This window comes from Zingiber officinale, chromosome 9A (genome assembly GCF_018446385.1).
Source record: "Zingiber officinale cultivar Zhangliang chromosome 9A, Zo_v1.1, whole genome shotgun sequence".
NCBI classification, from domain to species: Eukaryota; Viridiplantae; Streptophyta; class Magnoliopsida; order Zingiberales; family Zingiberaceae; genus Zingiber; species Zingiber officinale.
This window is the reverse complement of record NC_056002.1, coordinates 12,981,284-13,049,888: the sequence shown is the minus strand read 5'-3', so window position 1 is coordinate 13,049,888 and position 68,605 is coordinate 12,981,284. Positions and strand designations below refer to the sequence as shown.

Sequence of the window (68,605 nt, the reverse complement as noted above, 5' to 3'; positions counted from 1 at the left end):
CCTCGGTCCACCCGACCTACTAGGACTTCCTTGCCTAGCCGCAACTAGGACTTCCTGCCTGGTGTCTGGTTCTCTTGATCCGAACATAAGAGCCCCCACTTTCTTTGTTTGAGGTCAATATTGTACCCACATGGTTCAATCAGACCATAGTCGGCGGTTAAACCTTCTGGCAGTCAGGGCTCTGATACCAATTGTAGGATTCAAAAGAATTTAGATATCTCCACAATAGCATGATATTGTCCACTTTGGGCCTAAGCCCTCATGGTTTTGCTCTTGGGCTCTACCCAAAAGGCCTCATGCTAATGGAGATATCTTTTCTCTTATAAACCCATGATCTTTCCCATGTGTTTCCAATATGGGACTATGTTTGCAACCTTGCAACCCCAACAGTCATAAGGTATACGTCTACTCGCAAGGAGCGGTGAATCCTCTGTGGGCGATTCAAACATCTTCGGGTATTTCGACTTATACCCAATTATCTTAGGTCCACACCTCCAAGAGATGTCAAAGTATAAGTCTCTATGACCAAGATGACTTGCATACCTCAAGTCAAAGGAAACTTGCACTTGAGCTACAATAAGAACCTCACAGACATATCCATATATGTAGAAAACCATATGAAGTCTTATAGCAAGTCACTTCAAGGAACTAGTTACCATAACTAACATCCACGTTTAACTTTCGACATCCCAATATCTTGAGTTAGTGAGAAATAGCTACTTGGCCGAACTAAGGAGTATAACCCGTACTATCTTATAGAATTGATGATGTCCGAATACACCAATTCGACGACTAGGAAAATTCTAATACGTTCATAATTACACATGTAGAGATAATCACAAACTGTGATCTAATCATAAATTGTGATCTAATCACAAATTGTGATCTAATCACAAATTCTCTCATATTATGAATTGTATTGTGAACATTTAATAAATGAGTTTAAAACTATTCAAATAAATAATATACACTCAAATAGTGAATCAATATTTATCAAATAAATAGTAAAATCATAAGACGATTAACCTTTTGACTTGTTGAAATTAAGGCTCAAATCTTCAACTTCTTCTTCCTCTAGCTCTTTGCTTTTTTCAACGATTAGTCCAAATAAGAGCGATCTAGTTCTGACACCACTTGTTAAGACACGTAGAGAGCTAGAAAGGAGGTGAATAGCTTCTTTTGCTCCTTCTTGTTGATGCTACAGCAAAAAACTCGAAGTAATGCTAACACATTTATTTTATTTGGTCTCTACCTCCTTGAGATGACTAATCCAAGGATCCACACCGTCCACACAACTCTACTATGAACACACTCCTTCTCGAAAATAATTCGGAGACGGAGAATGTTGGAGTGTATACTGAAAGCCTAAGCTTTGTAAACATTTATTATGAATAAAGAATCACATTTGGTCTAATTGTCTACATTTGTTTGTAGTTGTTCATTTAATTTATATTGTAGATAACATAGTATGTGGTGTCACATACAGAAGATGATGTGATCGGTACCTTATAAATTATAAACAGTAGCTCACGACCAAAATGAAAAAGGAACAAACCATTAGAAGGTCGTAGTGTAATTAGGTATTAGTTTATCTTGACTATATAATTACACTAGTACACTCAGAGTGTATTGAGTAGGACCATTTGAGGTCGTTTCTTTTATACTGACTTTATAAAGGAAAAAAGACCTCAGTTATTATGGAAGTGTGTGCTCTTAATCCTAATATAATAACAAGCACATATATTTGATATTTATTTCTTTAATTTATCAATGGGTGAGATTTAGTTCGTTGAATCAATAAACCCGATAAGTTGGGAAATGGTATCACTTATAGTGTGTGTTGTTGATTATAGAAGGAAACTGTGTCCTAGAGATACTAGGTTGATAATGTCCTCAAGAGGAGCTCATAAAGATTGTCATGTTAAACCCTGCAGGTGGACTTAGTCCGACATGACAATAAGGTTGAGTGGTACTACTCTTGGACTTAGATATTAATTAAATGAGTTGTCAGTAACTCACTTAATTAGTGGACATTCGATATCTTAAACAGGGAGACTAACACACTCATAATAAGAAGGAGCCCAAAATGTAATTTGGGATTGGTGCGGTAGTTCAATGATAGTTCTCTAGTGGAATGAATTATCATTGATAAAATTAAGTTGTGTGTTGGGCGAACACGGGATGCTTAATTTTATCAGGAGACCAAAACCAACTCCTCCTCTCGGTCCCTATCGTAGCCTCTTATTTATAGATTTCTATACCCACCTATACCCACCTTCTAAACCCACCTAGGGGGCCAAGCTAGCTTGGGAACCAAGCTAGGCCTAGGTATATTATTGGGTGGCCCTAGCTTGAACCCAAGCTAGTGGGGCCAAATTAAATTAAAAGGGATTTTAATTTTAATTTTATTATTATGTGGAAGATATAATTTAAAGAGAATTAAAATTAAAATATCTCTTGTAAAAGATCTATAAAGATTAAAGAAAGAGATTAGATCTCTTTCCTTATTTGTAGATTGAAGATGTTTTATTTTTTCTTTAAAATTATTCACATGTTGATAAAATTAAAATTATAGAAATTTCCTTTTATCAACCATGAAGAGATTTTAAAGAGAAATTTTATTTTTTAAAATTTCCGAAACAAATTAGGAAGTTTTAATTGTTGATTAAAACTTGTCCAATTTGTTCTCCAATGATGTGGCCGACCATTGAAGATTGATTTGAAAAATTTATTTTATTTTTCTAAATTAAATCATGTCAAGGAAATTGAGGAAATTTTATTGTAATTAAATTTCCTAATTTGCCTAGGCCAAGGAATATAAAAGAAGGGGTGAGGGTGCCTTCATGAGATACAACATCTATTATTTCTCTCCCTCTTTTGTTCCTTGGTGTGGCCGGCCAACCTCTCCCTCTCTTCCTCTTGTGGTGGCCGAACCCTACTCTTCCATTGGAGCTCTTGTGGTGGCCGGATACTACTCGGAGAAGAAGAAGAAGAAGGAGAGAAAGCTAGCATCTCTTGGAGCTTGGTTAGTATTTTGATTTTCTTCCTTGGTGAAGCTTCCTCTTTGTTGGCCGAACCTAGCTAGGAGGAGAAGAAGGTGATTGGTGGTTTCTCGTCTCGGAAGATCGTTGCCCACACAACGTCCGAGGTTAGAAGAGGAATACGGTAGAAGATCAAGAGGTTTTTGTACAAGGTATAACTAGTAATTTTATTTCCGCATCATGCTAGTTATTTATGGAAATAATACCAAATACAAGAGGCTTACGTTCTAGTATTTCGAATATATTTTTCGATGTTGTGTTCTTTTGTTTTCTTTCTTTTCCTTGTGATTTGATTGTTCTCTTTGGTTAACCTAAAGTTATTTTAGGAAATTAAATATTAGCTTTCTATTAAAGGTTTTGTCTAGTCGGTGGTGGTTGCTCCCATATCCAAGAAGGCCATGTGCCTCGCCACGTCAATCTTGGGAACCTTTATGGAAATTAATATTTAATGGAATTAATAACTTAAGGAGACTTGGGTCGAACGTGTTAAGTTCCAGGAGATCCAAGTCAAAACCTAAAAGAACAAATAGATTAAGTTTTGGATCAAACGTGTTAAGTTCAGCAGCGATCCAAAATTTAATTTAAAAGAACACATGGTAGCTAGGAAAAGGTTCGACCTTTGTACAAAATTTTTGTACAGTGGAACCTCTAGGTTTTCCGAGTAGCAACCAACAATTGGTAGTGTAGCTAGGTTTCAGTATTTGGTATTTAGTTTAATTATGCACATGTCATACATAATTTAGGCAGGTTAATAGTAGGATGCGCTAACTTTGTGGATGCAGGATCCAACTATTATGGCTTTTAGTTAATTATGTGTGTGATTAGACCCTTGGACATGTCAAGGGCAATTTATATGTGTGTGCATGATTGTATTAAAATACAGCAGGAGCTGTATTTAGTTTTATTAGGATTTTATTTTTAATCTAGATACATGTACATTCCTTTTATGGAATATAGGATCAAAAATGTAAAATTCTATTTATGTCGCGGATCGAATCTTGCAAAGCGTGGAACCTTCTAAGGACCAGAGGCGCAGCGGAACTAGGAGCAAGATGGATGCGACAGCTAGACCCGGAGGCGGTGGCCAAATATGGCAGCAGCTTGGGATGACAACACACGGAGGACAATTAAGAGATAAAAGCCATAATAGTTGAAAATTAAATTTTCTATTTATTGCTTTTATATTATGTGTGCATGTTAGTTTACAAGTTTAAGTAGGCTAGCATAGTTAAAATTTCTCATTTATAAATAACTAAGTGGGAGAGGGATTTTTAAATAAATCCCATGGTCTCCATTACTGGTTTGTAAGTGATGCAAACAAGCTTGCGCGTTGGCTCTGAGTGCCTTCCTCCATAACGGATGAGCTTGTTTGTGGATCACTAGAACAGACTTCCATTTTGGATGACTATAGGAAATTAATTAAGAGCGTGTGATCTTCCCCAACGGAAGGGGCATAATCTTATTAATGGACTTAGTGTCAAGTAATGGTATACACTTAGACACATCTAATAGTATCCTCCCCAACTGAGTCACTATTATTATTTGTGTGACCAAATAATACCAACTATTTATTTTATTTGTCAAAAGTTAGGTTGACAAGATAATAAAATTAATGGGTTAAACCCTCCTTTTACAAATGTTGAATTTGTATACGTCCACACTAACGTGGCATACAAAATTCACGGTGTGATGAGTGTTGGTTAATTTAAAATAGTATTGTTTGAGGAATCAATATTATTCTAAATTTAGAGTTCTGACCAAAAGTTATTTGTGATTCTTAGGATGACTTTCAACCCACTGTCCATCATACTTCAACAAAATAGACTTTCTGGACCTAATTACATAGATTGGAAAAGGAACCTGGACATTGTTCTGATCACTTAAAAAGCTTGGATGAACATTGTCCGATGCACCCATCGTGAATCTACCCAAGAGGAGATTGAATATCATAAGAGATGGGTAAAGGATGAGATGGCGCGGTGTTACATTTTGGCTTCAATGTCAAATGTATTGCAACATCAGCATCAAGATTTCCAACAAATTATGATATTATGAACAATCTCAAGGAGCTCTTTGGTCATCAGGATAGGGCTTCTAGACAAGAAGCTATGAGAAAGATAATGACAGCTACCATGCAAGAGGGTACTCCGTAAGGGATCATATCCTAAAGATGATGGCTTATCCGAACGAGATACAGATCCTTGGAGGAGAAATCGATGGGGAAACCCAGGTCGATATTATTCTCCAGACGTTGGCCAAAAGTTTTGAGCAGTTTCTCTTGAACTACAATATGAATAAGAGGACTTATTCATTAGCGGAACTGCTGACAGAACTTCAAGCAGCAGAAGGGATATTTCGTCACAATTCTTAAATTCACTTTACTGAAAATGTTTCTACTTCTAAATCGAAAGGCTAGAAGAAGAAGAAATAGGCTGGCTCAGCAAAGAAAGTGAATAGATCTCTAGGTACTAGACCAAAAGCTGGAGTGAAGAAGCTGAAGGGCAAGTGCTTCATTTACAAGCAGTCAGGACATTGGAAGGCGGGCTGTCCTCGTAGGAAAGAGAACAATAAAGGTATATCTTATTCTCTAGTAGTTGAAACATATTTAGCGGTGTTATCTACCGACACCTGGTGTGTAGATACAGGGGTCACTGATCATGTCTGCAATTCATTGCAAGGGTTCCAAGAAATCCGTCGACTATATGAAGGAGAGATAACCGTCTACATGGGCAATGCTACTAAAGTGGTGGCTGTTGTAGTGGGAGATGTCTACTTATCTTTTAGTAGAAATAGAAATTTGGTTTTAAGAAATTGTCTTTATGTACCCGCTTTTAGAAAGAAATTAATTTCAGTTTCTAAACTGTTTATAGATGGATATTCAGTTTCTTTCAAGAACGATGTAGTTATTAAAAGAAATAAAGTGATTATCTGTTGGTGCATTAGTTGGCAATTTGTATATTTTAAATCCAATTTCTTCCACAAAGCAAAACATGGAAATTTATAACTCATCTTCTAATTCTAATAAGAGAAAAGAACCGAAATGAACCAAGCATATCTTTGGCATCTAAGACTTGGTCATATTAATTTAAGTAGGATTCAGAGGCTTATAGCCGATGGACTTTGAGTTCATTAGAGTTGGAAAATTTTCCAACTTGTGAATCTTGCTTAGAAGGTAAAATGACCAAGAGGCCGTTCAAGGCCAAGGGGTATAGAGCCAAAGAAGTATTAGAGTTGGTTCACTCGATTTGTGGTCCTATGTCTATCCAGGCAAGAGGAGGTTTTGAATATTTTGTCTCTTTCATAGGCGATTATTCAAGATATGGATACATTTACCTAATGCGCAGAAGTCCGAGTGCTTTGACAAGTTCAAAGAATACAAGGCGATGTGGAGAAACGATTAGGTAAAAGTATCAAGACACTACGATCTGAGCAGTGGCGAATACCTCTTAGGAGAGTTTAGGAATTACTTATCGAAGGTGGGATTCAATCCCAATTGTTCGCACTGAACACCCCAATAGAATGGTGTAGCGAGCGAAGGAATAGGACTCTTATGGAGATGGTTAGATCGATGATGAGTTATTCGAATTACCAAATTCGTTTGGGGATATGCTCTGGAAACAGAAGTTATGTTCGAACTTAGTACCTTCTAAATCGGTTTCTTCTACTCCCATAGTGGAATGGGCGAAAACCCAGTCTAAGACATATTCGGATTTGGGGTAGTCCAAGACATGTCTGAAACCAGATCTTGATAAGTTAGAATCTCGTATAAGTTCGCGTGTTTGTAGGATATCCCAAAGGAACGAAGGTGGTTTATTTTATAGTCCTAAAGACCGAAGGTCATTGTTAGCACCAATGTCCGCTTTTAGAAGAAGACTATATAATGGATCACAAGCCCAATGGAAAGTTGTTTTAGAAGAACTTAGAGAGGACATGTCTACTTCAGTACCAAGACAAGATGAAGTACCACAAGAGACGCAACACGTGTCACATATGATACACAACCACAGATGCCTCGTCGTAGTGGGAGGGTTGTCAGCACCTGAAAGATTCATGTTTTGGGAGAGTCTTGGACTTGATCCGGGTAAACATGAACCTAATCCACGAACATATGACTAAGCACTCCAAGATATAGATGCAGATCTTGGCAAAAGGCAATGAATTACAAATAGAGTCTATGTACTCTAATAAAGTCCGGGAGCTTGTAGAGAACCACCGATGGTATAAAAGCCGTTGGATGCAAGTGGATCTATAAAAGGAAAAGAGGGATGGACGGGAAGGTAGAGACCTTCAAAGCTAGGCTTGTTGCGAAAGGGTACACTCGAAAAGAGGGAATCGATTATGAGGAAACCTTTTCACCGTAGCTATGCTTAAGTCTATCCGGATACTCTTATCCATTGCTGCTCATATGGATTATGAGATTTGGCAAATGGATGTCAAGACGACATTCCTTAATGGAAGTCTTGAAGAGAACATTCATATGAAGCAACCAGAAGGGTTCATTGAAAAAGGCAAAGAGCATCTAGTGTGCAAGCTTAATCGGTCCATTTATGGACTGAAGCAAGTTTCAAGGTCTTGGAACATCCGGTTTAATGAAGTAATCCAGTCATATGGATTTATTCAAAGTCCGGATGAGTCTTGTGTATATAAGAAGTGTAACGGAAACGTGGTGGTATTTCTTGTACTATACGTAGATGATATTTTGTTAATTGGCAACAATGTCAAGGTATTATCAGACGTAAGGGTATGGTTGTCCAAACAATTTGATATGAAGGACTTAGGAGAATGTGCACACATTCTTGGGATCAAAGTTATAAGGGATCGTAAGAAAAGAATGTTATGTCTATCCCAAGCTTCATATATAGATACAATCCTTGCTCGTTTTAGCATGCAGGATTCCAAGAAAGGTTTCTTACCTTTTAGACATGGAGTAGCTCTATCTAAAGAGATGTCTCCAAAGACATCAAAAGAGATAGAGGACATGAATGCTTCCTTAGCTGTAGGAAGCCTAATGTATGCAATACTATGTACGAGACCTGATATCTGTTTTGCCGTGGGCATGGTCAGCAGATATCAGAGTAACCCTGGACAAGGACATTGGACTGCAGTAAAGCATATATTAAAGTACCTGAGAAGGACTAGAGATTATATGCTAGTTTACCAAGCAGACGATCTGCTCCCTGTGGGTTACACGGATTCAGATTTCCAATCAGATAGGGATAACAGTAAGTCTACATCAGGCTATGTGTTTACTTTAGGAGGTGGAGCCATTTCATGGAGGAGTGTTAAGCAGAAATGCGTTTCGGACTCAACCATGGAAGCTGAATATGTAGCAGCCTCTGAGGCAGCTAAAGAAGCAGTATGGCTCAGGAACTTTCTAATGGATTTAGATGTGATTCCTGGTTTGCCCAAAATCATCACAATTTATTGTGATAATAGTGGTGCAGTTGCAAACTCGAAGGAACCACGAGCTCATAAGGCAAGTAAACATATAGAGCGCAAGTACCACCTGATACGAGATATCGTGAAGCGAGGAGAAGTTGTCATCGCCAAGATTGCATCAGCGGATAACCTGGCAGATCCTTTCACTAAGGCCCTTCCGGCGAAAGCTTTCGATCGGCATGTGGAGGGAATGAGAATCAGATGTATGGTAGAAGATATGGCAGCTTAGTCATTAGTATAAGTGGGAGATTGTTGGAGTGTATACTGAAAGCCTAAGCTTTGTAAACATTTATTATGAATAAAGAATCACATTTGGTCTAATTGTCTACATTTGTTTGTAGTTGTTCATTTAATTTATATTGTAGATAACATAGTATGTGGTGTCACATACAGAAGATGATGTTATCAGTACCTTATAAATTATAAACAGTAGCTCACGACCAAAATGGAAAAGGAACAAACCATTAGAAGGTCGTAGTGTAATTAGGTATTAGTTTATCTTGACTATATAATTACACTAGTACACTCAGAGTGTATTGAGTAGGACCATTTGATGTCGTTTCTTTTATACTGACTTTATAAAGGAACAAAGACCTCAGTTATTATGGAAGTGTGTGCTCTTAATCCTAATATAATAACAAGCACATATATTTGATATTTATTTCTTTAATTTATCAATGGGTGAGATTTAGTTCGTTGAATCAATAAACCCGATAAGTTGGGAAATGGTATCACTTATAGTGTGTGTTGTTGATTATAGAAGGAAACTGTGTCCTAGAGATACTAGGTTGATAATGTCCTCAAGAGGAGCTCATAAAGATTGTCATGTTAAACCTCGGTGGACTTAGTCCGACATGACAATAAGGTTGAGTGGTACTACTCTTGGACTTAGATATTAATTAAATGAGTTGTCAGTAACTCACTTAATTAGTGGACATTCGATATCTTAAACACAGGGAGACTAACACACTCATAATAAGAAGGAGCCCAAAAATATAATTTGGGATTGGTGCGGTAGTTCAATGATAGTTCTCTAGTGGAATAAATTATCATTGATAAAATTAAGTTGTGTGTTCGGGGCGAACACGGGATGCTTAATTTTATCAGGAGACCAAAACCAACTCCTCCTCTCGGTCCCTATCGTAGCCTCTTATTTATAGATTTCTATACCCACCTATACCCACCTTCTAAACCCACCCAATAGGGGCCGGCCAAGCTAGCTTGGGAACCAAGCTAGGGCCGGCCTAGGTATATTATTGGGTGGCCGGCCCTAGCTTGAACCCAAGCTAGTGGGGGCCGGCCAAATTAAATTAAAAAGGGATTTTAATTTTAATTTTTATTATTATGTGGAAGATATAATTTAAAGAGAATTAAAATTAAAATATCTCTCTTGTAAAAGATCTATAAAAGATTAAAGAAAGAGATTAGATCTCTTTCCTTATTTGTAGATTGGAGAGATGTTTTATTTTTTCTTTAAAAATTATTCACATGTTGATAAAATTAAAATTATAGAAAGTTCCTTTTATCAACCATGAAGAGATTTTAAAGAGAAATTTTATTTTTTTTTAAATTTTCGGAAACAAATTAGGAAGTTTTAATTGTTGATTAAAACTTGTCCAATTTGTTCTCCAATGATGTGGCCGGCCATTGAAGATTGATTTGGAAAATTTATTTTATTTTTCTAAATTAAATCATGTCAAGGAAATTGAGGAAATTTTATTGTAATTAAATTTCCTAATTTGCCTAGGCCAAGGAATATAAAAGAAGGGGTGAGGGTGCCTTCATGATACACAACCTCTATTATTTCTCTCCCTCTTTTGTTCCTTGGTGTGGCCGGCCAACCTCTCCCTCTCTTCCTCTTGTGGTGGCCGAACCCTACTCTTCCATTGGAGCTCTTGTGGTGGCCGGATACTACTCGGAGAAGAAGAAGAAGAAGGAGAGAAAGCTAGCATCTCTTGGAGCTTGGTTAGTATTTTGATTTTCTTCCTTGGTGAAGCTTCCTCTTTGTTGGCCGAACCTAGCTAGGAGGAGAAGAAGGTGATTGGTGGTTTCTTGTCTCGGAAGATCGTTGCCCACACAACGTCCGAGGTTAGAAGAGGAATACGGTAGAAGATCAAGAGGTTTTTCTACAAGGTATAACTAGTAATTTTTATTTCCGCATCATGCTAGTTATTTATGGAAATAATACCAAATACAAGAGGCTTACGTTCTAGTATTTCGAATATATTTTTCGATGTTGTGTTCTTTTGTTTTCTTTCTTTTCCTTGTGATTTGATTGTTCTCTTTGGTTAACCTAAAGTTATTTTAGGAAATTAAATATTAGCTTTCTATTAAAGGTTTTGTCTAGTCGGTGGTGGTTGCTCCCATATCCAAGAAGGCCATGTGCCTCGCCACGTCAGTACTGGGAACTTTTTATGGAAATTAATATTTAATGGAATTAATAACTTAAGGAGACTTGGGTCGAACGTGTTAAGTTCCGCAGGAGATCCAAGTCAAAACCTAAAAGAACAAATAGATTAAGTTTTGGATCAAACGTGTTAAGTTCCGCAGGCGATCCAAAATTTAATTTAAAAGAACACATGGTAGCTAGGAAAAGGTTCAGACCTTTGTACAAAATTTTTGTACAGTGGAACCTCTAGGTTTTCCGAGTAGCAACCAACAAACCTTGCACAAGCTCAAATACAAGAAATGCAAACTTGGTTACAAATAGGGGTGTTCATTCGGTTCGGTTCGGATTATTTGGGTTATTCGGTTCGGGTTATTCGGATTTTATAATTTTCTAAATCCAACCAAGAACCAAACCGAATTAGCTATAAACCAAACCGAATTACCCGAAACTAATTCGGGTTATTCGGTTCGGGTACCAATTAACCCAATTTTCTTTTCATTTCAAATTTTCAATCTTCTTCATATAAATAAACTCTTAATAATTTACATTTATAAATAAATAAGCTCCAAATTTGATAAAATAGTTTCATTCGATATAAGAAAAAAAACTTACACATTCCAAAGATTCCAAATATTATACTAAAAAAAATTAAAAAATATATATTAATTCCTTATTCGGGTTTCGGGCGGGTTATTCGGATGGGGAGTTAAATCCAAAACCAAACCATTAATCCAATTAACATTTCGGGTCAGTTCATTCAACCGACCCGAATTTCATTTAACCAAACCAAATAACCCGAATGTTATTTGGATCGGGTGGGTTAATGGATTGACCCGAATAATGAACACCCCTAGTTACAAAAGAAATCGAAAGCGATTACAACAAGAAACCTTGTTTTGCTTGCTTTTTTCTTACTTTGATTTAGCCTTTTGTTGACTGGAAAATGCAACAACACTTCACTTTGAATAGTCCAAGAACTGATAGTGAAAAACCTTGACGAACTCCCCTTTATATTAAAGTCGTTCAAACCTTTTTTTTACCTCCCAGTTGATTCACTTTTCTTCCCAATTGATTGTCACATAGGATTCAACCGTTCAACCTACAGAATGTCTCTTTTTCGAGTTGTTAATTGATTGATGAGTCATCCAAATCGATTTAGAAGCTCATAGTTGATTGCCCTAATTGATTTAGAAAGCTTCTGTTCCTTCGCGACACTGGCCAATCAATTGCCCTAATCGATTAGCTTGGGTTGAATCAATTGTCCAATCGATTCCATAATTTTCTATTTCTCTCCCGACAAATGCCCCTTAATCAATTACTTTAATTGATTGGGGAAGACTTAATCGATTAAGTCAATCGATTCCCAACCTTATTCTTACGCGAGAATGTCTCTTAATCAATTACCTAATCGATTCTCCAAACCCTTGATAGATCACTCAATTGATCCAGAACCCTTCTATTTTTGTGAGGAAAACTCTCAATCGATCACTTGATTGATTGACTTAGGACCAATCGATTACCTAATCAATTGCCCAGAGCTAATCATTTTAGGGTTCCTTTACCCAACCCAAAGGCTTCCATGATTTGTTGGAACTTCTTGTTGTCTAACACATAGTCAACCTTAATCTATAACTTATTTACTAAGTGTTCGGTCAACCCTCGACCAACTTAGACTTTTCATCTTGTGCCAACTTTTCGTTAGACTTTTGATCACCAAGTGTGGTCCTTTTGACTCACTTGAATTTTTTTCTTGCCTAATCTCTAATTATGACTAGTCATTTGGTAGAGTTCCACACTCTGCCTAATCTCAGTTAGGGTTCTCCCTTACCTAACCGTAGTTAAAGCTTTCCTTTGCCAATGTGCGATTTTTCTTGACACACTTGGACTTTCCTTTGCTTAACCTCAGTTAGGACTGGTCACTCAGTAGACTTCTACCCTGTCTAACTTCTAGTTAAAGTTTTCCCTTGCCTAGCCCTACTAAGACTTCACAGCAAATATTTGGTTCTTCTTGACCTACTTGGATTTTCCTCTTGGCAACTTTTCCATTGGACTCCCCCTTATCTAACCCTTGAGTTTAAAACTTTACCTTGTCTAATCTTCCATTAGAATTTTTTCTAGTCAAGTATCCAGTTCTCCATGACATAATTGACTTCTATCTTATATATTGTCAAATATCAAAACTTAAATTTGAATCCATTTAAACTTAATCAACTTGATTAACCTTAACTAAGAAAGATTACACCAACGCTCAGTTCTAGAATCCTATGTTCATCTTTATTTGATTTCAATCGACTGAAATATCAATTGAGTCAACTCATGTAACCATTGAATAAGATAAGTTTGTTGTATTAACTAGCTGAGTTGATTGTCATGGATATTAATCGAACATGGTTGAGTAGATTAGATCCTTGTGAAATTGATTAAAGATAAAATTCATTAGCCGATAAATTTATGATAATTATCCAACCTAGATAACAGGATGCATATGGAGTCATCTTTAATGTTATCTGTCGACTCAATGCACTTTTAGTTGATTAAATACTAACCATTAATCAAAAATATTATCAAGATTTTAATCAACTATTAGATACTTAGCCGACTAATTTCAATTAAAAGTCATCCGAATGAGTTAGCTTGTTTCCCATTTGAAGAAAAAAACATATTTATTAGAAAATATTTTATCCCAAATTTCTTCATTTCTTTTAATGGAGTTTCTTCCATCGAGAGAATTTTAGATAATTTCAGATTTGATCCATTTATACCGTAGAGTAAGACCTAGTCATGTTAAATCTCTAAGTGAGCCAATAAATTTTATGTTATATTTTATTTTCAATTGATATATATATATATATACATTCCCAAGCCTGACCAAGTTCTCATCATCTCATGAATTCATGGACCGGTCTGTGGTGCTTGAGTCCCAGTCCAACCCCTAACAAATCCGCTTATGGCTTATGATAAAAACCATGGCCTCTGCCCTATCTCCTTGCACCTCCATGGAACCTCCGTTCTGATTCCGTGGGCTGCTTCTTCCTCACGACTATCAACTCACTGCCTCATTCTGTGGGCTTTCCCATTCGTATTCCTTGGATTGGATCAGATGGCGGGCACCAACCGTTCCTTTATTTTAAATTTTTAACAAACACTTGTGACTTTGAATTCTTCCGAGTCGTCTTTTGTTGACAGCCTAAACAACATATGATCGTTTGATTATTATCCAGATTATGCATGGTTGGCATCCTATAAATACTCCCTTGAGGCTGCTCAAGTTGGAATCACACAGCCAATTCGAGACAGAGTGACTGATTTAGAGTCAGAATCCAGTAAAACATCATGGAGCTCTGGTTGCCTTCTCTTCCCCTCTCACTCTCCTTCCTCCTCCTGCTGCTGCTGGTCCTGAGGAGATGGTTGAGGAGCAAATCCAGCAAGAACACGGGGCCGGAGTTCCCCGGCCCATGGCATCTGCCCTTGATCGGCAGCCTGCACCATCTCGTCGGCGCGCTGCCTCACCACGCGCTCCGTGACCTCGCCCGGCGGCACGGGCCGGTGATGCGCCTCCGCGTGGGGCAGGTGGACCAGATCGTGCTCACCTCCCGCGAGGGCGCGCAGCAGATCCTCAAGGCGCAGGACGCCAACTTCGCCTTCCGCCCCGAGCTCACCGCCGCCAAGATCATCGCCTACGGCTGCCGCGACGTCGCCTTCTCCAACGGCGAGTACTGGCGCCAGCTCCGCAAGCTCTGCGTCATGGAGCTGCTCGGCGCCAAGCGCGTCAAGTCCTTCGCGTCACTGAGGGCGGAGCAAGTGTCCCTCCTCATGAGGGACGTCGGCTACGCCGCCACCGTCGGCAAGGAGATCAACCTCGGGGCGAGGCTCAACGAGCTGACCAACTCCATCGTCGTCCAGGCCTCCTTCGGCCGGAGATGCCCGCAGCAGAAGAAGTTCATGGACACCATCAAAGAGGTGATCAAAATGTCCAGCGGATTCAGCGTCGGCGATCTCTTCCCCTCGCTGAAAATCATGGACGTCCTCACCGGGTTCAGCACCAAGCTGATCCACTACCACAAAAAGCTGGACGCGATCCTCGAAGAAACAATCCAGGAGCATTTGCAGGGCCGGAGAGACGACGAGGAGGACCTTATCGACATCTTGCTCAGGCTCAAAGATCAAGGCGACCTGGAAGTGCCCATCTCGTACGAAAGCATCAAGGCTCTCGTCATCGTGAGTACTCTCTGTCAAACAAATTATATATTTATAAACATTAATTCACGGGAGCCAGACGATCCATCTCTTAATTACTTCGTCGTTGATGGTTGCGATCAGGATCTATTTGCCGGAGGGACTGAAACCACAGCCAACACCATCGAATGGGCCATGTCAGAGCTCATCTTGCACCCTCAAGCAATGAACAGAGCGCAGACGGAGGTTCGAGAGGCCATGAAAGGGAAAGGCTACGTGGAAGAGAGTGATGTTCCACAGTTCGCCTACATTCATTCCGTCGTCAAAGAAACTCTCCGATTGCACCCTCCCTTCCCCCTTTTATTTCCAAGAGTTGGCCAAGAGACCACTCAGGTTCTCGGCTACACAATACCTGCCGGAACAAGAGTCCTCATCAACGTCTGGGCACTCGCAAGGGATCCAAAATATTGGCACGACGGCGAGAGCTTCAAGCCGGAGAGGTTTCAGGAGGGCGACGACAAGGAGTTCAAAGGCAATGACTTCGAATTCCTCCCTTTCGGCGCGGGAAGAAGGATGTGCGCCGGCATGTCCTTTGGCTTGTCCACTTTAGAGTTGGCCTTGGCTCAGCTCCTGTTTCACTTTGATTGGGCACTGCCTAAGGGGATGGCACCAGGAGATGTGGATATGACTGAAACTTTTGGAGCCAGTGCCTCGAGAAAGATTAATTTGCACCTGGTTCCTTCTCCTCGTTTCCCTTTACGTAGCTAAGATCAGTTGGTGTTCCTTCTCTTTGTTATAGATCCTTTATGTACTTTAAGATTGGTCCTGTGGTCTTTGTTATCCTTTATGTACTTTAAGATTGGTCATGTGTGTGGAGCATAATAAAGTTACTAGAGAATAGTTATTGTAACACAAATGCATTTTATGGATTGGATATATATGATTTGAATAATTTACTAGAATATTTTGTTTCCTTTAACGAAAACCTTTTAGATTACATCCACCATTTCATCTTTTAATTTGTTTAGAGCTCACCAATCTTGCTGAATATCTTAAAGCTTTTATTATGTTTTGACTTTCTCATTACAAATCACATTCAGCAGCCAATTCATTGGCTTATTATTTACTTGAGCTGATAAGCTTCAACCGTAACTACCTAACTACGAGCCCCCCTAGTCATCGTCTCACAGCCTGGAGAACTTGGGCTTGCGCTTCTCTATCTGGGCCCGGACGGCCTCCTCCAGGTCACGCGACATCAGCATCGCAGCGTTCCACGTCGCCACGTGCTCTAGGCCCTGTTCAACCGTCAGATCTCGGCTCCTCAGCATCACTGCCTTCGTTCCCGTCATCGCAACCGTCGATTTCTCAGCCAATCCTGTAGATTCAATTTTGTTAAAAAAAATATATAGTTGATGATAATGCAAAGTAATGAAATGTCGAGATTACCCCTTGCTAGGTCGGTGACGCCCGCCGCCAGGGCGGCGCTGGAGGGGAAGACGCGGGTGACGAGCCCCATCGCCTTTGCCTCCTCCGCTGCCACCCTCCGCCCAGTAAGCGCCATGTCTGTGGCGTTCCCGTACCCGACGATCGCCGGAAGGCGCTGCAGCGAGCCCAGATCGGCGGCCAGGGCGAGATCTATTTCTTTGACCGCGAAGTAGGCCCCCTCGTCGCAGCACCGGATGTCGCAGGCGGCGACCAGATCCACCCCTCCGCCGATGCAGGCGCCGTGGATCGCAGCGACCACCGGCTTCCGGCACCGTTCGACGGCGGAGATCGCGGACTGGAGGGCGAGGATCCGACGGCGGAGGAGCTCGCTGGCTACGGCGCGGTCGTCGGAGGGGACGGACGCCAGGGAGGCGAGGGAGGAGAGATCAATTCCTGCGCAGAAGTGCGGGCCGCGGCCGGTGAGCACGATCGCTCGGGCGGAGGGGAGACGGTCGAGGAGGGCGAGGGCGCGGGGAAGCTCGGCGAAGGAAGCGGGAGTCAAGGCGTTGCGGTGGGCCGGGCGGTTCAGGTAGAGAAAGTACACGGGGACCGAGGGGTCCGGCTGAGTCACCTCCAGCGTCTCGAATCCACGCTTGAGCTCCGCCGCCGCCGCTTCTGCCGCCTCGATCTCATCGTCCGCCATGGCGATTCGCAGAGTCTCCGTTCCTGTCGTTCTCGAGAGTAGGATAAAATACTCGCTCCCTTGTGCTAATCACGTGCTTAATGGCAATTGTGGTAATTTTGTCTCCGTATTTGGTACGTAGATATGCTTAACAATTCTTCCGGGGCGGAACGACTGAACCAGCATGAACTTGCCACATGACACCAGCTCAGGAAGTTTGGTGCCTCCGCCCAAGCAAACCAATTTGAAGACCAACAGAACTCAAACTCATCGGTTTCAGGTAGAATTAAAGTTATTTGATCTATCAGTTTTTTCATCATCATTGATCAACAAGCTACTTTTACATGCCAAAATATGAGTATGTTGGTGTTGGGTATTGGTTTGGGAGTGTACCACTTAATCCTTCCTGGTAAATGTTTTATCTTGGCTCATTCCCTTTACTAGTTGTTATAGTACAAAATGGAGTTTTACCTCCTCTGCAGATTTAAGAGGCATGGATAATGTTTTGAAACCTGGACTGGGGATTGATCCAACTGCTCCACTGGTTCACAAATTTCACAGTTGAACTGTTTCTTTATTTAACTTGGTGTGTCAGTAAGGGGTGGAGCTAGGATTTTGATTCGACAACAATATAATATAATTAATAAAGTAAAAAAAATATATAAAATCTTGTAATCATAAAACACCATAAAATAATTATCCTTCAATTGTTCTTTTCGAGTCTTCATATTTTGAAACTTTTGTACACTAGCTTCATTGTCAACTATTAGAAATATATTTTTCTCTACATAGACAATAAGACTATTGTTCATCCGATCATCGCTCATTCGATTGCGCAATATGCCTTTCACAATTCTCATAACAGAAAACACTCTCTCATAGTCGCAGCCAATAGAATTAATATCAATATTAAAAGCATAAACAAACGAGTACACCATACTTTTCTTTGAGACTTTGATATAACTAACTTCTAGATCACCAAGGTCTTTCAATCCTTGAAATTCTTTGTTAGAACGCATATCACATATATAGGTTTCAACTTGATCATCAAGTATGAGGAGATCAAATCTTGAGAAATGTTATGGATAAAACTCAGCTAAATAGCATTAATTTTTTCTTATCAAAAGCCAAAAATGAGTTTTGTGAATACAAATAAGCTACACAAAAGAGTAACTTCATACCTCCCTTTGAGAAACAATCATTTAACTCTTAAATTTGTATATCAATAACACCATAGAATAAATTAACATGATTGTGATGCAAATTTATCACTTCTGGTGGATTACGATGGGGATGACCATGTGGTGCCCAACGTGTGAATATAACATCAATGTAATGTCGTTGACAAAAACAGTTAACATTTTCTAAAAATGAATACCAACCATCATCTCTCATATTTTGCAGTCGGTGTTTGCATACTTGTTCCAAATCCATTGCATTCATAATATCCTGATCTTGCTTTAGCAATGACATTAACAATTCACTCGAAATCCCTAAGTATTGACTCCAATAAATTAAATGTCTCGGTTTTTTTATTAGGAGAATTGGAATTATCTTCTGAAATCATTTTAAGAGTGCGAGGCTTGATTTACCTAATTGTAATGTTATACTAAGTTCAACTCTAGTACTTTCTGTTATTGATAAGCACATTTTATAGGTTTCCTGTTATACGTGTCCCTAACTACAAAATTCTCCTTTATAAATTTCAATGAATTAGAATATTTTTTGACTTTACACTGAGATTGTCTGGTTAGTCTGCCTATACTATATAGGTTACTTATAAATCATATATTATTTGCTATTAGTCTTATTACATTGTAATGCTGCAGATAACGGACGCAACTGTACTAATGCTACATTGATTATACCAAGACAACTCATTAGTAGCTTTAGTGTCCAGCCACAAATGGTTGCTTTGCTATGGTTCTAACATGCACAGCTCCTATGGGGGTCTGGGCAGTGTGGGTAGCTGCCCACACTTGGCCTATGTAAGCTCTGCCCCTGGTGGCGGTCACTCCAGTCTGGTTTCTCAAACACTGAGTAGTATAGTAGGGATCTCAGTCCCTCCCGTTCTTTTCTTGTTGAACCACCAAAACCACTTTGTGATTATATGACTCTATGGCTCCTTAAGTTTTAGAATTGTATTGAAGCAGGCGAGCTGAAACATTCAGGCTATTTAGTCATTGTGTTAAGGTGATCTAGTAACTTTGAAAATTTCCTTTTTGTGGCTACATTCAGTAAAGTAGGTGAAGACAAGGTGTTTTGTGTAGTTGTTTGATTCAATAAATTCAAACTGAAGCAATTTACCTTGTCTAGTCTATTTACATGTATGCAGTAGAACTAGAATAGTTATCTAACGGTAGTTGCATCTGATTAACTGTGATTCCAATTAATATGTAGCAACCTTCCCATAATTCTTTAACATCATGAAAATTGCTTTATTTGATCAAATGGCCGGTTGCAGCAACCTTCCCATTATTCCATCCCTTTTTAGAAACTAAGTTAGATCTATATGGTAGAAAATCCTCGAGGATCAGGAAAGGTGTCAATTCAGTGCCATCTAAACGTTCACCCAATATTTCTACTGGTCATCTGTATTGAGTATTGCTCCTTCTAACCACAAAGCACAAATGTGGTCAGTACGCTGATGACCTCTCCAGAATCCTTTTCCAAATGTAGTGGAACAATAAGGAGCAAAAATGATCTCATTTATATTGTCGGAGATAGGTAAATTGGTAGATAGCAGACTAGAACTTTGGCTGATGCATCGAGTGTCTGTCACATAGGCAAAACCAGTTATGTTTTCCCTGTTTGTTTGACCACCAATCTGATAAATTAATATAACACAGCATATAATGATCTTCCTCAGTAAGAATACTGTTGAGTAGTGACGTGCTTGGTTCCTCTAAACCTGAACTATTTCCCATTTTTTCAGGATGTTCAGAGAAATCTCATATCTGGTATCCAATTAAAATATAGTTTCTAATAAATGACTCACATTCCTATCATTTCTTAGTATAAGCAAGGGCAACCGTGTGCCACAAATAATTAGGAAATATATATTGAGGGCACTTGTCCAATAAGGAATATAGACACAAACTTGCAACAAACAATTAGGCGGAAAGATGAAAGTTTAAGAATGAATTGTTATTGCAGGATTGTATCTGCCTCAGAAACTATAAGATGCACATATACAGTCATTTTCCAAATCCTATGATGGATTTTTCTACTTTTACTATACCTGAAGTAAGCAAGGTCTCTGCCAGCAAATAGATGTTAGGATCATCATGTGCTGAGGCAAGGATTAGGAAGAGCTCTTTCTGATGTCCGCAGTAGTTCATGCCATTGGTTTTTCCAAAAGTTGGATGATTCTAGGTTGTTAATAGCTTGATTAATAGTGTTCTTCCTGTTTGTGAAACCATGCATTGTCAAGGCATTTACTTAAAGCTAAGATGATGCTCTCTGGTCCACCACTTATCTAATTTCCTTAATTAGTATCTCTAGATTAACACCTCTTACTCTCAGAAGAAACAAGCTAATTGCAACAAGAGAAAATGCAAGCTGGACATATCTTCCTTGTCTTGTGTCTCATGCTTTCCTTATTTGTCACAATATTAAGGCAGAAAGCAGAAGAAATGTATCTGGATATAGGAAAAGGAATAATGTATCTGGAGCTTGGTAGAACTCCTTGATTATTTTATAACCTATGGACATTAGGTTCTAAACATAAAATATACCACCTCTGGTAGAAGGATAACTATGTTTTACATATATTTTGAATTCTAAGATATTCAATTTCTGAATAAGCCTCATACAGAAAGTGTCAAAAGCGCAGTATGTCATATGTATTAAACAATGTATTATCCTTTATATATGACAAATTTTAGCATAAGATTTGATTGAACCCTTTGTTTCAAAAAAACCCTTAGTTTGTATTCTGAGTGTGAATAAATTTGGTCTAGATGATGATTAGCTGAATAATTGCTTGAAGTATCTGATGACAGCTCAAAAAATCATCTGTTTTGTCCAGATAAAAATCACTCTACAAAATGAAAATATACTAATTATATTTCTTCATTATCTTCATTTGGCATAGCAAATGGTTTCCAATGGTTAATACCAGTAGTACACCAATGAGTCAAAGCGAATTATTAAAGCTTAATTAGTGCTTCTACCACTCAATATACAGCTTACTACTAACTCGTGTACAGTTCTTGAGTTCATGATCTTCTGGAAATAGAGGACAAAAATGTTTATAGACTTCCCTTGCAATTGAAATTAATCTGAAGCATTAGATACTAGATATATGGCAACATGTCCTCACGTTATCTACTAATAATTAAAGAAGAGTATGAGACTCTTGTTCGCTTAAATCAAGGAGATGATGATAAGTTTTTAGACACATACCTGACATGAACCTTTTCCTAACAAAGTATCATAAACCACATTAGAAGTAATTGCTATTGTCGTTATGTCGTGCCCTTATCAACAAGTTAAATAATTGGCTATGTACACAAGTACATTCATCTTTTGATTTCTCCATGGATACACAATTTCTATTGCAAGTTTGGTGATCCGAGAATTCCTAACAATGGGTATATCCCTAAAGAAGGAGACACAACCCTTTGGCTCTTCTATATAATAGACCTCTAGAAATCATATTCGTCAAGTGCTAAGGAGGGATCAACAGAGAGGAGCAAAACCCTCACTCTTGCTTTCCTCCTGCCTCTTCTTCAATTTGAAAGACAGAATGGCAGACCTGTCCTTGGACCATCCTTTGGCATTTGCCTTTGGCATTATTGGTACAATACTACAATCATTGGTTCATAAATAGATTCTTTTTTTTCCTTCATTTTTTCTCAAAGTTATAATTTTCAAGGTAGAAAAACATTATATTTCCCCCTATAAACGATTATTGCCTTCTTGATGCATTTTTATTTTTAAATTCTTATCCAGTTCATATTTGGAACTTGTTTCGCTGCTTGCAGAGGATTTTATGAGACTAGGTTTTGCCATTTTGTTTTTTTGTACATACAAGTACAGGCTGTACAGCTTAACTTTGAAATGCCAAATACTAAAATATGTTAATGTGAATGGCAAATCTAGAGAGTTTATTGTCCTACATTTTGATGCTAAATTGCTGTTCACAAAGCTTATCTGCCTTCATTTTGATGCCAAATTGCTGATTGATATCCACTTTATTTGCAGGTAGCATAATCTCGTTCATGGTTTATCTTGCTCCACTGTGAGTACATATATGTTACTAACTTTTCCCCCCTTCTTTGAGACAATTTCCAACTTATCTTCATAGTATTTTTGGATTTGAATATGATTGAACTTGTTTTAATTCTTTACATCACAGTCCAACATTCTACCGTGTGTATAGAATGAGATCAACGGAGGGGTTTCAGTCAGTTCCATATGTGGTTGCCTTGTTCAGTGCCATGCTGTGGATTTACTATGCTATCGTAAAAACTGACGCAACACTTCTCATCACCATTAATGCATTTGGGTGCTTCATTGAGACATTTTACACTGCAATATACCTCATATATGCTCCCAGAGCCATGAGGGTATTGAAATATTTGGGTCACTATCTTTTAAATTCACATCGTTAAACACATTATTGACAAAGTTACCCTTGGCTTTGCAGGTCTCCACTTTGCTAATCATCTTCTTATTAAATGTGGTTTCATTCGGTTCAATCATCTTAATAACACAACTTGCTTTTCACGGCTCCGAGCGAGTAAAAGTTATAGGTTGGATCTGTGTGGGATTCTCCATTAGCGTCTTTGCTGCACCCCTGAGCATCATGGTAACTGAAAAACTAAAACTCTGCAATGTACTTTAATTATGTTGTTTTGTACTGTGATCAACAAAGAGTGACCTGATGATGCAGAGGCTTGTCGTGCGGACTAGGAGCGTGGAGTACATGCCGTTCTACCTCTCACTATTCCTCACAATTAGTGCTCTCGCTTGGTTTGCTTATGGCCTCCTCATTCGTGACTTATACGTCTTGGTAAATCATTCATCCATTAATCAATCGGACTTAGTTGCATCCCTCACCTTCAATGTTAATTTCTTCCAGCTTCCAAACATTTTGGGACTCATTTTTGGCGCAACACAGATGGTGTTGTATGTGATCGTCTCCACCAGGCAATTGCCCACTCTGGACCCAACCATGCCGGAGCATGTGATTGCCATCACAGTTGTTCCTCTTAATTCCACTCTTGGCATTGAACCGAACCAATTCGAAAACCGATTCGAAATGATTGAATGCAATCATGAGAACAGTTGCTCAGAAGATAAGGCAAATCATGATGACACAGGAAAAGCGGCGACTGAGGATATATCTTCAGGGATGAATGGAGGAGCTCAGTTTGAGAGCTTGATATCATAAGTATCATGCAATTATATGGTCTTTTATTCATGTTTATTAGGAAGAATTTAATCCGGATTGGAATTTGGAAGGGGGCCATTGGTTGAAGTAACCAAATTTTTAGTTATGTTATAATTATAAAAATCAAGCTCTTATATTTTCCTTAATATGCTTGCCATCAAACATTTATGTCTTCTAGTGTCTAAAAGAAATAAAGAAATCAATGAATTTGATTTATATAAAGTGACTATCAAGTGTCATTATCGGTAGCCACGCTGGCGTTTAACAGAGAGAATTCAAGATAAACACCATAAGATTAACTAGTTAAAAAGCAAACTGTTAAACAAGAACTCTAAGAATCATAAGATATAGCAGCAGCACAAGGGCATAGTTTGCTCTCACAAAAGACCATTCAGAAAATCAAACAGAACATCATGTGAAGCTTTTACATCATCAATGACAATCTCTTCTCACTGATAAGCTGTTTTTTTATTTGCCAGCTTCACTCAGTCCTTGTTTCTTTTTAGCGTTTCCTTTCAAGGCAGCAGATTTCCACTCTTTTGGTATCAAAATCGCAAAACTCCCTCAACTGCTTACTTTGTTTCCCATTTACAGAATTCCCATTTGCTCCTCATTTGTTGCAGCAGAAATCAAAATTCAAACCTCTGTGTGGTCGTTGTCAGGATGCACTAGCTTTTCTCTTTAGAACATCATTCTTCCTTTCTAGCCGCTGCCTGTGCCTCTTCGCCTTCTCTACGACATTCGCACTTGCAGCTCCTTCAGTTCTAGAAAAAGAAGGCCCCCATTGGAAACAATGCAAGTTTGGTTGACTCTGCAGAGAAGTATGCTCTGAGGATACAAATTCACTAGGGGGGTTTATCTCTGTAGCTACATAAGATGCTTGGCAATTAATACAGAGAAGAGTGAGATTAAGGTACACTCTAAGATGCTCGTACTGCATTCCACACCTATCACAGGACGTCCAAAATGTTGCACTTGCAGGTGGCTCTTTGCTTCTCTTGGAGAATTTGGAAGATCCGTTGGCATCGCCAGGAGCAGCAGCTCTTTTGTTGTTTGGTTGGGAAGCTTCCTGCGAGTCCTCAAGTGTTCTCCTGGACTTATCAGATAAGACACTCCATGCCTCTGAAATCAGCTTGAAAGCATCTTCAGCAGCGGCAGATTTGTTCTTGTCGGGATGAAGCAGGAGAGCCAGCTTTCTGTATTGTTTCCTCACCGTGTCTTCGTCTGCACCGGAGTCCACGCAGAGAATGGCGTGCCAATCCTTCTCCCCGTCAACTTTGCTCTGAGACGCAATGCAAACGTCGAGAGTCGCAGTCAACTGAACCAGGCCTTCGAGAGCCGGGAAGAGAGTTTGGGCCTCCAGGGCAAATTTCTTGGCGCCGATGAGATCGTTTTCGGCCAATTTCTTCTCGGCGATCTCTTTTGCCCTGAGGGCTTGATCCTTGCTACCCGCCATTCTAAATAGCCTTCTTCCTGTGAATGCAATGCTGCTTTACCCTAAACCCTAAATTGAACCTGATGAACAATTAGCAGCGAGTCTGAGATTTCGATCAATGCGGCACAAAAAAACCTCCCCGGAATGAATCGAAAGTTCCAAACGACGAAAGAAGGGTAAAAATTGACGACTAGCATAATACAAACACCAAAATATTAGCCGAATCATTGCAAACACGAAATCGAACGCATTGACATTGTGAACAACTCAAAATCCTCTAAACCCGGATGATGAAAACGCAAAGTTACGACCGGAAGAATGGACACATGAGAACAGAAAAAGTAGATTTCGATCAGTGGTTCGAGAACCTACCTGTCAATAAGGAGAAATCGAATGCTTTCGGAGAATCCTCTAAACCCTAAACCACGCACGGTCTCTCACACCCGACGGCCAGTTTAGGAGGCGCGAGGAAGGCAAAGAAGAAAGGCTACATGATGTCTTTATTTAACCATATAAAATTTAACTGATTTCTCCGAATTATTCTAATGAATAATAATAATTTTTAAATAATAATAAATTTAATGATCTATTTTAAAAAATAATATTCTATTTTCTTTTGTTTTGATAGAAATATTATGTGTTTGCTTTTTCTTGTTCAACTTAATTTTTTTTATTGACCAGCCAATAAGGAGACCAAATCATCCTATAGTAATATAGCTATGAAAAAAACATAAAACCCAATGAGGTGAAAAAATAAAAAAATCTGTTTCGGATCTAATATATAATTTTTTAAACAAATATATAGATATTTTCGCATTCAAATTTTACTAAAAGTAAAATTTTCATACTTGATAGATGATTAGAAGAGAAAATCATATTTTCGGTCTTATAATTTGTAATTGTTTCAATTTTAACTCTATTATGAGTTAATTTACATTCTTAATCGTGTAACTTATAATATTTTTAAATTTTAATCCTTTTTCTCTAAAATTAAAAATTTCAATCGGAAAATGCTGAGTTGTAAATTAAATTTAGAGATTTTGATTTTTTTTTACTCATATGACTTTTTTTATTCGGACCCCCAACTAGGTATTTTTCGATAAAAATTTTTAATTTTAAAGAAAAATGACTGAAATTGAAAAATATTACAAATTACAAGACTAAAAATATAAATTAACTCATAACATCACTAAACTTATAAATTAACTTATAACAACACTAAACTTGACACAAGTGTAAAAAAAACATAATTTTCTCATTATTAGAATTATCTACATTTCTTAATATTATCTTTCTATAATTGATACAGAACCATAATTACTGTTTGCATTTGATTATTATAATCATTTGGGATCCTTGGTTAAAAATCTACATAATTTTTTATTAAATTATTTTGTCATCAATTATATTTTAATCAAAATTTAAACTATATCAAACAATTTTGAAAAATTAAATTAGAGGCAAAAATAGATTCTCCACTTAATCTCTTCATCAGAATAACTGTTTAAATTAATGTTTCTATCAACACCGTGGCTATAGAAAAGAAATTAATTCCATTTTATCCCTATAAAATCCTACATCAAGCAGTGACATAAAAAAAATGTTCAGCATCAAAAGAACAGGAACATGCAAAACAATACAACAATGCACTAAACAATTCTTTGCTGAAGCGTGCAGTGATCTTCAATAATGAAGTTGCCAGTCCCTCCATTTTCTGGTGCAAAGTCGAATTCAAACGAACTGCTTCAGAAATTCTGTGGCTACTAGACGTCCTCTTGTGTTTACTGATAATTTTAGCTCACTGATCTCCTTGTCGATGTCCTAACGACATGAGAAACAGGGATGAGAATGACATGACTCTCAAGAGATTTATCATTGGATGAAAAAATGAAACAAAAAAAATCTTAGTTGATGGTTTTCAGTTCAGTTAGTAACAACTGTTACACTATTACTGGAAGTAAATATGGCTGAGGCTTCTCTACCTCCATAAATTGCACGATGAAGTCAATAAGCTTATGCTTGTGCATGTCCTCGCAGTGGTAATTCGTTATGAGGAAACTGATATCATAACCCTGACAGCAATTTAAACCAGAAATTTAATTAGTGAAAGTATCTGAATTAAACAATACCAATTACTTGATCGAAACCAGTGCAGTATAACCGACTAAAGAACACTACTAGAAGTTAGAGAACTTGGCCACAATTTTGTAACTGATTTACTACATGGTTTCACAGATATTATTGGATGCTATGAAAATCAATGCTCTCATCTAAAACTCCATTTCATTTTAGTTGATCTCGGCACATTTTTAACAGTGCTAAGTTTCTACACAACAAGTAGTTTATTGCATTGTTTCACTGATGCTACAAGACGCTAGAAGAATCAATGCTCTTATCTGAAGCATAATATTCATTTTGGTACTAGAAAAGTATAATCATTAATTAAAAAAATTATCATATTGTTATAATTTGCTAATCCAAAGTTTTAATTCAATTATCTTTCTAATTGCTATTGACTTATCTTTAGAGGTAAACAAACTATGTGGACACGAATTATAGGACTAAAGCTTCATTTTAGTTTTTAAGAGAGCTGAGTTTCTGCATGACATAACTAAATTCGTATCACTCCGGTCAAAGTGTGGAACCATACTACTGCACACTTTCCAAGTTCGTCATCCTTTCAGGAACTGAATTAACTTCTCACCACTGAAATCCATGCCATACCTTAGAATGCTTAGTTTGTTTGAGTGGATCAGTAGGAGAGAAAAGAGGGGGAAGGTAAGTAACCAAAAAATAAAATATATCTTGATCCATATGCAATTTGTGCATTGTGATCCTTCCCTCACCCTCCAATCTTTTCAGCCACCAAAGTAAAACAAATCTAAGTTTTTCAATGTCTTTTCTTTAAGAATCCAGAATAGCTTGTGAAATTCTACAGTACACAAACAGTTATGACACGCCGAGTCCAATAAAAAAATTTGTTCCCAATTTTCACAGCAGAACTCTCCTTTCTGTGAACATTGTTCTCTTTGGTTATTTGGCATCACCTTTAAGGTCTTGTCCAGCTCAAAAAGAAGGGATTGTTCCCCTCTAAACCACACTGGCTGAACCATGTGCTGTGTTGATTGAGTAATAGATGCAGATGTCATTTTGGTTTAACAAACTGGTAGAATTGGACTATTATCACAGATAAATTTGACTGGCTATAAAGACCATTAATTATGCCACTGCATCGTTGTCAAGAATATGCACACACATACCTTGGATGAGGTTGCACATAGGTAAACTGGCAACATTAGGATTAACTAGATTACCTTAAGCTTGAACAGTCTGATAAGGCATGGGCAGTGTTGTGTACGTGTGATGCTTCAGATTGGTCTTACATTTTTTAAATTTTCCTTTTTGAAAACTTCCTGATTGGTGATAGAGACTAACCGCATAGGCTTCTACAGGCAGACCATTCAACTGGTTATAACCGTATAACTAAAAAAAACAAAGATTGAAATCATATGAAAAATTTTAAACAATGGGAGAGAAGGGAGCAGAGACAACACCCTGGTACACTTGACAAATACTAATGGATGGGAAATATTTGCTAACTCATAAAAGAAAGAAAAGACACAGAATACTTTTTCAGATAGGAGACAAAGCAGATACTGTCATTTTGCACATAATAATAGTCAGGTATATATGTGTCAAGTATAGAAAATGATTATAACCTGCACAGGTTTTCTTCTCAGCACTTGGAATGACTCCGCCCTCATTGACAAAAAGCGAAGGAATTTTTTGGCAAGGATATTCTCAAGCTCGTCTGACTGCTTCACCTATACTAGAGACGACAGGAATATATAAAAGATTGCTGTCACAGTTACTTAATCAGTGTGATTTTCATATATATATTTAAGAACATGGAAGTCTACAGCAGAGAACACTACTTGAAAAATATGTCAACAAATTTGTAAACTTTGATACACAACTATGTTAAAAAGATGGAAGATTTTACATCTGACAAACTTCAATATATCAAAACAATTTTTAAAAGAATTAAATTCATTATGGACACATGCATTAAAGAACAATGAAGCTGTGAGCAAATGGTAGTAATTTGGACAAAGAGGTCCATGTCTAGAATATGATCGACAAAAGATACAACTACAATTGTACTTAACAACTGAAGATACCTGCTAGTTGAGATAAGAAAACAAATTTGCTTGAAATAACAAAAAAGGAATATAAACTAGCCATCCAATTGCACCTTCAAACTTATTCGAATTGAATTTATTGATGTCTCGATCAAGCATTTCTCTGCTTCATTCCGGCATATCAAAACCTGTAATAGAATTACAACAACTAACATTTTGTATATAGAGTACAAAATATTCCATCAAATTGGTAGGCGAGGGTTAATATATTTATCAAATAGTTAGCATTGAATAATATCACAAAGAGATATCCCATTATCTGGGTAATTTTAATCTCATGTTAGTTACTTAAACACGGTATTGAAGTATTCAACATGGTTCTAACTTCTAAGGCAATTGCAGTGATGATCAAAATGGACAAAAAAAAAATCACTAGAGAGTTGAAAGAAAAGGCAATATTCTATATTAAATAACCTCAATGGAAGAAATAACTCTTTGCTTGAAGTTATTTCCTCAACTATTATGTGAGTTATTATTTTCTAATAAGCATAATAAATGGAGGAAAAAGAATGTGTGATGCACCAATGTCCATTAACAAATCAACTTGTATCATGCATAATCCAGCTTCGTTTTCTTTTATTACATTATATGAGCAAACTCCAACATGAGAAAGACAGGGACACTAGATCCAGTCATAAAATCAATCTTAAGACACCAAAAAAGTAATTTTAGCTGTTGGAGGATTGGTAAAAAGCACGACCAAATTAGATAAATAGGTGTAAAGACAACAAACTTCAAATGAGATAGAAGGGGAGGATTAAAAGCCTATATGGTACCTTGTACTATTATCAAGTTATTTGCATCCACCTAGTGGAACAAATATATGAGAAAATGTGTAGACGATGAGGTTTGGACTTATATGAACCAGTTGAGAAAAGGCTGGAAAAGAGGATGTTTGAATTAGAGTAGAGGAAGGCAAAGATTTATCCTAAATGTCTTCATGTTACACAGGCTTCAATTTTAATGCAAATGTTGTACTGCAAAATGAAAAGCAAGAATTGATCAAAGAGAAACATCTTGAATATGCCATATAGCATATAGTAAAATACTGCATCTCCAAGATTTATATAGTAGGTAAAAAATTCCAAATCCAGAGAAGAAAATAATCACAATTGCTTAGGATTTCATGGTTCATGAATTTTGAGCATCATTAGTCTCTACCAATTAGCAGACATGAAAACCTTGTGCACAAAGATATGTTACCGGATTTAGCAAAAGCTCTGGGCTTGTCCTGCCAAATGCAAAAGAAATATCAGGTCCATGAAAAGAAATAAAAAAAAAATCAAGATATACACCCCATTGATCAACCAGAGTTTGACAAATCTATATGCAGTCAACATTATGTTGAAAGATAAAAATATGAATAAGAATACTAACAAAAGTTTAATTTTATGGACTAACATGAACCTATCCTTTCACTGATAATTCAGAAACATATATATGGACTCTCATTTGACATCAGCTATGTCTGATTGTTTGTAAAGTAGTTCAATGTTTATCAATTACTAATCATAATTCACTTCCTTTTTCACCAATTGTTAATAAAAATAAGCTTGCCCACACTGCCGGTGTGCCAAATCTGAATAGAAAATAAACACTAGTACTTACTTCAGTTCGACTTCTGGCTTGTTATGTCTTTCAACTTCTTGGCAAGGGAAATTCTGGAAAGAACCAAAATATGCAGTATAAGCAGTGGCGCATTTAATGAAAAATTCAGAGCAAAGAAAATTTTAAAACTCTTCAACATTAAAACATGCTTTACTAATCATCACCAAGATACCAAAAATTAACTTCAACAGGAACTTCAGAGAACAATTTGAGAGCCAAACAACAGCATCATTCTTTAATTTATAATTATGCAAATACTTAGGATGACCTAGAATCAGCATTTTTTAAATCAAAATTTCTGTTGAATATCAACCAAAGTGTATATGTGGTTCCCATGAAAACTGACACCAAATTGCAAACCTCTGAGGTCCTCTTGCTATATCCTTGGACTTTTGATTGCAACAATAGTTTTTGAAGCTTCAGAAACACAGCTAAACAAGTACGAAATTCAAGAGACGCCTGATAGTGATCTAAAGTTCTAAACAGGGCAAACCGCAATCAAGTTTAACAAGTATGAACTCAAAAAATCCCCAAAATTCCATTTCTATGCGCTTTACCAACCACAGATAATGTGGCAATCTCGATCCCTAGTGAAAAAACAAAACTTGAAGAGGCCACCAAATCATCTTATTTTCGTATAATATAATGAAACAGATCAATTCGTAGGACTAATCAGAACGCGTAGAGGCAATCCTGGGTACCTGAAGGCACATCGCCGCATCGAGGGTGTTGCGGATGCAGGTCAAATACAATCGAAGAGAATTTGCCTGGTAATTATTTCCAAACAAAAGGTTAACAGAAAATGTAGACAATCCAACACGAAATTGGATGAAACGAAGGTCTCAAACAAATCCGTGGATTCGAGGAAAACGCCGGAGAAGAGGAACGAGGCGATCGGATCTGAATACTAACCATGGAGGAGCGGCAGCCGCGACGGCGGCTGAAGCTGGATCGCTTCCACCGCTTCTTCCGCCGCAGTAAACCCGACGAAAAAAGCGAAGCCTGAAACAAAAAAAGAGCTTTTTTTTTTTCGCAGTAATCCGGCAAATCAAGACTCGAACTGGCTGATTTCTCACTTGGCACCTACTTCCTAGTTCCTAATAGGGAAATTTTTATTTTACCCCTTGTAGAATGCAGATCATAGTTTTCTAAAGAAATCCATAGAATTTCAAAATTGGCAGAATTTAAAAACTACAAAAATCTTCACCCTACCGCAATTATTAGTTTAGGTTTCTCCGATAAATAATAATACAGTTAATATGTTCCTTCTTTTTTTAGGTTTATAAATAAAAAGAAAAGAGACATTTACTGTATTTTGTGAACCTTCTTACAAATTGCAGACTTCAAAACCTATAACATAGCGCACTCTCATGCTACTCAGAATAACACCAGCAAGTAAGATGAAATAGCCAAGCAGCTCAATAGTGGTTAAGGCTTCTTCAAGAATCATACATGTATGTTTTTTGTTGTTGTTGTTATTATTACATGAACAAAAGATTCAACAATTTTACAGCATTTGGAGAGCATGCTACTGTAAATCTACTCCTAGTTGGAAAACAAGTCCGTGGCTCTGTTGAAAGATGTTTCAGTCTTCATCTCACAACAGAAGTTGGCAGGGAGCAATGTTATCTGACTCTTTTGCATGGAAATTCAGGTACCAAGTCGTGTTGCCTCGAACGCTTTCCATGTCCATTGACGCACCCAAAAGAGACGACTGTAAGGGGCTTGAAGAGTTCATGCTTTATGCCTGCACGATGAGATTCCATGGCTGTAGCTTTTGAAGGGTTACAGAGGGACGTATCTCTGTTTGGTAAAGGACTATGAGAAAGAGATGCATGCCTGATGAGCAATCAACGATCTTCTGGCAGTCGTCTTCCAGCTTCAGCTTTCTCTTGATGCAGAGGCTGTCAGTTTCATCAAGATCTCCTTCCCGACCTCTGATAAAGCTTGATTTGTCCTGATTAAACTTGTTCTTTTTATGTGGAGTTTCGTCTTCTAGTGTCATTTTCCTCTTGAAACAAAGGTGATCTTTCTCGACAGAAAAGGAGAAAAACGCATCATGAAGTCTTTGAACAAATTTTCAGAAGAATGGAAAGAAATTGAACGTCCATATTAACCAGCCAAGTTGCAGATTAAGATGCACCTAAAATAAGCTTACAAGCTAATCAAAATTAAGAACTGAAAATTAAATAATTTGGTAACTTTCTCTTCAAACTGCAAGAACAATTTGTTATATGAAACTAAGCTCACCGTCAATTTAGGGCTTGTTTACAATTCAAACCAAGAACTAAACAGAAATCTTAAATGTTTCAAAAAGTTCAAGGATTGTTTACTAGTAAATAAATAGGATGAAAGAAACAAGAGATGTAGAGCAAGTATTTTCTTGTTTAAAATACAATTAATTGCTCTATTTTCTCTACTTACCCCTGGAAATAGGTCATGGTTCTTATAACTTGATTACCATTAACCATCTGAATGTGTTATGTTTTAAACCAGCTGACAATTAACTGTATGAAAATAGCTTTTAAAGTCTACTAAAAGGAGAGAAAATTATAAAGGGCAAAGAAAAAGTAGAAAGTCTAGTAAAGAAAGAAGCCTTGTACCAGATCAGATAATGAGATGTTGGGAAAAACAAATAGCTGCAGATGACTAAAAGAACAAAAGATGTAACAAATTTAATTGATAGAGGAGGCAATCAGTAGATCCATTTTCAGCAATTGGGGCATATAGGGTGACAGCTTTTAACAAGACAATTGTACTTCAGCAATGCATATATTGAAGTCTATGTGCCACTTGTAGTGGAAATCCGATGAACTCTTAGAGAACCAAATCCCAAGTCCTCTAATAGACTGAGGAAATGAGTTTCCTTTTGCATCCTCTATTGCAATACCATGAAACACCAGCACAGGTTTATGCTGGTCATCAAAAATGCAAATAGAAGAAGTTCCAAAATAGTAATTTTTAACACTCCTCTGATGTCTAGATGCAGCTAAGGTCAAGTATCATTTTGTTTATCGCTATTGCAATATAATGAAACACCGGCTTAAGATTATCAAAAATGAAATAGCAGAAGAAACCTGATCAAACAGCATATAGTTCGAGGAAGTTCAGGAAAAGAAACCATTTTTTCTTTACATTTCTCTGGGCTAGGTTTTGTTTATGTCAAGTACGATCATAGCAAGGAAAATTTTCTTGTTGTAGTATGGTTTGGATCCAAAAGAAGATTAACACTAAAAATTTTAAGAATGTTGCTTGATCTTGATTAGTATTACAGACAGTATGATTCAAATAAATTAAACCCAGAATCGTCGATTTTCCTATCGTAGCTGACTAAAACCTAAGCAATCTTAACATCGCCGAAAGCCTCATACCTGGGACGATAGAGGGCTTTCCTTGGACGACGACGGGGTCGAGCTCGGAGGCCCCGTGAGGTAGCCCGCGACAGGCGAAGAAATCAAGGAGAGAACCCCAAGTGAGGGACGAAACAAAGTCGGGGCCGCGACTCACGAAATGTCCATTGAGCCTAACGGACGAGGGTTCCAGCCCCAGGGCACGGCCAACGGCGCCAAGGTCCACTCCTCCGTCGGTGGACACCGGGATCGCCGCGAGCTTACCACCGCCGGGGGAGTCGGCGGTGCGGACGAAGAACTTGCCGATCCTCCCGCAGGTTTCAGCGCCAGTCTCGATCGTCATGATGCGTAAGAGTGAGCTCGGGCGAGATCGAGATCGAGCAAGAAGCAGCGGCAGCTATCGGAGTGAGGAGTCGTCCTCCCGTGAAGTCTCTCGTCTTATCGTTACCGCCGTCTTCTCGCAGTCTCTGGAAGCGTCAAACACGATTCCTCTCTCTGAGTCTGCGGTCCTCTTCAAACCGGACCGCCGGTTGATAAATTGTTCGACCGTCCGGTTTTATATATTTTCGAATAAATTATTAAAATTAATTTTAACATAATAAATGTGTCGATTTATTCCACTTATTTATGTATCAATTTTCAGTAACAATGCTCCTCCGTGTTGGCCCTGGGACAAATTGACGGGGGCGTTGGGAAGAACGTATTCGCCTTTTGGCACCAATTTTCAGTAACAATGGCTTGACTTGTGAATCTGCCGGTTTTTCTGTTGAAGTAGTAGATGTTCATTTCTATTATGTTGGGACTCTGTTGAAATAATAGATAAGTAGATGACTGAAGGTGAGCTGAAAAGAAAAGTAGGACAACCACCAAGCTTACCAACTGCCACAAACAGTTACAGACAGTTTCAGATCATGTTCTGCCAGTATTCGTGTTCACCAAATCAAGAAAAGATTGTGTGATTCATGGCCGTCGTCTGTGACCAAATTGAGAGGATGACGCTAAACAAAATGGAATTTTTGGTTTAGAATAGGTCGAGGATTTCGAAGATGCGGCCGTTGCAGAGCGGGCAGCTTCCGCGATTCACCCACAGTTCACGGGAACACCGGCGGCAGAACGTGTGGCCGCAGGGGATGAAGGCGGCCGCCTTCGGCCGCGTCATGCAGATGCAGCACAGGTGGAGTACGCCGCCGGCGCCGACAATGTCCTCCGCCAGCCCGGGTTTTTCCTCCTCGTCCAAGAACGCCGCTAGCGCCGACATCGCCGCCGCCGAGGCGGTTTCCCTTCCGCTGCTCCATTGGTCTTCGGCCGTCTGCTCCAGAAGCACCATCAGGGAGACTCTCGCCGGTTGCCCTGTCGCTGGCGAGTCGACGGTGGGTCGGGAGGCGGAGCCTTCTCGGCCGTTGGCCGTGGCTTCGCCATCGCTGGGAATCCCCACCACCACCTCAATCTCGCTCCCTTCCCGCTCCTCACGCAGGACGTCGAGCAGCGTTCTCCTGCCGCTGGCGCCGGAAGAGGCCGCCCTCTTCTCCGGCACGTCTACATCATTTCTAATCTTGAGAAAATCCCCAAACTTGCAAGGCCTTCCCGCCATCGCGAGGTGCTCCGAGAGCGTCAGGCTTTGGCGGCGCTCCCTTCCTTCCATAATCCCAATACAAATACGATCTCTCTTGCTGCTGTCTTCTTCAAATCCTCAAATCCGTTGAAAGATCGCTGCAATCCAAAAAAATAAAATTCCACAAATTAGGAGATTCGCGATGGAGAACAAGCATCGATTCTTTTCTTCAAACCACAATTCAAGAGCAGAAAATTTCCACCTTTGCCACTAAAAGGAGGGAAAACACGCCATTAGAACAAGAACTACAAGCAATCAAAAAGCACGATGATTCAGGTCGAAAGGGAGGGGGAAAAAAGAAGAAAAAGAAAAGAACAGGAAAAAGGAAAAACGATTGAGGCTTACGAGATGAGAGGAAAACAGCGAGAGGAGAGAGAGATGGGATTGGCAACGTCGACGCTGGAACCTTGAATCTTGATCGCTTTGCTTGTGTAGTTGCCTTTCCAATGGCGATGCCGTGTGTTCCTTTTTCGCGCTAGACAAGGGACGAAGCACAGATGGAGCCCAAAAGTGGTCCTCGCTATGTATACAAAACCTATAAACATTATTAATAAGCATTGTAAGATTTGTCATCTGTGATAGATGATACAAAGAGTTTAACTAAATTTTAAATTAATTATAGATGTATACCTAACACTGACTTCCTATAATTGTTATTTTATGTTAATATTTGCCTTCTTGTTATATATACACACACTTGTTTAGTTTATTTAATAATATTATTATAATTAATTAATTTTTTAATTATATTATGTGATGCCTATTTAAATTTAACAATTAATTTATATTTTTAAATTTTTGTAACATTTCTTACCTATAGAAATCATCTGCTTTAAAAAATTTTCCCAACATATTCTACCAAAACTAGTTTGCTATGAAATTGCAGAACTAACTTGCAAACCAGCATGTCTCAGAGAATAAACAGTTCGTATCTTTTCCCCAACAAACAGTTCGTATCATGTTCAGGAAGAGAATCTAGTGGCAAGCTTAAAGGATGACGCTGCAATGACAATTAACTGATAAACTAAAAGAAGACTGTCACCTGGACTCCACCGAGGAGATCGACCTGATATTTGCCGTTCCTAAAGTCGACGATGAACCAACGACTAGAGGAAGAAGACTAGTTTTAGGGAGTCCCACGGAAAAAATCTAAAACGGAGATAGAGATCTTCGATTTTTTCGGAGATGAGACAAGTTTGGGATGGATATGAGAATACTATCCTCATGACCTATCTCCGAATTCATCCCGAATATTATTATTATTATTATTGTTATTAAATAATAATAAGATTTTTTAAAAAAATATTAATAATAGTATTATTAATATTAAAAATTTTGAAAATATTAATATTATTATTATTATTATTATTGATATTAATATTAATATTATCATTAATAATGATGATAAAATAATAATAATAATATAAATTAAATTTGAGGATAGGACGGAGATGGAGATTTGATCCCCGTGGATAGGTTCAAGGGATCCCTGAACTCAAAAAAAAAAAAAAAAAAAAAAAAAAAAAAAAAAAACCTTAAGCGCCCAGGTTTGGGATAAACCTGGTTGCTATCCTTTCTGGTTCCTGATTGATAACAGATATCTTCGTAATAAATGAAGTGATTGACCTATCTTGGAAACTGTTGAAGAATGAACAAGCAGGCTTTGAGAACTACATATTTCAACAACATACACAGAATAAAACAGGAAGGATGACAGTTACATGCCTCACAATTAAACAAGGATGTCCCCTGTTGTAGCATGCACTCTCTCAGAATGGGCCAATCAATGATAATCTTGAGCTTACCTTCCTTCTCCAAACCTAAAGGATTCTTTTTGCGAAGGTGAGGATCAGCAGCATGCTAGTAGCTCTAAGCTCCATACTTGGGGTGATGTCCATGATCTGTTCAAATAATAACTAATGCAACATATACAAGGCATGCGAAAGGTTGTAGATGTCTTCAAGCAGAATAATCTTCCATGAGGTAAAGCATCTGCCAACAAACTCTCTGATGCTTATATCTTCTTTTGAAACAATGATACCACATTTATTTCTCTTGAAAACTAAAAGATCATCAGAAGTTAACAAGATGGATATGAAATTATTAAACCATTCCACTCGTTTGGTGTTGCAGATTACACAATCCACCATCTAAACCAAACAAACATGCCTGCTATGAGCAGAAAAATCAATATCTTGGAAACAAAATAAAACGATAGCAATTCTCCCTAAACAATAACCTACGTCAACCTATCACCCTCTAAGTGTAGAAATATTTCATAAGCACGAAAAGTATAGCCGGAAGTGAAAGCATCACTTGACTACGTCACGGAAGCAAACAACAGGGATGCATTGGTTCCTCCGAAGCCAAAAGAATTTGAAATTGCTGCTCTTATTTCCATCTTCTTTGGAGCACTCAAAGGAATATATTTATCATCAAAGAGTGGATCAGGCTTTAGAAGATTGAGCGTTGGTGGTGCTATTCCCTGAATTTAGCAAATGATTAATGAGCAAAAACTTTCATTGTGCAGTCCAAAAAAAAATTGTAAGATGGACCTACATGGTGAATAGCAAGAACGCTAAAGATAGCTTCTACAGACCCTGCTGCTCCAAGTAGATGGCCAGTAGCTCCCTGGAAATTTCTGGTTATTTAAGCATGTAATACTTTGATTATTTCAAAACTCTTGCAACTAAGGCGACACTACCTTTGTTGAGGAGAATGCTAACGCTCCTGATGTTGCATGGTCTAAGAATACTGATTTTATTGCATTAGCTTCAACTGCATCACCTGGTTTAGCAAAAAATAGTTTGTCCATTTATCAAGTATTAATAGCTACCTATTTGGAAATCAATATAAAAATGAATCAGAAATAGCTAGGTACGCACCAAGAGGTGTTGATGTAGCATGAGCATTTATATAATCTACTTGATTTGGATGAAGCCCAGACTGCTCAAAGGAAAATTCATCATGAAATGGACATCTATATATACAAACATATATGTAGTATCAATTGATTATTGATGGTTCTCCACAAAAACAAGTGTGCAATTGTTTCTCTAAAGAAGCATTCTTAAATAAGCAAAGGCAAAGAGGGGCTGCTATCATCAGCTAATAACAAGATAAATGCAATGAATTTGGCATTATTAACATTTTTTCCCCACAAATGCTAACTATTGACAAGTTGCGATAAAGCAAAGTGCAAATAAGCTTCCGAGACAAACCTGTTCAAGTGCACGTGTCATAGCTAAAATTGCACCTTTTCCATCATTGTGTGGCTGAGTTATGTGATAAGCATCGCCTGCAGAAATAACAGCGCATTCCACGTTCTTTAGCAATGGAGTGGACAATGGAGTGGACATGACTGCAAGAACCAGTCAAGAAAGAAAATAAACCTGACATTCCATAGCCTCGAACTTCTGCATAAATTTTTGCTCCACGTTCTTTAGCATGATTTAACTCCTGAAAGAACAAGGCAGGTGTGTAAGATCATAAAGAGACTTGAATCACTTGATAGCAACAGCAAAACTGACCATTGAAATATCAAGAACTAGCATAACCAATTAAAGATAGTAAAAAAGGACCTTCTCGGTCCTTTTTCTGAATCAGGAAAAACATTGTTTGAACAATTGAGCGTAACTGAGCATTGTAAACTACAAATCTTACAGGTAAGACATACTTGTCAACCAAGGAATCACCATTTGATACAAAGAGAAAAGAAAAAATGAACAAGATGAATATTTGGATAATCTCAAGCTAACAAACGGTTATGTGAACACCCACATAAAGTGAAAAAAAATATTTGTTCTTCATCCTGCTAAACAACTAATATACTTTGGCATGTCCCATGAGAAGCTAATGTTAATATATAATGCAAGATATGATACAAACTATGAAATATAGAGATAATTTGCAAATTATGAAAGATAAGATAAACAGCAAAACTAGAGAGAAGTAGGCTTAAGTTGACAAGGGGAAAGACTCACCTCCAATACCATGACACCACATCCCTCACCTATCCTGTAAATTTGATGTGTCCGATATACCACAATGAGATCAAAGTTAGATATAAAGGAAAAGTAGCAAAGATATAATGGGAAAAAAAATGAAGTAGGGAGGTGCAGGAATCATGCCATACACAAATCCATCTCTATCACAATCAAATGGTCGAGAAGACTCCTGAGGTAGAGAATTATACTTCGAAGCCAGTGCTCTTGACCTATCAATTAACATGGTCAATGATCCTTCACTTCTTATTTGACATGGTAGGACATTCCGACCACATGAAAAGAGAAGCAAATGCAATATATTGGTGGTTAGGAATTGAAGGAGCTAAGAGAAAAACTTATTGAATTATTAACAAAGTTTTAAGAATACTCATCACTAAGGTTGAGTTAGATACACAGGAATCACTGCTGGAATGGAATGGTTCATTTTGAATCCAAACGGTTTTATTGTTTGGTTCATAATTATTAAGTCGGAATCAAAGCAATAATTCCCTCAAGAATGAGAATCGACATTTTGAATCCAACGACCAATATTTACTCATTCCAGTTCAACCCATGCCCTCCTTGCGTACTTCCCTCACAATCGCAGTTGGATGTCACAACGCACTCCTAGTGTACTTCCCCCATGGTCTCTGTCAGCCAACACAAAACCCTCCCCATGCATTTCTTCATCTCTTCCTCCTTCCACTTGGAGATCGAAAACCACCCATCAAGTCCTCCCACCACAAACAAACCATCATCCACCACCACACTATCAGTAGCAAGAAGACTATTCTGATCTTCCCCTCCTCGATTCAAGATTACCATCACTTTGTCCCGTCTAGCCACCGCACCGAGGAGATCTTTTCCTAACCTGTCATCCTCAGAGACACATCCTCTAACCCCCACAAGCTCAGCTTCTGCTGCCTTAGCTCCACCCCCACCAAATTGCTCCTCCTCCAACTACCATGGCTACGGAAGTGGAAATGGCAAAATTGCTTCCCCATCTCACCTCAAGAAAAAAACAAATTGACAACAATCCCAAAACCTACATCTTACAGTTTAAGAATGTGCTATGATCGATGCACTTCTTCAATGACCTCAGCAGCCAAGAGGTCTCAAAGGCGATCAACTTCTCTTAAACTGTGGATAATTTTTTTTTTTTAATTTCATTTCATAGTCCAACCAAACATAGGAATGAATTTAATATTCCATCTCTAATTCATTCCATTATCATTCTCATTCACATTCCAATTTCATTCCATTCCATTCATACTTAGCAAACAAAGTCATGCTTCAAAAACCACTTTTCAGAATAGAATACTCAAAAATGTAAATAAAAAAAAATAGTAATCCCCTGCTAAATGAACAGAATCAAAATGCTCAGTTCTGATCCTTGAAAAAGAAGATTAAAAATTAGTTTGCACAAGAATGGTGAACATCACAAAACTATATTAGACACAAGAAATTATCAGCTGAATTTTAAATTTCACCTACAAAATCCAGCAATGGATAAAGCATCAATACTAGACTCAGTTCCTCCTGCTACCATAACATCTGCATCTCCAAATTGAATCATCCTTGTAGCATCGCCAATGGAATGAGCCCCAGTTGCACAAGCTGTCACAGCAGCATGATTTGGGCCCTGCAAAAGGGATTAACAACTTGTCCAACATAAGTTACAAGTGTAACTAATAATTTGGATAAATTAGCTTTCAAAGAATTATATCCACGTATTGAAATAACTGAACGAGCTCATGTACCTGGAATCCATATTTCATACTGACATGACCAGATGCCATGTTGATCAATATTTTAGGGATGAAAAATGGACTAAGCCTCCGTAGACGCTGTTTTCAAAAAGTAGGTCATGTCATTTTAAAACTCAATCACCAGGTCTACCATATACTATCATGTATTCATTTGTGATTAACATCATCTTACGAAGAAATAGCATTCCAAATAATGAAATCGAGTGCAATCATTATGGAAAACTAGCAATAATCTTACAAAAGACCTTCTCGCATATCATCTGAGCTGCATCTAAAATGTCAGGCATGCTGCCTATCCCACCGCCAATGGAAACACCCTAGTGTGCCAGGATTAGGTGATAGTTATGTAGCAGAATCTTTACAAATTTCAATAGAATTGCGTACCGTTCTTTCCTTTTTTCCAGATTCAGCTGGCAACCAACCTGCATCTCTGAGGGCCTCATCGGTTGAGCAGAGGGCATAAGCAATGAATTTTGATATGGCTCTATGGTCCTGTAAAAATAGACACAAGAACACGCTAAAAACCAATATATAAAAAATCATCAGTACCAATCTTAACCGTTCTGACAGTTTTTTTTTACCTTGGACTGCAACCACGGTTGTTCATCGAATTGCCCTTGTCCATTTCCACAGGGCACGATTGCCGCCACCTTCGACGTCAGCTGCTCGTAAGTGTGCATCATTGTGGCCTCGTCAAAGCTGTCCATCCTGAGGTCCGCAGGCGAAAGCGCACGGATGCCGCATTGTCCCTCCACCAGTCGGCGCCACGTCGTCTCAATGCCGCATCCGAGGGGTGTGATCATTCCCAGACCTAATCAAGGGGCGAAGTCACGGCTGGAGAGCAGACAATGGGAACGGGACGGGGAGGACGAGGGAGAAAACGAGTAGCTCACCGGTGACGACAACGCGGCGGCGAGAAGCGTAAGGCGGTGGATCGAATGTCCTGGCCGAGAAGAAGCGGCACCCGATCGGACGGCGGGCGATGCGGCGAAGGGAGTCCATGTGCGCTATCTCCAAAGACAACGAGGGTTTTAAGCTGCGTGAGGTGTGATAAGCATTCGAGACTTCTAGTCATCTCTCTTTCTCCGACTCATCGGATGCGGATACAGAAGAAAGGAATCCGCCTCTATTTCTCCGACTTATCGGATGCGGGCTAATGGAGAAAGAACCCATTTCTTTCACAAATTCCACTCTTCCTTATCAGCAAATTTAATGATAAAAATATCATGTGACTTTTGCCAATGATGGTTGAGGGTCACAGTCGATTATGGTGGCGGCTCCCTCACCGGCGGCAGGCGATCAGCGTTAGCTAAAGTATATTTGATATATTAGATTAGAATTATATTATAATTAAATTATATAGTATTAGCTTTATATTCCAAATTATATAGTATTAGCTTTATATTCCAAATTACTAAAATTGATTATCTTTTTAATCCAAATTAATTACATTATAAATTATATTATATGATAAGTTTAAAATTATATCAAACATAATAATCAATCTAATATAATTAGAATTCCATTACAAGGTTATACTAATCAAAATAATTAATCTTGTAACATAATCCTCAAAATTATACTTGGAAAAATAATCAGTCTTGTTGTAATATAAAGATATACTAAATAAAATAATCAGTTTTATAATATAATATAATCTAAGATTAATTACCCCTCACCAAAAGTAGCCATAACCCACATAATCATATATAAAGAACTAAAAAAAAATATTCGAAAAGTGAAAAAGAATTATTTTCTACCTCTAAAAGTAAAAGTTTCAAATCCATGGGTTATCCAAATTTTTCCAGTTCTAAAACGAATAATGAATAAATTTGAAAAAATAAACCCAATTTATTTATTTGAATTCAAAAAGATGAAAATATATGAACCAAATGAAAATGCAAAAAATAATAATAAGATTATTCCTGAATCGACCATGCAAATTCAATCTATGAATTGGACAAATTTTTTATTCATAGAAAATGAAATGAAAGATCTTACTGATAAGACAATCATAATCAGGAATCAAATAGAAGAAATCGCAAAAGAAAAGAAAAAAAAAGTTCCAGCCTATGATGATAAAAGACCAACTTATAATCGCCTAGTAAATGAGAAGATACAATAAATAAACAGATAAAAATATGCTTAATGGTTCAATCTACATAATTAAGCTGCCTCTGCAACAGACTGCAATAAACAAGATGCAAAAGTACTTCGAATTGAAAAGCAACTGAATCTCATTATGAACCATCAAGATATTTAAGTGTCTTTCAAGAGTAGAGCTATTAATACCATTCAGGTACATAAAAGTTCATCACATCAACTTAAAAGACTCCTAATGACAGAACAACCGACAAAGAAGATTAAGGTTGCCATTGATAACATCTTAAAAGCTCTTTAGTTTCCAACAGCGTGTATCACCACCAAAAAGAGATGGGCGTAAATTAGTTGGCATTTGAGGACAATTGCTGGTGGTGGGTCAGCTTCCGATTACACCTATTTGCTCATTTTGGCGAATATGTTGCCGTAAAACTTGGCTTCCTTCTTGTTATATTCTCTAACCTTCTCCTTCAAAGCTTTGTACTCAATTTTCACATCCCTATGATGGCAAACCATCAGCGAGTCTGGTACTGATAATGACCATTTAACACTGATTAATAAAATCAGAAAGAGAAATGCATGGATACTGACCTGTTCTCAGGATCAATTTCAAGTGCCTTCTTGATGTCCAACTCTGCAAGATCTAAATCAGCAAGCTGAATATAAGCTTGGGCCCTCCTATACAGGGCTTTAACATTTCTGCTTTCCAATTCCAGGACCTAGTATGTGAATATTTCTGCGTTTAGTAAAATATAAAACAGTGAATAAGACAATGAGTTAGCAATGTAGTTATCTGAATACCTTAGTACAAAGCTTTTCTGCCTCTTTGTAGTTTTTGAGCTTCAATTTACATGCTGCATTATTGAGATTGCATGCTGCTTTTAATGCTCTAGATTGTTTCTTTTCATCATCACTGAATGAGCTATCATGCTCAACAAACTTTTCGCCCTGTCCACCAAGAAAGTAAGAGCAAGGGTGAAACTTGTGAGTAAATAGGGACAGGGAATGAAGAAAAAGTTGTCGTATGAAGACCTTTTCATATCTCTTGGAAGCTCTAGCATATTTTCCCAATTTGAAGAGTGCATTTCCCTCTTCTTTTTTCTTAGCAGCTGCTTCAATCTTCTCTTCAGTGTTCATGTCCCATGACTCTTTCTCCTGAAGATTAATATGGAGTGAGATTTTTTAAAGATTCTCCCCATGATAAAATAACCAAAGAGCAATGGCAATCAGGACTATTCATATTGTAAATTTTTGACACCATGTTCGCTGTCTCATCAACTTAATTTAGCCTAAATAATAGAACTATTCAAGAAAGTGCAAGTCAAATATCAATGGGATTTGCATGTATAGTTAAATAACGAAAATAACAAAACCAATAATCTACCAGAATAATTGGAAGCTATGTTATGTGCTTCAAAATTATGATTCAAAAAATTATCTCGAAGGCTTATATTGTAGAACATGAAAATAAGACAAAACAAATTAGGTAACAGAGTAATTGAAGTTATATGTGCTTCTGAACTATGATTTGGTACCAGCTATCTCAAAAATCTTATATTGTTAGGAAAGAACTGAATTTGAACATCTTATGTATAACAAAGTTCTCAACTCCAAGAAGTAAAATGAAATGCCCACATGTATAACATAGTTCTCAACTCCAAGAAATAAAACGAGATGCCCACATATATGTGGTTGAGAAGCTATAACTACCTTCACAAACGATACAAGCTCGACCTCATAAATAACAGTGGAGTTAGGAGGAACAACGGCGAGGTCCTGCTTTGACTCAGTGGACAAGAATGCATACTCAGGTGGTATAGTTACCAAAGCGATTTCTCCCTTCTTCATAGTTGCCACTGCTAGGTCAAGACCCTCGATAACTTGCTCTGTCATGAGGAAATATCAGTCAACAATTCAAGTGAGCATGATGCTGAAGAAAAATGAAAAGTTAAAGTGCAAATGACACCTTCATCGGTCTTGAATTCAAATGGTTCCTCTTCATCATAACCCTTCTTCACAAAAACTGTCCCATCTTGTAGTTTTCCAATAAATTTCACTGTAAATGATGAAATAAAAATTGAAGAGATTTACATGTGATCAAGAGCTATGTGCACTAAGCATCATGACTTCAGGGTTGTAACCTGTTGCGACTGCTCCTTCCTTTGGTCGATCATAACCTTCTCCTTCTTTAAGAATCTTCTTAATTATCTTTTGATCGTCCCCTATCTCTGTAACTGTCTTCCAAGAAACCAACTCAAGCTCCACAAAGAGACTTGAATTTGGTGGCACAGCTCCATCAGTACCAGAACTTGGTCTGCCCTTCTCACCAAATGCATCTGTGCTCCAAGACATTATTCAAAATGATAAAATTTGTGCATGACAATGTATTAAAACTGTTGTATGAATGTCCTAAAACATTTCAGTCTAACTTACATTGTGGTCTCACTGTGAGAAGCACCTCTTCGGCCTTCTTCATCGTCTTTACAGCTTTAGATAATGCAGGACAAAAGAAACCTGGTCCAGGCAACATGTTTGACTTAGAAATAAAAAAGCAGCATTTGAATAGGACTAATCAAACAGTGTTATACAAACCATCTTTAACAGTAAACTCTACTCCCTCTGACTTTGAGATCACAGTCCCGTCCTCAAGGCGTGCTTCATATTTGACTAAATAGAGAATATTTTCACCTTTAGATCTTGAAAGCACACAAAATGAAAACTATTGAGAATCAAAATAAAAGTGAATGTACCAAGCACTTCGTCCAGATCTTTGGGATTCTCCCATTTTTCTCCTGCCTTCAGGATTTTCTTGATTATACCGCCATCTTTGCATATATCTTTAACGCTAGACCATGACAGCAGCTCAACATCAAATTGAAGAATGGCATTGGGTGGGATAGTTGGAGGAGAACCAGATTCTCCATAAGCCAGTTCTGGAGGTATGGTGAAGATGGCATTTTCACCCTTCTTCATAGTTTTTATACCTTGATCCCATCCCTTGATGACTTGGCCTACAAGATCATAAAATAAATGGAAATTAGCACAATTACTTTCTTACTGAATTTGAGATTAGAAGTAACTTGGATGTGGAGAACTAAGTATATCTAAGGAGAGTGCAAATGGCAGACTTGATTGAACAGCCATATATTCTAAAAGCATAAGCTTTCAAGAAAAAGCTTAAACCATAATTATTTATTCTTAAAACTCCCTGTTCCAAGTTCAGCATGCAGCATAAATGTAATTGGAAATGTGCTCTTTGTTTTTTAAGTTGGCATTACCAACATGTGAAAAAGGACCTCTTGCTCTTTAAATCATTTTGTAAAATTATCAGTATCCTAAAAGTTTAACCTTTTAAGAAAGGGATCTAACTATATTTGCATATTGCTAAATCGTGGCCAAACCAAAACATTTAAATAGCAAAATCTACAGAGTATAGATGTACATATCCACAGATGTAACAAATACATACATTTTTTTTAGATAAATGAATTTGGGAGCAAGCCCACATTTTGGTGAAGGCTGGTTTTGAATCCAGGACCTGAACAACGACTTAGCTGACCCCAAATAGTTGAGACAACCACAACTTGATGAGCATGGTGGCGACCTTGGCAAAGCAAAGCTTCCAAGGCCTTTAATAACTTCATAATCTGGAACCTTATACAATAATTCTTTCCTAGAAAGTGGAAGTGCAAGGATTCAAGACAGTAAAACACAACGCAAAAGAAAGAATACCAGCAGGATTGCTTTGATAAAGGAACCATTCCTTAGCTAAGAAATAGTGTGATAGCAAACATCTACAGCTAGTTCATAATCAAGTTAGCTTTTGAAGATCAGTAGTTAGCCATTTCATCATACTGAAGGTTGTGTTTAGTTGCAAAGCACAACATGTAAGTGTCATACTAACCGCATTATTCTGCAGTAAAACCAAACAAGCAAACCATTAGAGACGTACAGAAGCGGATCTAGTAAGTAAAATATCCACCTTGACCAAGCTTGAACTTGAACGGCGTCCCGCGATCACGGCTTGAATCGAACTTCGTGCCATCAAGAAGAGTTCCGGTGTAGTGCACTGCGAACCAAACACCCAAGATATAATTTTTCCCCCTCTTTAAATAAATTCATCATGATCCAATTTTTTTCGCGTTTTCTCAAAAAAACAGAAGGCCGCAGGAAAAGTTCTACAATCAAGTGTATACCTTCAACCTCATCTCCTACTTCGGGAGTCTCCCACCCATCTCCCTTCTTCACGAGTTTCTTCTTGAGCCCCTGCTTCCCGATCTCTTTCTCCTCGCCCACGTCGAGCGTCGGGCTCTCGTCATCGGGGAGGTCCATCATACCATCGTCCGGAATCTCCTCGTCGACAGGGAGATCGAAGTCCTCGTCCATGAGAGCGGCGGCGGCTAGGCGTCGAAATTAGGGCAACGGGGTTGGTCTCGAGCAGCGTGCAAGTGTCTGAGAAAGGGAAATGCAGTGAAATAGCAAAAGAAGCAGGTTTCTAGAGAGTTCTAAAGAGCAACACGAGCTGAGTGAGCAGAGGGAATGGATTATGGATATGGTGGGGCATTGGTCCTTTTTTGGACCCCGGTCCAATAAGCATGACAACCCGATTTATCCCACTTCACCGGCCCAATATTAATTAATTAAAAAATACCCATTTCAATTTTAAAACTATTTCTCTAAAATTTTTAAGCTCTTAAACTGAAAAATATATAAAATTTAAGACCCAACAAATCCGTTAATGTTAAATTATCCCAATTTAAGTTTCTATGATTTTTTTTTAAATAAAATAATAATATTTTGGACCGCGAGTGTTGTGATTTCTTAGACTACATTTGATAGAGTGTAATCTACCTTTTAATATAATTAGGATTACATTACAAGGTTAATTATTTTATTTATTTTAATTTTAAATTTGTAATGTAATGTAATCTCGATTACAAAAGTTAATGAAGTTTTGTAATCTAAATTACAAAATAACTATTATGTAATCCAATTACATTACGAGGTCACTGTTTAACCAAAATTTGAATGTCGAATATACCCCTAGTCAGCCGCCCATCACCGGTCGCCGACAGCTGTCGGTCACCTGTCACTAGCCGCTGTCGTTGGCGACCATCGTCGCCGACCGATCGTCACTAGTCACCAAACGCAAGCACAGCGACCGTCTATAGAAGTCGCAAAATATTTTTATCATTTTATAATAATACGAATTACATTCTTTATAAAAAATTGATGGATATCAAATAAAAAAATATAATCCTCGTAATCAAAAATTACATATATTATATTACTAAATATAGTAATATAATAATAATATAATCAAAATTACATTACAAATTTAATTACATTACACCCAACTAAAAGTAGTCTTAAGTTATCCACCATAAGATAGTTTGGATGATAAAGAAATTTACAGTTTTGAAAATTCTCAAACTTCAGGGATGAAAATGCATCATGGTAGGATCTCCGTCGAATATACCAAATATATTATTATTGAAAAATTAAACCGGAAATGCGTACACACTTTTATACCCGTTTCAACACCCGTCGGGTCCCATGGAAGCTCACTCCCATCCTCACCGCACCTATTTAACACCCTCTCTGGTCTCTCCAGATTATCCAACCAAAGCGGGAAAAAGAGAGGACCGGTGATCGCTCACTTATCTTCACATGTCGGTGAGCGTACGGACAAAGAGGGTCACCGCCCCTTTCTGCAAGGAGTCGAGAGCGGGCCTCCGCTGCGCCGGTGAATCCAGCTGCGTCGGCGACTGCGGCGCCTCCACCTGCCTCTCCACTCAAGTCCACGCTTTCCTGGAGACTGCCGGCCGCCGTACCCCCTCCGTCGCCTCCAACGGTGACGGCAGCGAAGGCGATGCGACGGATCCAAACGAGAGCCTCGAAGAGGGCGGCGCCTCCGATGACCGCGATCGCGCCGCCATGAAGACCGTTCGCGATCTGATGTTCCCGGCCCTTGATCCGGACCCATTCCGCAGGCGATTGGCCACCGACGTGTCTCGTGCGGCGGAGGCGCTGGCTTGGCTGAGATCCGACGGTGGTGAATCCGCCTACCGGCAAGCGGTGATGGCGCGGCTGAGGGCCACGGGATACAATGCTGGGATCTGCAAGGCGCGGTGGGACGCCTCCGGCGGACTCGCAGCCGGCAGCTACGAGTTCATCGACGTGGTGGAGGCGGCGGAGAGAGCAGGGCAAGGGAAGGGAAGGAGGCACATCGTGGACTTGGACTTCGCGGCAGAGTTCGAGGTGGCGAGAGCGACTGAGGGATACAAGGCGGTGGTGGCGGCGCTGCCGCGGGTAGCGGTGGCGGGCGAGGAGTCGGTCCGCCGAGTGGTACGCGAAGTGGCGGACGCCGCCCGGAGGTCACTGCGGACGCAGGGGCTCCACGTTCCTCCATGGCGGAAGAGCCGATACATGCTCGCCAAGTGGCTCGGGCCCCAACGGCGGACGACGAGCACGATCCCCCTGGCCGCGCTACGAGGTGAATCCAAGTGCAGGGAATACAATAGGTTCCAAGCAGCACCGGCCCCCCGCGGCGGCGATGCCCACTACCGCGCCGTAGGCTTCTCGGCGGCGCCGCTGCCCACCGCCCGTACCCGCTAACAACGACGGACGCGGCGAATACCAAAAAGAGAGGAAAACAGAATTAAAAAACGTGTGCACCGCATAGAAAAAACATTTCTTTATCTTCTCCGGATAATATAATTTACTACAAACGAAAATTAAATAAATACTTTTCTTAATGCTGTAATGTCACGAAATAAAGATGGACCGTGTGCTGACGTGTCGTATAGGATGAGTCACAAACCCTGTTTACGTTGGTCCAAAAGCATGTGGGGGACTTGAGATGGACGTCGTGCCTCAACGCACTTCGCCATGTGTATATAATTATTAATTTTTTAAAAAAAATCAAATGAGTTATTAATTGATATATACATGATCATCACCATCAATGATTAATGAGTGAGGTTCAAATACTATTGGATCGAAAATTATCGGAAATGGGTATAGTTTTCTTAATTCCGATGGCGTATTTTATAAAATTATTTCAAATATATATTTAAAAAAATTAACTTTTTTTTTGGGAGGGCTCTAACAGTTAATCCCCACAACCCTCTCCTCTCCCCTAATGTAGAATTACATATGTGTCATATTACATAGTTATTCCGTCAATTAATAGCCTTTTGGATAGCCCCAACTAAATATTGAACTATGGTGTTCTGTGTTTGGCCCCATGTGATCGGTAAAAGGAAAAGGAGAGGGATGAATTACTTATAAATTACAAATAGACATTACTTGATCTTTCAAAAAAAAAATTAATAGTACAATTAACTTAAGGTAGTTTAACAACTAATAAATTAAAGAGGCACAAAAAATTATTTTATTATAATCTAAGTAGTTGTTAATTCAAGGTAAAATAAAGCACTAAAAGATCTCTTTCGGTGAAGGCGGAGAAGTCTTTTACACTCGTTGAACACTCAAAAAGTTACTAGAAAATGAAGTCATCCGATCAGATTGAGAGTTGATTTAAAAGGCATGAGAAGGTAAAGTGATAGTGGGCTCAAGCGTTTTCTCTTCTCGCGATTTTTGTTACTGTAGCATCTTCTTCCTCCTGAGTAACGCCCGTTGCTCCCGTCCCCATTCCAAATCCGAGAGTAATTTGTCTCCACTGACGGTCCTCGCTGACGTCCTTCGGATCTTCTCGGGATTTGTGCAAATCTTCTCCATTAAGACTGAGCACGCGCGCTGTGCACCGTAATGGCGCTCATTAAATGCACCCTTATGACATGATGCCACGTGGCGCCTCTGCTGGCGTCATTGTACCGTTTGGCGATGCGTCCGATGGGACTTCGGCATTTTGAAATGAACGACCCGATGGGGGCCTCGGTTCCTGTGACCTGCATCGGACGGTCGAGGCCGATCGGGCCCTACCTTATAAAGTCGTCACCTTCCTCTCCCGTCACACCTTTGCCTTCGCGTGTTCCGCCGCCTTCCTTTGGTGCTTCAGCGTTCCGGCAACTCCGCCTCACTGTTTTCCAACGATTCCTCGCCGTTTTCCCTCGATCCCCAGCCTCTTCGTAAGGTTCATCTGCCTTTCCTCTTTGTTTTCTTCGTCTTTTTTGGTCGGGTTATCGTCTTCTAGTCGTTGTCCCTTTCATCTTCTCCTTGCCTTGTGTCATTTCCTATTTTCTTGGCCTTTGCTTTCTTGCCCGATCGGATAATGGCCAGTCCATCCCGACTCGTAGATCCCGCTTTAGGTCCTTGGTATACTACCATGGAATCTCGCTTCGACCGGCGTGACACCGAGACTTTGCTTGATGGTTTTGACGTTCCGTCTGACCTCGAACTTATTCTACCCTCACCAACCGCTCGGCCTCACAAACCGCCGAGCGGAGCCATCTGTTTTTTCCGCGACTAATTCACAACCGGTCTGCGATTTCCTCTTCACCCCTTCTTCGCCGATGTTTGCAACTTCTTTGGTCTTCCGCTCGCCCAACTAGTTCCCAACACTTTCCGCCTTTTGTGTGGAGTGGTTGTACTGTTCAAGATACACCGTATCCCTCTCCGACCGGAAATTTTTTACTATTTTTATTATCCCAAGCAGTCCGAGCTGGGTACCTATTTATTCTAGGCTCGGCCCGGTCTAGTCTTCTTTGATAAACTTCCTTCCTCCAATAAACACTGGAAGGAGTACTACTTCTATCTCTGTCTACCCGAGCGGGCTCCCTTCCGAACCAAATGGCAAGTCGGACCGCCTACCTCTCCCGAGCTAAAAAGATATAAGACCCGACCGGACTATCTCAAGGCCGCGAATCTGCTTGCCGGTCTGAAGCTCGATATCAACAAGCTTCTGCCTGAAGCCGTGCTATATATATTCGGCCTGAGTCTGAGCCGCACTACACTTCCGAGCAGCTTCAGTAAGCATTTCACTTGCACACATACTTTGAGTGCTAACTGATTTTTTCTTTTTCCGTTGCAGCAAATATCGTCATGGAGTCTGTGATGCTCGGGATTTTGAAGAGGAAAGTCGAGGCGCTTGAGGCGGTCGCCGCCAAAGAGATGGAACGACTGGGCATCACTCCGGTCGGCTCTCACGAGGGTGAGAGCGAGACACATGCGGAAGAGTTAGCCGCTCAGGCCTCCCCCATGGAGGTGACGGGAGGCAATACTTCAAACAGGGAGCTAGCCGTGCAATAGAAAGGCTCCGATCAGGAAGACAAGCAGCCACTTAGGCAAAAGAGGCGTCGGACGGATACACCTTTGCGATCGACTACTTCTGCTGTTCGCGTATCCGAGCGGGCGGGGTCCGATTCTCGTGGGAAAACTCCAATGGTGGAGGCATTATCCTCCGATCGGACTCCGTCTCAACTAAACTTGCCCGCCAACCCTATTGAGGTTGTGCCGGTCAGCGCTCTTCCACTTGCCCCCAGCCGGGTCCAGCGTTCGGTTATTTTGTCCAAATTCTCCGCCCCGGCCTCTGCTCCTTCTACATCTGCTCACACGTCTCCCGGTCGGAGCCGCACAATCAGGGCAACCCTGCATCTTCCCACCGAGGAACTTTTGCCCGAGTCTGATCGACCAACTGTACCCGAGCATATGATCACCATGAAGGGGCCTCTCGCCGAGATGTGGGCCGATGCTCGGGCCCGAGTCGCGATGATTCCGCTCGGCAAACTGGCCAACAGTCATATGCAGCAGGCCACTGGGGTAAGTGTGTTTTCCTCCGAAGTTCTTTACGTCCTCTTTCCAATCGGCTATCAATACTCATGTTTATGTCAGAGATGGGTGGAGGAGATTGCTGTCTCCAATCGGCTGGCCATGGTAGACGAAGAGCTGAAGAGGCTAAAGAGTTCTGGCGGCGCCCCCTCCTAGGGTCCCTCATATGTCGAGCTGCAAAAAGAGCTCAAAAAGACCCAAGATTTATTGGAGGCGGAGCGAAAGAAGACGGCCGACCATGCACATACTTTGGCTGAACTCGAAAGACAGGTCAAGACACTTGACCGAAAAATAAGCCTAGCCACCGATTGGAAGAAAACGACCATCGCCGATCTGGAGAAGAAAAATGTCGATGCGCGGGACCTGGAACAACGAGTTAAGGAGTTGGTGGAGCAGCTGGACGGCGAGAAGGCGAGCCGCTCGGGTGAAGCGATCAAACATAGGGACGAACTGAAGAACTTGTAGGAGGCTCTTGAAGCTTCCCAAGCTGTCTTCAAGGAGTATCAAGAGGCCGAGCCAGGCTGGGTCGCAACACTGAAGCAGCAGCACATCCGCTCGAACGAATTTTTTGAGAAGGCCTGCGAGCGGATGTATACTGCCTTTGAGTTGACCATTACCGCCATGACTGACTACCTGAAGTCTAAGGGTCAACTTCCCGACTCCACAATCATCCCGGCTGAAGACTACGTGGCGCTCCTCTCTTCCATCCCGAAGACCGTTTATGATTTCATCGAGTAGTGTTTTTTGTAACCTTTCCGATCGGCTTTAAGAGCCTGAATTTTAATGAAGACATGCCGTCTTTTTATTAGCTTACTTTTTTTGTCAATACTTGTGCCTTCCGATCGGCGCGCGCACTATCGCCGTTCGCGTCTCCCACTCTTTCCTATCGTTAATCCTTTCTCGTCTTGCTTTGCTTTCCCAAGAAATTTTTCACCAAGTATTCCCTGTAACTAGGCCGCTCGCCTGAACACCCCCACTTCTTTAAATGGAATTCCCGCTAGGTGTTCGCGAAGTACCTTTGGTAACTTGGCCGATCGGCCGCTCGACTCACAGGTCGACATTTTTTATTATCTTCTTCCGGCCAGGGGGATTTATAGTCGCCGATCCGACTCTAGAGTTTAACGCCACCGCTCGGCGGTCTTCAAGCCCAGGGTTTATAGTCGCCGGTTCGACTCTAGAGTTTAACGTCGCCGCTCAACGGTCTTCAAGCCGGGGGGGTTTATAGTTGCCGATCCGACTCTAGAGTTTAACGTCGCCGCTCGACGGTCTTCAAGCCGGGGGGTTTATAGTCGCCGGTCCGACTCTAGAGTTTAACGTCGCCGCTCGACGGTCTTCAAGCCGAGGGATTTATAGTCGCCGGTCCGACTCTAGAGTTTAACGTCGAGCTCGACGGTTTTCAAGCCGGGGGATTTATAGTCGCCGGTCCGACTCTAGAGTTTAACGTCGCTGCTCGACGGTCTTCAATGATGAGCTTATAGCTCGGATAATATTCTCTCGGCCGAACGGCACGGGGTCTTCACCATCGAGCATTTGGCTCGGATAATATACTCCCGGCCGAACGGCACGGGGTCTTCGTCATCGAGCATTTGGCTTGGATAATATACTCCCGACCGAACGGCACGGGGTCTTCACCATCAAGCATTTGACTTGGATAATATACTTCCGGCCGAACGACACGGGGTCTTCGCCATCGAGCATTTGGCTCGGATAATATACTTCCGGCCGAACGGCACGGGGTCTTCGCCATGCCTTTATACAACTATCCGATGGGCGCACAGTGCTCATGCCTTTGCTTTGTTCTTATAGCTTTCATTCCTGCAGCCAGAAGATACATTCGAACGGCATATTCATGAAATACATTACATCGGCGCACCTTTCATCCGGCCCGATAGGGCTGGAGGTGGTTTGTGTTAGCTAGAGCCCTAGAGTCAATCATTTGATGATTATATTTTGGACTTGTTGTATCATATTCTATATAAATAAAGGCATTTGGTTTTTGGTTATTATACTTACTTGTATTGGTGCTAAATAAACTAAGTATAATAACGTCCTTGAGTAGAAGGTTCTTACCTATATCAATCGATTGGTTGAATCGATAGTGAGATGATATAGGGAACACTACTCTTAATCATCCCTAGTCGAGTATTAACATTCAGGGATAATGTTAATGCAATAAGACTAGCATGTAGGTCAACTCGATGACTTGATCTCACAAGTCATGGATATGGAGATATCAAGTTGACACATGCGTATGCATTGGAGAATGTATACTGAATGACCCGCCATGAGAAAGTATCATGGATCGTTATATGAGTGTCATATACTTTCTCATGTGACTATTAGTATGACTATTGGTCCTTAGACCTGAAGTCACCATGGTTCCCTACATAAGGAGTTATGTACTTTGGTTTCGTCAAACGTCACCCGTAACTGGGTGGACTATAAAGGCGATTACTGGGTATATAACGAATTATGCAGAGGGATGTGAGTGATGCAGATGAGATCTATCTCTCCCATATGACGGGAGCGACATCGGTATTCTTGATAGAGTTAGACCACGAAGTGCATGGTCATGCCCAAATGAGTCAACATGAGATGTTGAGCTCATTTGATCGAGTGAGTCTACTTGGAGTTCAAGATTTAGATTGATTAGAGGATGACACGGTCTATGCCTCACATTGATCAATCTAGATGTCTAGGATAGAAGGACACTTGTCATATATTGTGAGGAGTCACAATTAATAGTCACAAGGTGATGTTGGATCTCAACATTCTTGTAACTTGGGTAGTAATGATGTATTGCTAGATACCGCTCATTACTTATGGTCCTAAATGGGTTTAGGGGCATTGCCAACGTTACAAGAACCTATTGGGTCACACACAAAGAACAAGTGGATGGAGATTAGGTTCATAGGATGAACCAATTGGATTAGGTTCATATGATGCACCAAAGATTGGATTCGGATTAATTCAAATTAGACTTATTGAGTTAGACTCAATTAGATTCAATTGTTGAATGAGTCTAATTTAAATTTGATTCATTGGGTCAATTTATATTAATGAATTGAGATTCATTAAATTAAAATTGACTTGAATCAAAGGTTGGATTTAACTCAACAAGGAAGATAATTGGTCAATTTTGACTTGACTAAATGGAAGTTGAAACATCAAGTTTGACTTGATGTATTGCCACATCATGAAGGTTGATTCATCCTACATGGCATGACTAACCTTGCCACATCATTTCCACCTCATGGAGGTTACACATCTTATACCACTTAATGTGGCCGACCACATTAAATGAGGAGGTTACATTGTGTGGTCGGCCACACTAATGTGAGGGGGGGGGGGGGGGGGGGGTTCATTTGGTGGCATTCATGTGTGGTAATTGCTTCTTCTTCTTCCTTGATTCTTCCTCCTCTTGCTTGCTGTTGCCGTGGGTTTCAAAGGAGGAGAAGGTGGTTGAGTGAATTCCAAGAGCATAAGGAAGAGTGAAGGTCACAAAGGAGGATACTACTTATTGAGTGTATGAGATTCTTTTTGCATTCTCTCTTTTTCTTCCTTTCAAATCCTACTCGAGAGCCCTAGAAAGTGCTAGCACACTTGGGGTGCTCTCTTCTCCATCCTTGAGTGTTAGAGAACACTTCTTGTTCGTGTGGATATGACTAGAGAGTTGTCTACGTTGACAACTTCGAGATCCGGCGTACCTTGGACTTGCGGGATTGCGAAGGGCACGCACCGAAGGTATAAATGTTTTTCCTTTGTAGATCTACTGTAGATCAAAGTTTAAAACTCGTACTCATATTTTTGAAAGTTTTTCTTCGCACGAGATCCAGTGGCATGGGTGATTCGGGGTTTCCGCGACGCGAAAAGCGGTTTTCACGGCCCGAAAAATCCAACAGTGGTATCAGAGCCACGTGCGAAGCTTGTACGAGTTTAGTTTTTGTTTTTATGACAAAAAAATTCAGTTCTGTGATAATCTGTAATTTTATGGCTTTTAGAGTTTTTATGGGTATTTTTCTCGTAGAAGCGAAGCACAAGTGTTTCGGCACTTGTAGGCTTCGACTACCGAGAAGAATTTTCCAAAACGGCAAAGTTTCGCCCCAAAATTTTTTTGGACAGCGGGCTTAGGCGCTGTTAGATCGCAAAGGAACCCTCGCGATTGTTAGATCGCGGGTAGGGGCGCTGCCCCTGGCCCCGCAAGGGGATTCGTTCCGCGATTGCGCCCGAAAACCGCTAAACGGAACCGCCGGGAAATTCTACTCGTAAAAATTGTAAAAATTATAGAAAAATTACAGAAAATTATAGAAATATATAATTTTGAATTATATATTATTTTTGTGATAGTCATGGCCCAAAGACCCAATTTGATTGGATAATTCGTGTTGTAATTCATAATATGGCCTGCGTGCCGTGATGTGATGTACGTGTTGTATGTTTTTATTTTTCACGACCTGCGCGTCGTGCCTTTCTCTTTTATTCTTGTTGTAAATTAGATTTAGACTCGAATGTAACTCGAGTTTCAAAATGTAATGTAAATTTTGAGGTGGTGGAAGGTCCACTCGAGACGGAGTTACGAGGAGGGCGCGAGCAACACGAGGTGGTCAAAGGAAGGAGCTTGAGAAGCTGTTGACCTTAGGTTGACCATCCGATCTTCTCATTGGCTTGAGAAGATCGTAGTAGGGCCATGACATAATCACAAAATTATTTGATTAATTATTTAATTAATTGTTTTGTGTGTATGTGATGCATGCTAGTTAATTAAGTAATTAATTAGTGCCTTACGATTAGATTAGATCTAATTCATGCATATGATGCACCCTTCGATTAGATTAGATCTATCGAGTATATGATACGCATCATCGTTTAGATTAGATCTGAATCACGTCAACTCGTAATGTCTGCCATGCCGTGATACCTACCACTACCTCGATCGCATGTTGTTGTTGAATCTGCCAAAGCAGAGCAACACATACTATCTTGGTAGGGTACGGAGGGACAATCTTGGTTCCGCCTATCAACGCATGGGCGAGTACAACTCAATTAGATTGAGTATTCCTAGTTAACTCGGTTGGATCGAGTATAACTATAGGCATTCTTCCAACGGTTGGAAAGATAGGTCAAAATCACATATATATTAACTCTCGGGCGTATTAGCCAAAGCTAACTCGAGTTTTAATATAAATGCAGATATTGAACCTATAAACAAGAGTTGCATAGAGATGTAATTGGTAATCGTTACCTACCGATCATACTAAGTCTTGGGCGTATTAGCCAAAGCTAACTCAAGGGTTAGTATGATGTGGATCTTGTCCCACATGAATTATAAAATTCAGTGGGAGCATCATTTAGTTAAAGACCTAATTAAATGATTAAGAATATGATACTTATTTCTGCATTTATTTCTGTTGTAGATTACCATGACGTCGAATACGAACATCTTCTCCCTGCGATCTGTCCTTAAGAAGGACAAGCTCAACGAAGCAAATTTCCTGGACTGGTACAGGAACCTGAGAATAGTTCTCACCCAAGAACGTAAACTGTACGTTCTGGAGTAGCCCATTCCGGAGGCTCCTCCTGCCACTGCCACGCGAGCTGACCAAGATGCTTTCAAGAAGCATCAAGATGACGCATTAGATGTGTCTTGTCTAATGCTCGCGACCATGAACTCTGAGCTTCAGAAGCAACACGAGTTGATGGGCGCTTACGATATGGTTGAACATCTTTGTCACCTATATCAAGGACAAGCAAGACACTGGAAGAGGAACTCCAAAGAATACCTGGAAGATCTTACGAAGAAGAGAAATAAGATTTTTACTTCAGGTATACATGTTATAGAAGTCAACCTCTTTATTTCTTCATCGTGGGTATTAGATATCGGACGTGCTTCGCACATTTGTACTAATGTACAAGCACTGAGAAATAGCAGGGCATTGACGAAGGGTGAGATAGACCTACGAGTAGGCAATGGAGCACGGGTTGCTGCTATTGCTGTAGGAACTTACTATCTATCTCTACCCTCTGGGCTTGTACTAGAATTAGATGATTGTTGTTATGTGCCTGCCTTGACTAAGAACATAATTTCAGTTTCTTGTTTGGACAAGAAAGGATTTTCGTTTACAATAAAGAACAAATGTTGTTCTGTCTATTTAAACGATATGTTCTATTGTAGTGCACCTCTGATGAACGGACTCTATATTCTAGACCTTGAGAGCCCTATCTATAACATAAATACCAAGAGGTTCAAGTTAAATGACATGAACCAAACCTACCTCTGCACTGTCGCTTATGTCATATAAATGACAAGCGCTTATCCCAGCTCCATAAGGATGGTTTGCTGGACTCATTTGATTTAGAATCATATGAGATATGCGAGTCATGCCTACGAGGCAAGATGACCAAGACTCCCTTTAGTGGGCACAGCGAGAGAGCGACTGATTTGTTAGGACTCATACATAGTGATGTATGTGGCCCTTTCAATGTCGCTGCTAGAAGTGGTTATAGGTACTTGATCATATTTACTGATGACTTTAGTAGATATGGTTATGTGTACTTGATGACACATAAGTCTGAATTCTTTGAAAAATTCAAAGAATTCAAGAATGAAGTACAGAACCAGCTAGGCAAGAGTATTAAAATACTTCGATCTGATCGAGGTGGAGAATACCTTAGCCATGAGTTTCGTGACTATCTAGCAGAGTGTGGGATCCTATCCCAACTCACTCCTCCTGGAACACCACAGTGGAATGGTGTATCTGAAAGGAGGAATCGTACCCTATTAGATATGGTACGATCTATGATGAGTCACACAGATCTTTCGACATTCCTTTGGGGCTATGCTCTAGACACGACAGCTTTTATACTCAACCGAGTTCCATCAAAGGCCGTGATAAAGACACCATATAGGATATGGACTGGGAGAGATGCCCAGGTGTCTTTCATGAGGATTTGGGGTTGTGAGGCTTACGTTCGACGTCAAGTCTCAGACAAGTTAGGACTTAAATCCGATAAGTGCTACTTTATTGGATATCCCAAGGAAACTAAGGGATATTACTTCTACATTCCCAGTCAGCACAAGGTAGTTGTGGCAAAGACTGGGGTCTTTCTAGAAAGGGACTTTGTTTCTAGAAAGACTAGTGGGAGCGCGTTCGATCTTGAAGAAGTTCAAGATGTGAACAATAGCACTGATGTCTCGATGGAAATTGAACTGGAACCACAAAGTGTTGTGGATGATGTTGTTACACAAAGAGTTGAGGAACAACAACCAGTTCAAGTAGACATACCTCTTCGCAGGTCTGATAGGGTACATCGTCAGCCTGAGAGATACTCATTTCTTTTGTCTGACCATGATGACGTTGTGCTCATAGATGATGAGCCTACCACCTATCAGGAAGCTGTGATGAGACCAGATTCCGAGAAATGGCTAGAGGCCATGAGATCCGAGATGGAATCCATGTACACCAACCAAGTATGGACTTTGGTTGATCCACCTGAAAGGGTAAAACTCATTGGATGCAAGTGGGTCTTTAAGAGAAAGACTGACATGAATGGACTTATCTATAAGGGTCGCTTGGTAGCTAAAGGTTTCAAGCAGATTACATGGTATTGACTATGATGAAACCTTTTCTCTACTAGCGATGTTTAAGTCCATTCGGATCATGCTTACTATTGCAGCTTACCACGATTACGAGATCTGGCAGATGGACGTCAAAACCGCGTTTCTGAATGGAAACCTACTCGAGGATGTGTACATGACACAACCTGAGGGTTTTGTAGATCCAAAGCATACTAGCAGAGTATGCAAGCTGCATAGGTCCATTTATGGACTAAAGCAAGCTTCTCGAAGCTGGAATCTTCGATTCGATGATGCGATCAAATAGTTTGGTTTCATCAAGAACGAAGATGAGCCTCGTGTCTACAAGAAGGTTGTAGGGGATATAGTTGTCTTCCTCATATTGTATGTGGATGACATACTACTCATTGGGAATGGCATCCCTATTCTTCAGTCTGTCAAGACCTGGCTAGGGAGTTGCTTCTCAATGAAGGACTTGGTGAGGCATCCCACATTCTAGGGATTCAGATCTATAGAGATAGATCTAAGAGATTGCTTGGCCTACGTCAGAGTACATACATTGATAAGGTACTCCTTCGGTTTGCCATGCAGAACTCCAAGAAGGGATTTCTGCCGATGTCACATAGCGTGAGTCTTTCGAAGACTCAAGGTCCCTCTTCTAGAGAGGAGAGAGACCGCATAGATCAGATCCCTTATGCCTCAGCCATAGGATCGATCATGTACGCCATGCTATGTACTCGACCTATGTCTCGTATGCTTTGAGCATGACGAGATGATTCCAAGTGAAAGTCACTGGATAGCGGTCAAGAATATTCTTAAGTACTTAAGAAGGACTAAAGAATATTTCTTGATATATGGAGGCAATGATGAGCTAGCTGTAAAGGGTTACAGTGATGCTAGCTTCCAGACAGACCAAGATGACTATAGATCGCAGTCGGGGTTCGTATTTTGCATTAATGGTGGTGCTGTGAGGTGGAAGAGTTCGAAGCAGGACACAGTAGTTGATTCTACAATAGAGGCTGAGTATATTGCTGCATCAGAGGCAGCAAAGGAGGCAGTTTGGATCCGCAAGTTCATCACTGAACTTCGGGTGGTTCCTAGCATTGCTGACCCCATTGAGCTCTATTGTGACAACAATGGAGATATAGCACAGGCGAAGGAACCTCGCTCACACCAGCGGACCAAACACATACTACGACGTTTCCATCTCATTCGAGAGATCATCGAGAGAGGAGATGTGAAGATTTGCAGAGTACCTACAGATGCTAACATCGCAGATCCCTTGACCAAGGCTTTGGCACAGAGGAAGCATGATGGTCACACTAGGTCATTGGGGCTTAGAGCTTACACTGATTGGCACTAGTGCTAGTGGGAGATTGTTAGCTAGAGCCCTAGAGCCAATCATTTGATGATTGTATTTTGGACTTGTTGTATCATATTCTATATAAATAAAGACATTTGGTTTTTGGTTATTATACTTACTTGTATTGGTTCCAAATAAACTAAGTATAATAACGTCCTTGAGTAGAAGGTTCTTACCTATATCAATTGATTGGTTGAATCGATAGTGAGATGATATAGGGAACACTACTCTTAATCATTCCTAGTCGAGTATTAACATTCAGGGACAATGTTAATGCAATAAGACTAGAATGTAGGTCAATTCGATGACTTGATCTCACAAGTCATGGATATGGAGATATCAAGTTGACACATGCGTATGCATTGGAGAATGTATACTGAATGACCCGCCATGAGAAAGTATCATGGATCGTTATATGAGTGTCATATACTTTCTCATGTGACTATTAGTATGACTATTGGTCCTTAGACCTGAAGTCACCATGGTTCCCTACATAAGGAGTTATGTACTTTGGTTTCGTCAAACGTCACCCGTAACTGGGTGGACTATAAAGGCGATTACTGGGTATATAACGAATTATGCAGAGGGATGTGAGTGATGCAGATGAGATCTATCTCTCCCATATGACGGGAGCGACATCGGTATTCTTGATAGAGTTAGACCACGAAGTGCATGGTCATGCCCAAATGAGTCAACATGAGATGTTGAGCTCATTTGATCGAGTGAGTCTACTTGGAGTTCAAGATTTAGATTGATTAGAGGATGACACGGTCTATGCCTCACATTGATCAATCTAGATGTCTAGGATAGAAGGACACTTGTCATATATTGTGAGGAGTCACAATTAATAGTCACAAGGTGATGTTGGATCTCAACATTCTTGTAACTTGGGTAGTAATGATGTATTGCTAGATACCGCTCATTACTTATGGTCCTAAATGGGTTTAGGGGCATTGCCAACGTTACAAGAACCTATTGGGTCACACACAAAGAACAAGTGGATGGAGATTAGGTTCATAGGATGAACCAATTGGATTAGGTTCATATGATGCACCAAAGATTGGATTCGGATTAATTCAAATTAGACTTATTGAGTTAGACTCAATTAGATTCAATTGTTGAATGAGTCTAATTTAAATTTGATTCATTGGGTCAATTTATATTAATGAATTGAGATTCATTAAATTAAAATTGACTTGAATCAAAGGTTGGATTTAACTCAACAAGGAAGATAATTGGTCAATTTTGACTTGACTAAATGGAAGTTGAAACATCAAGTTTGACTTGATGTATTGCCACATCATAAAGGTTGACTCATCCTACATGGCATGACTAACCTTGCCACATCATTTCCACCTCATAATGGTGTGCCACCTCATGGAGGTTACACATCTTATACCACTTAATGTGGCCGGCCACATTAAATGAGGAGGTTACATTGTGTGGCCGGCCACACTAATGTGAGGGGGGGGGGGTTTCATTTGGTGGCATTCATGTGTGGTAATTGCTTCTTCTTCTTCCTTGATTCTTCCTCCTCTTGCTTGCTGTTGCCGTGGGTTTCAAAGGAGGAGAAGGTGATTGAGTGAATTCCAAGAGCATAAGGAAGAGTGAAGGTCATAAAGGAGGATACTACTTCTTGAGTGTATGAGATTCTTTTTGCATTCTCTCTTTTTCTTCCTTTCAAATCCTACCCGAGAGCCCTAGAAAGTGCTAGCACACTTGGGGTGCTCTCTTCTCCATCCTTGAGTGTTAGAGAACACTTCTTGTTCGTGTGGATATGACTAGAGAGTTGTCTACGTTGACAACTTCGAGATCCGGCGTACCTTGGACTTGTGGGATTGCGAAGGGCACGCACCGAAGGTATAAATGTTTTTCCTTTGTAGATCTACTGTAGATCAAAGTTTAAAACTCGTACTCATATTTTCGAAAGTTTTTCTTCGCACGAGATCCAGTGGCATGGGTGATTCGGGGTTTTCGCGACGTAAAAAGCAGTTTTCGCGGCTCGAAAAACCCAACAGTTTGCGCTCCATGGCCTATCCAACCGCCGTCCATCCTCATCCTCCAAGTAGTAGGCTCCCGATCGGAGCTTCTCGATGACCTTGAAGGGTCCCGCCCAAGGAGCCTCCAGCTTGTCTACGTCACCAACCGGCTTCACTTTCTTCCAGACCAAATCGCCCACCTGGAATGTTCGAGGAATCACGCGGCGGTTGTAGTTCTGCTTCATTCTCTGCCTTAGGCCATCAGCCGGACAGACGCTTTGGCTCGCTCCTCGTCGATCAAGTCCAATTCTATCTGCCTCCACTCGGAATTATCTTTGTCGTAATTCTTTATCCGGACGGACTCCACACCGACTTCGACTGGGACGACCGCCTCGCCTCCATACACCAGGTGGAACGGTGTTACTCCCGTTCCCTCCTTTGGGGTCATGCGGATGGCCCATAAGACCCCCGGCAGCTCGTCCACCCAGCTTCCTCCCATGTGGTCGAGCCGAGCCCGAAGAATTCGGAGTATTTCTCGATTGGCTACTTCGGCTTGACCATTGCTTTGGGGGTATGTCACAGACGTGAAGTGCTGCTCAATGCCATATCCCTTGCACCATTTCTCGAGCTGATTTCCAACAAACAGTCGTCCATTGTCCGACACGAGCCGACGCGGAATGCCGAACCGACAGATGATGTTTTGCCAGATGAATTTCTTGACCATGTGCTTAGTTATCTTGGCCAATGGTTCAGCCTCCACCCACTTGGAGAAGTAATCTACTGCCACCAATAGAAATTTCCGTTGTCCGGTCGCCATAGGGAAGGGTCCTATGATGTCCATGCCCCATTGATCGAACGGGCAAGACACTGTGGACGCTTTCATTTCTTCCGTCGGCTTATGTGAGAAGCTGTGGTACTTCTGACAGGAAAGACACGTTGTGACGGTCCGAGCGGCGTCCTCGTGTAGCGTTGGCCAGAAGTATCCGGCCAGCAGGATCTTCCTATGTAACGACCCACCTTCTACTAACTAGGCTGTAAGGCCGGATCGTCACATTATGCTGTGCTAAGCTATATTCATGACCATCACTAAGTCTAGGTGCGGAAGCTATACTAAATAAAACTTGGCTAAACTATTATCATTTCTTTATTCTATATGTGCTAAGGGGTGTAATCAAAACCATTCATGTCATATATTACACTCGCCATGGTCAAGGAACTGGAATAAGGGGTTCCCAGCTGCTATCAGGCTTCCCAATCGATCGGTAGATCAATTGGAATGGTCTAATCGATCTAGTGATCGACCCAGCATGCTACTGTATGCGGAACTTAGGTTGGATCGATCCAATGATCGATTCAGACTGCTACTGTGCTCGGGGTAATATTTTGGATCGATCGGCTGATCGATCCAGACTGGCCAATCGATCCAGTGATCGATCCCAGGGCTTTCTGTTCGCGATAGAAGGCATCCGGATCGATCGGCTGATCGATCCAAAAGCTTACTGTTCACGGTATGAACTTCTCAATCGATCGACCAGTCGATTGAGAAGCCTCCAATCGATCGGCCGATCGATTGAGGTTTCTGATTTCATACCAGAAGTTTGATTTCAGCACTGTTTCGTGCCTCAATCACACATACAAGTTCTAAAACAACTGGGAAACATTCTAACATCACATAACCAATGTTCTAAGCATGGTAGAGTGCATAATTTACTAGTTCATGGCATTTAACATACTAAGGTGCGGAATACTAAAATGCTAACAGTTCTAATGTTCAAAACAAAACTCGCTGCAATTCCCTAAGATCTTTTTTTCCAAGTTCCTGTTAGGACCTTGACGTCCGCTAGAGGGGGGGTGAATAGCGTCTCACCCAAAACTTTACTTCCTATAATGTTAGTGCACAGCAGAATACAAAAACAAACTAACAAATACGAAAGTTAACCTAAAACAAGAAAGAAGAAGACAACAAACCAAACACAAACCCTAACACAAGGTGTTTACGTGGTTCGGAGATAACTTGCTCCTACTCCACGGTGTGTCCGTAAGGTGGACGATCCCTCAATCCGTAGGTGGATTAGTCCCCGGTAAACTCCGGCTAGCTCAACCTCCTTGTGGGTGGAGAAACCTCACCACAACTCCAACCAAGATCACTTGGACACAAGAGATCCTTGAGCACTTTGGTGACTACTAATTAGGCTTTAACCAAATCTAATTTCGTCACCTTGGCCGACCATCCCAAGCTCCTTCTTATAGAGCTTGGAACAAATCAGTAAGCTGATTTGCCCGTTACCAGTCGACTGGTCCTTGCACCAGTCGACTGGTGTCAGCCCAACGGCTCTCTCAACGGTTATCTACAGTGCACCAGTCGACTGCTACAGTCACCAGTCGACTGCTACAGTACTACTACAGTAACGCTACAGTGCTGCTACAGTACGCTACAGCAAACCTTAATTCTAGGATTTTACCTCGCGTACATTCACTCAACACTCGTTCTCGCCCGACCAACCTAGACCTAGCCTTCTAGCCTCCTCCATCAGCCTTGCGTCCCTCGGATGCCTCCCCATCCTTCACGTCTTGCCTTCTGGAGCTTCCATCGGCCTTGTCATTATTGTCGGGTCTTCCTTTGCCAAGAGATCGCGCCTCCGGGACTTCATCCATTGCCAAGTCACACTTGGACTTACGTTGCCAAGACTACATGCTTGGACTTACACCGCCAAGACTCATCCTTGGACTTTCCTCCTTTGCCAAGATCACACTTGGACTTACGTTGCCAAGACTACATGCTTGGACTTACACCGCCAAGATTCACCCTTGGACTTTCCTTGTTGTACCTGTATCCTGCACACTCACAATGCATATCAAATACAATAATAAACCTAACTTAAACCTTTGCCCAAACATCAAAACTTAGGGCACCTAGATTGCTCCAACAATCTCCCCCTTTTTGATGTTTGACAACCTGTTTAAGTTAGGGAAACATAAATGCAATACATATGCAAATCAACTCATGCATAAATAATGGAACCTAAATCTCTAGGCTCCCCCTTCACCTAAGCTCCCCCTTGAGCTAGGATTTCCCGCAAAGGTAAACTTCTCCCCCTTTGCCTAAACAATCGCTCCCCCTTCACCTAAGCTCTCCCTCGAGTTAGGATTTCTTGCAAAGGTGTATAGGTTTCCCACTTAAACCTAGACTTCTCCCCCTTTGCCATACATCAAAAAGAGCTCCAACAACATCCCAATTGTTGAAAACATGTCATCCAAATTGACCCTAAACTCATGTATTTATCCCCCATGGATCTCATACATTTAAACGAGTTGACACGATCAAGAACAACGTTAAAAAATATTTTTAGGCTGGTATCAGTCGACTGAACTAGGTACCAGTCGACTGCCCCCTTTGACAGAACCTTACAGAAGCATTCTGTGGTCGAAATCTACTGTTACCAGTCGACTGGTATCTGCACCAGTCGACTGGTATCGAAAAAATAAGCTTACAGAGACATTCTGTGCTCAAAAACACTGTTACCAGTCGACTGGTATCTGCACCAGTCGACTGGCACCCTATTTCTGCAAAAATCAGCCTTTTCAGGCCAACTTCAGAAATGCACCAGAAATTCCCTAGACCTCCAAAAATCCCCAAATTTTGTGGAGAGGTCTATTGTACCCTTGTCTATTTGGAAAAAATATATATAAAAATATATTTATCACAGATCCCAAGATTGACACAAAATTTAAAACTAGCTAAATAGTTCAATTGAACATTGACCTAAAGTCCTAATTTTGGCTTCCTCTTGATGTATCTGCCCATACTAAATCACAATACTTCCCTAGCATGGGTTTATATGACATCTATACATCAAAAACTAATTTTTATGCAATATGACCCCTAATGTCATATTTTCATGCATGAAACACATCCCAATTGTGCCAACCCACTAGGTTAGAGACTTAAGTCTGTCTCCTAACCACTTGGCACATTTGATAACCCATATATCATGGGTCCCAAAAGCTCTTCCTATCCTTAGGAATCTTAACCTTAGTCACCTCCCTTGGTGACTCATCCACTATGGCTAGGCCACTTCAATGCACCTCGGGTGACACTTGAACTACTAAACTCACATTCTTAACCTTAGACACCTTGTCTTTGATTAATTTATTCTTGTCCTTAATCTTGGACACCTCATCCTTGCTATAATTATATGCTACCCTAGCATATTCCTTCTTATTGACCTTGGATGACTCTCCCTTGTCCTTGGTAACACCTCTCCTACCAATGTCATGTGCTACCTTAACACTTGACCTCCTTTTGGTCTTAGAAAAGATTTTTATGTTTTCAAATAGTAACTC

The 68,605-nt window shown here is 40.1% G+C and overlaps 10 protein-coding genes across 14 annotated transcripts; 3 read left to right on the top strand and 7 right to left on the bottom strand.

Moving 5' to 3' along the window:
• Positions 1–14,130: 14,130 nt before the first annotated feature.
• LOC122019938 (premnaspirodiene oxygenase-like) lies at positions 14,131–15,911 on the top strand. The gene is made up of 2 exons (XM_042577589.1): positions 14,131–15,087; positions 15,190–15,911. The coding sequence occupies exons 1-2, from the start codon at positions 14,203–14,205 to the stop codon at positions 15,811–15,813; spliced, it is 1,509 nt and encodes a 502-aa protein (XP_042433523.1). The 5' UTR covers positions 14,131–14,202; the 3' UTR covers positions 15,814–15,911.
• Positions 15,912–16,085: 174 nt separating this feature from the next.
• Positions 16,086–20,493, bottom strand: LOC122019037 (delta(3,5)-Delta(2,4)-dienoyl-CoA isomerase, peroxisomal-like). Its single transcript, XM_042576546.1, has 3 exons — positions 20,394–20,493; positions 16,492–17,238; positions 16,086–16,420 (listed from the first exon to the last, which is right to left on the bottom strand). Exons 1-3 carry the CDS (start codon positions 20,491–20,493, stop codon positions 16,230–16,232), a joined length of 1,038 nt encoding a protein of 345 aa, XP_042432480.1. The 3' UTR covers positions 16,086–16,229.
• LOC122019939 (bidirectional sugar transporter SWEET14-like) lies at positions 17,070–23,698 on the top strand. The gene is made up of 7 exons (XM_042577590.1): positions 17,070–17,211; positions 17,295–17,432; positions 22,361–22,397; positions 22,515–22,725; positions 22,806–22,967; positions 23,052–23,171; positions 23,241–23,698. The coding sequence occupies exons 3-7, from the start codon at positions 22,378–22,380 to the stop codon at positions 23,550–23,552; spliced, it is 825 nt and encodes a 274-aa protein (XP_042433524.1). The 5' UTR covers positions 17,070–17,211; positions 17,295–17,432; positions 22,361–22,377; the 3' UTR covers positions 23,553–23,698.
• A 221-nt stretch (positions 23,699–23,919) lies between these two features.
• LOC122021259 (chaperone protein dnaJ 49-like) lies at positions 23,920–25,462 on the bottom strand. Of its 2 annotated transcripts, none has more exons than XM_042579362.1 (2): positions 25,360–25,462; positions 23,920–25,056 (listed from the first exon to the last, which is right to left on the bottom strand). In XM_042579362.1, the coding sequence occupies exon 2, from the start codon at positions 25,006–25,008 to the stop codon at positions 24,211–24,213; it is 798 nt and encodes a 265-aa protein (XP_042435296.1). In that variant the 5' UTR covers positions 25,009–25,056; positions 25,360–25,462; the 3' UTR covers positions 23,920–24,210. The 2 variants fall into 2 exon arrangements, with proteins under 2 accessions (XP_042435296.1, XP_042435295.1); XM_042579361.1 differs by having other exon boundaries at positions 23,920–25,067; positions 25,360–25,460.
• Positions 25,463–26,521: 1,059 nt separating this feature from the next.
• LOC122020724 (actin-related protein 2/3 complex subunit 4) lies at positions 26,522–31,865 on the bottom strand. The gene is made up of 8 exons (XM_042578739.1): positions 31,710–31,865; positions 31,499–31,564; positions 30,798–30,850; positions 30,393–30,420; positions 29,243–29,317; positions 28,707–28,811; positions 26,970–27,059; positions 26,522–26,808 (listed from the first exon to the last, which is right to left on the bottom strand). The coding sequence occupies exons 1-8, from the start codon at positions 31,710–31,712 to the stop codon at positions 26,719–26,721; spliced, it is 510 nt and encodes a 169-aa protein (XP_042434673.1). The 5' UTR covers positions 31,713–31,865; the 3' UTR covers positions 26,522–26,718.
• Positions 31,866–32,193: 328 nt separating this feature from the next.
• LOC122021552 lies at positions 32,194–34,675 on the bottom strand. Its single transcript, XM_042579673.1, has 3 exons — positions 34,169–34,675; positions 32,637–32,825; positions 32,194–32,544 (listed from the first exon to the last, which is right to left on the bottom strand). Exons 1-3 carry the CDS (start codon positions 34,488–34,490, stop codon positions 32,423–32,425), a joined length of 633 nt encoding a protein of 210 aa, XP_042435607.1. The 5' UTR covers positions 34,491–34,675; the 3' UTR covers positions 32,194–32,422.
• Positions 34,676–34,967: 292 nt separating this feature from the next.
• Positions 34,968–36,282, bottom strand: LOC122020641. Of its 3 annotated transcripts, none has more exons than XM_042578646.1 (3): positions 36,105–36,282; positions 35,962–36,004; positions 34,968–35,857 (listed from the first exon to the last, which is right to left on the bottom strand). In XM_042578646.1, the coding sequence occupies exon 3, from the start codon at positions 35,787–35,789 to the stop codon at positions 35,169–35,171; it is 621 nt and encodes a 206-aa protein (XP_042434580.1). In that variant the 5' UTR covers positions 35,790–35,857; positions 35,962–36,004; positions 36,105–36,282; the 3' UTR covers positions 34,968–35,168. The 3 variants fall into 3 exon arrangements, with proteins under 3 accessions (XP_042434580.1, XP_042434582.1, XP_042434581.1); XM_042578648.1 differs by having other exon boundaries at positions 35,962–35,969; positions 36,166–36,250; XM_042578647.1 differs by lacking the exon at positions 35,962–36,004 and having other exon boundaries at positions 36,105–36,263.
• Positions 36,283–37,839: 1,557 nt separating this feature from the next.
• Positions 37,840–42,563, bottom strand: LOC122020555 (3-oxoacyl-[acyl-carrier-protein] synthase, mitochondrial-like). 2 transcript variants are annotated; one of them, XM_042578531.1, is made up of 14 exons: positions 42,408–42,563; positions 42,096–42,325; positions 41,899–42,006; positions 41,760–41,831; positions 41,506–41,592; positions 41,236–41,387; positions 39,895–39,975; positions 39,743–39,776; positions 39,152–39,218; positions 38,981–39,057; positions 38,645–38,705; positions 38,464–38,546; positions 38,319–38,390; positions 37,840–38,244 (listed from the first exon to the last, which is right to left on the bottom strand). In XM_042578531.1, exons 1-14 carry the CDS (start codon positions 42,514–42,516, stop codon positions 38,080–38,082), a joined length of 1,398 nt encoding a protein of 465 aa, XP_042434465.1. In that variant the 5' UTR covers positions 42,517–42,563; the 3' UTR covers positions 37,840–38,079. The 2 variants fall into 2 exon arrangements, with proteins under 2 accessions (XP_042434465.1, XP_042434466.1); XM_042578532.1 differs by lacking the exon at positions 42,408–42,563 and having other exon boundaries at positions 41,937–42,006; positions 42,096–42,284.
• Positions 42,564–43,733: 1,170 nt separating this feature from the next.
• Positions 43,734–48,081, bottom strand: LOC122018926 (70 kDa peptidyl-prolyl isomerase-like). The gene is made up of 12 exons (XM_042576400.1): positions 47,811–48,081; positions 47,597–47,683; positions 46,365–46,625; positions 46,207–46,281; positions 46,048–46,128; positions 45,756–45,950; positions 45,581–45,670; positions 45,325–45,500; positions 44,647–44,769; positions 44,416–44,562; positions 44,206–44,333; positions 43,734–44,113 (listed from the first exon to the last, which is right to left on the bottom strand). Exons 1-12 carry the CDS (start codon positions 47,998–48,000, stop codon positions 44,011–44,013), a joined length of 1,656 nt encoding a protein of 551 aa, XP_042432334.1. The 5' UTR covers positions 48,001–48,081; the 3' UTR covers positions 43,734–44,010.
• A 1,156-nt stretch (positions 48,082–49,237) lies between these two features.
• Positions 49,238–50,245, top strand: LOC122018927. Its single transcript, XM_042576402.1, has one exon. The coding sequence runs from the start codon at positions 49,285–49,287 to the stop codon at positions 50,230–50,232; it is 948 nt and encodes a 315-aa protein (XP_042432336.1). The 5' UTR covers positions 49,238–49,284; the 3' UTR covers positions 50,233–50,245.
• The last annotated feature ends 18,360 nt before the right edge of the window (positions 50,246–68,605 follow it).

Excerpts from the sequence above, each read along its gene's own strand:
- LOC122019938 (XM_042577589.1), top strand. The coding sequence starts at position 14,203 with ATGGAGCTCTGGTTGCCTTCTCTTCCCCTCTCACTCTCCTTCCTCCTC. Across the intron at positions 15,088-15,189 it reads GCATCAAGGCTCTCGTCATC|GATCTATTTGCCGGAGGGAC; the intron begins GTGAGTACTCTC and ends GGTTGCGATCAG.
- LOC122019037 (XM_042576546.1), bottom strand. The coding sequence starts at position 20,493 with ATGAACTACTGCGGACATCAGAAAGAGCTCTTCCTAATCCTTGCCTCA. Across the intron at positions 17,239-20,393 it reads AGAGACCTTGCTTACTTCAG|CACAAGGGAGCGAGTATTTT; the intron begins GTATAGTAAAAG and ends GCACGTGATTAG. Across the intron at positions 16,421-16,491 it reads CGTCACCGACCTAGCAAGGG|GATTGGCTGAGAAATCGACG; the intron begins GTAATCTCGACA and ends TTGAATCTACAG.
- LOC122019939 (XM_042577590.1), top strand. The coding sequence starts at position 22,378 with ATGGTTTATCTTGCTCCACT. Across the intron at positions 22,398-22,514 it reads ATGGTTTATCTTGCTCCACT|TCCAACATTCTACCGTGTGT; the intron begins GTGAGTACATAT and ends TTTACATCACAG. Across the intron at positions 22,726-22,805 it reads ATGCTCCCAGAGCCATGAGG|GTCTCCACTTTGCTAATCAT; the intron begins GTATTGAAATAT and ends TTGGCTTTGCAG.
- LOC122021259 (XM_042579362.1), bottom strand. The coding sequence starts at position 25,008 with ATGGCGGGTAGCAAGGATCAAGCCCTCAGGGCAAAAGAGATCGCCGAG.
- LOC122020724 (XM_042578739.1), bottom strand. Across the intron at positions 29,318-30,392 it reads CAGAGCTTTTGCTAAATCCG|GTTTTGATATGCCGGAATGA; the intron begins GTAACATATCTT and ends ATTCTATTACAG. Across the intron at positions 28,812-29,242 it reads CAATTCGAATAAGTTTGAAG|GTGAAGCAGTCAGACGAGCT; the intron begins GTGCAATTGGAT and ends TCTCTAGTATAG.
- LOC122021552 (XM_042579673.1), bottom strand. The coding sequence starts at position 34,490 with ATGACGATCGAGACTGGCGCTGAAACCTGCGGGAGGATCGGCAAGTTC. Across the intron at positions 32,826-34,168 it reads AAAGCCCTCTATCGTCCCAG|ATCACCTTTGTTTCAAGAGG; the intron begins GTATGAGGCTTT and ends CTGTCGAGAAAG. Across the intron at positions 32,545-32,636 it reads GATCGTTGATTGCTCATCAG|GCATAAAGCATGAACTCTTC; the intron begins GCATGCATCTCT and ends CTCATCGTGCAG.
- LOC122020641 (XM_042578646.1), bottom strand. The coding sequence starts at position 35,789 with ATGGAAGGAAGGGAGCGCCGCCAAAGCCTGACGCTCTCGGAGCACCTC.
- LOC122020555 (XM_042578531.1), bottom strand. The coding sequence starts at position 42,516 with ATGGACTCCCTTCGCCGCATCGCCCGCCGTCCGATCGGGTGCCGCTTC. Across the intron at positions 38,547-38,644 it reads TGCTACATCAACACCTCTTG|GTGATGCAGTTGAAGCTAAT; the intron begins GTGCGTACCTAG and ends TTGCTAAACCAG. Across the intron at positions 38,391-38,463 it reads TAGCATTCTCCTCAACAAAG|GGAGCTACTGGCCATCTACT; the intron begins GTAGTGTCGCCT and ends AGAAATTTCCAG.
- LOC122018926 (XM_042576400.1), bottom strand. The coding sequence starts at position 48,000 with ATGGACGAGGACTTCGATCTCCCTGTCGACGAGGAGATTCCGGACGAT. Across the intron at positions 46,129-46,206 it reads AGAGTTTACTGTTAAAGATG|GTTTCTTTTGTCCTGCATTA; the intron begins GTTTGTATAACA and ends TGCCTGGACCAG. Across the intron at positions 45,501-45,580 it reads TGAATTCAAGACCGATGAAG|AGCAAGTTATCGAGGGTCTT; the intron begins GTGTCATTTGCA and ends TCCTCATGACAG.
- LOC122018927 (XM_042576402.1), top strand. The coding sequence starts at position 49,285 with ATGTCGGTGAGCGTACGGACAAAGAGGGTCACCGCCCCTTTCTGCAAG.